The sequence below is a fragment of the Phaseolus vulgaris genome, chromosome 11, assembly GCF_000499845.2.
Source record: "Phaseolus vulgaris cultivar G19833 chromosome 11, P. vulgaris v2.0, whole genome shotgun sequence".
Taxonomy (NCBI): Eukaryota; Viridiplantae; Streptophyta; class Magnoliopsida; order Fabales; family Fabaceae; genus Phaseolus; species Phaseolus vulgaris.
Window position 1 is genome coordinate 6,280,458 of NC_023749.2, and position 72,089 is coordinate 6,352,546.

The 72,089-nt window shown below is 32.4% G+C and overlaps 6 protein-coding genes across 22 annotated transcripts in view; 2 read left to right on the plus strand and 4 right to left on the minus strand.

The window, feature by feature from the left end:
- Nucleotides 1-346, minus strand: part of LOC137823069 (chitinase 2-like) — a 1,031-nt gene extending 685 nt beyond the window's left edge. The window contains exon 1 of the mRNA XM_068628186.1: nt 1-346. This exon is cut by the window's left edge and continues 685 nt beyond it. Coding sequence (XP_068484287.1) covers nt 1-308 — 308 coding nt within the window. The 5' untranslated portion in view covers nt 309-346.
- Nucleotides 347-3,942: 3,596 nt separating this feature from the next.
- Nucleotides 3,943-10,237, plus strand: LOC137826041 (kinesin-like protein KIN-5D). Its single transcript, XM_068631887.1, has 23 exons — nt 3,943-4,004; nt 4,325-4,521; nt 4,623-4,752; nt 5,054-5,209; nt 5,297-5,773; nt 6,021-6,118; nt 6,225-6,381; nt 6,491-6,560; nt 6,724-6,800; nt 6,887-6,940; nt 7,017-7,097; nt 7,204-7,315; nt 7,460-7,546; nt 7,641-7,816; nt 7,894-8,055; nt 8,137-8,244; nt 8,316-8,474; nt 8,586-8,669; nt 8,763-8,968; nt 9,048-9,149; nt 9,236-9,345; nt 9,435-9,586; nt 9,771-10,237. The coding sequence occupies exons 2-23, from the start codon at nt 4,352-4,354 to the stop codon at nt 9,990-9,992; spliced, it is 3,150 nt and encodes a 1,049-aa protein (XP_068487988.1). The 5' UTR covers nt 3,943-4,004; nt 4,325-4,351; the 3' UTR covers nt 9,993-10,237.
- Nucleotides 10,238-15,125: 4,888 nt separating this feature from the next.
- LOC137819503 (DNA-directed RNA polymerase III subunit 1) lies at nt 15,126-37,488 on the plus strand. 2 transcript variants are annotated; one of them, XM_068623488.1, is made up of 28 exons: nt 15,160-15,321; nt 15,440-15,550; nt 15,650-15,779; nt 16,922-17,071; nt 20,081-20,243; nt 21,962-22,149; nt 22,303-22,412; nt 22,648-22,747; nt 23,396-23,611; nt 23,828-23,976; nt 24,072-24,213; nt 24,289-24,429; nt 25,934-26,122; nt 26,730-26,943; nt 28,409-28,502; nt 29,055-29,289; nt 29,370-29,561; nt 30,328-30,426; nt 30,850-31,053; nt 31,170-31,439; nt 31,619-31,766; nt 31,892-32,043; nt 33,176-33,331; nt 33,409-33,525; nt 33,661-33,746; nt 35,417-35,624; nt 35,734-35,936; nt 36,966-37,488. In XM_068623488.1, the coding sequence occupies exons 2-28, from the start codon at nt 15,477-15,479 to the stop codon at nt 37,012-37,014; spliced, it is 4,179 nt and encodes a 1,392-aa protein (XP_068479589.1). In that variant the 5' UTR covers nt 15,160-15,321; nt 15,440-15,476; the 3' UTR covers nt 37,015-37,488. The 2 variants fall into 2 exon arrangements, with proteins under 2 accessions (XP_068479515.1, XP_068479589.1); XM_068623414.1 differs by having other exon boundaries at nt 15,126-15,550.
- Nucleotides 37,489-38,088: 600 nt separating this feature from the next.
- Nucleotides 38,089-40,873, minus strand: LOC137819652 (BTB/POZ domain-containing protein At5g60050). Its single transcript, XM_068623588.1, has 2 exons — nt 39,948-40,873; nt 38,089-39,376 (listed from the first exon to the last, which is right to left on the minus strand). The coding sequence occupies exons 1-2, from the start codon at nt 40,479-40,481 to the stop codon at nt 38,426-38,428; spliced, it is 1,485 nt and encodes a 494-aa protein (XP_068479689.1). The 5' UTR covers nt 40,482-40,873; the 3' UTR covers nt 38,089-38,425.
- A 3,994-nt stretch (nt 40,874-44,867) lies between these two features.
- On the minus strand, nt 44,868-56,726 carry LOC137819916 (phototropin-1-like). 15 transcript variants are annotated; one of them, XM_068624478.1, is made up of 25 exons: nt 56,168-56,496; nt 55,789-55,853; nt 54,157-54,812; nt 53,721-53,903; nt 52,660-52,751; nt 52,189-52,465; nt 51,371-51,590; nt 50,936-51,006; nt 50,540-50,646; nt 50,253-50,302; nt 50,001-50,105; nt 49,723-49,782; nt 49,557-49,646; nt 48,935-49,011; nt 48,576-48,660; nt 48,305-48,385; nt 47,679-47,782; nt 47,425-47,474; nt 47,070-47,176; nt 46,860-46,982; nt 46,440-46,491; nt 46,040-46,152; nt 45,678-45,818; nt 45,479-45,579; nt 44,868-45,112 (listed from the first exon to the last, which is right to left on the minus strand). In XM_068624478.1, the coding sequence occupies exons 3-24, from the start codon at nt 54,798-54,800 to the stop codon at nt 45,481-45,483; spliced, it is 2,931 nt and encodes a 976-aa protein (XP_068480579.1). In that variant the 5' UTR covers nt 54,801-54,812; nt 55,789-55,853; nt 56,168-56,496; the 3' UTR covers nt 44,868-45,112; nt 45,479-45,480. The 15 variants fall into 15 exon arrangements, with proteins under 15 accessions (XP_068480579.1, XP_068480335.1, XP_068480810.1 ...); XM_068624234.1 differs by having other exon boundaries at nt 44,868-45,117; nt 56,168-56,461; XM_068624709.1 differs by having other exon boundaries at nt 44,868-45,117; nt 45,479-45,576; nt 55,789-56,077; nt 56,168-56,444.
- Nucleotides 56,727-71,185: 14,459 nt separating this feature from the next.
- Nucleotides 71,186-72,089, minus strand: part of LOC137818522 (probable serine/threonine-protein kinase PBL5) — a 4,550-nt gene continuing 3,646 nt past the window's right edge. For both annotated transcript variants that reach the window (XR_011082085.1, XM_068621997.1), the window contains one exon: nt 71,186-71,720. Coding sequence is in view for 1 of the 2 variants with exons in the window: in XM_068621997.1 (XP_068478098.1) it covers nt 71,406-71,720 (315 nt within the window). In the remaining variant the exon portion in view is untranslated. The remainder of the gene's footprint in view (nt 71,721-72,089) is intronic.

Sequence of the window (72,089 nt, forward strand, 5' to 3'; positions counted from 1 at the left end):
TTTTTGGCCTTGATGGCGGAGACTTGGGTGGGGCTAAGGTTGTCGGTGTCCCAAAAGATGTTGAATTTTCCATTGGTGGGAGAGGAGGAGGAGGTGTCGTAGTCGATGGCGAAGGAGAGAATGAAGTGGAATTGGACAGTGGGGTTAATGGGGAGATCGGAGAATTTAACGTTGTTGAACTCGGCTCCTATGTATTCTCGGAATAGGTTTGAAGTTGGGGTGGAGATGGTTCCTGCATGGGTTGATGTGAGTAAAATGAAGAGGAAGAAGAAAGGTTTGAGAGTGAATGTGGTGATGGGAAATTTCATTTTCGTAATCAAAGATTGAGTTCAAGGGTTGTTCTTGGTGATTGCTTCATTTGATAGAAGCTTATATATATATATAGTAGTTGATATAATATAGAAGATGGAAAAAGTTAAAATAATTGGATGCATGGCGTGCCCATGAGGCTGTTCTTCATTTGGAAGAAAAAGTTTAATTCAATTATTTTAATTATCTTTGTTTTGGTTGAAGCTTGTTTTGTTGCTTACAACTACTGTACACAAGGTAACAAATATATTTTAATACTATTTAGTAAACTTAATCATTCAATAAAATTATTAAATAATAATAAATTTTAAAAATAATAATAATTAGTTATTAAATTAAAGACTAAAAAGTTATTCATATTTAAAGTGATTTCTATTATTATTAAAAATTTATAAAAAAATTTAAATTTGTATTTAAATTAGGTATCTAAGTTTTAACCATTAATATTTTAGATTTTAAATGATCTTTAAAAGACTAATAAAGACTAATTTATAATATAAAGTAGTAAGTATTGATTAGATACCAAATTAAAAATTATTTTATAAAATTTTTATTAATAATATAAACTACTTTAGGTACCAATAATTTAATTTATAAAAAATATTTCTAATTTAATCAAAATAGTAATTAATTATTTAAATTTTTAAAATTAATTTGTATTAATAATTTTTTTATAGTGATTTTCTTTTCTCATAAGAATATAATATTCACGTCTTCTCATGAAAAATGAATCACTTAAAACCTGACAGAATGATTACTTGAAATATATACACACACAGAATATTTTATAATTTTCTACTAAACATAAAAGTATTTATTTTCATCTTCACATTCTTCAAAATGAAAAAAAAAATATGCGACTCTCAATTTTCATATCATTTGCAGAAATTTACTTATATTTACTTTGGTATATAGTGGGTAATCTCCAAATTTATAAATTCAAATCAAATTATATTTTATGTTTTTACTATAAAAAAATCACATTAACATAGCAATTTATTAGGAAAATTCTAAAAATATGTAATAGTTATCTTTATAATACGATAATTTTTTTATATACAAAATTTTATGTTAAGTATTACTATGTAACTTGACATCTTAGATAGACTGACACCACAAATAACAACAAATAATACGATAATTTTATAACTATAATGTTTAGTATTAAAAATATATAGTATTTTTTTATTGGTAAGTATAATCTAGGTCGGATTAAAGGATTGTCATATGGAGCTTATGCTACTCTTATTTTAAAAAAATTCTCTATAAGGTTAAGTAGTATGAACTTTATTTACTTTACTACAACTTCACCAAGTATGGAGGAGAAAGTGGTGAAGATGGAAAATGGACTTTCAATTATCAAAAATCAAATGCAAACATTGCTTGTCTATATTGTTTCTAGACAAGACGTCTTATAATATTTCATAGCAATAACATTTGGTTGCTACATACATGTCTCTGTTAATGAGGTATAACTTAATAGTTTATATAAAAAATTACTTAAATATTCTTCATTATTTTAATAAACATTAAAATTGAATAATTTGTTATTCTTTATTTATTTCAAATACCAAATGTCGAAAGTGATGCTTCATCACAAAATGAAATAAGAGGAAACAAGACTGGTTAAGATGTCTTACCATAATAATAAAACTGTATTTTTTTTTCAAATGTTAACCTGATGTAAATTGAATATGTTATGTGATTATTATTTTTTTTGTATTTTGTTCGAGTAACATTGAATTGAATGAATGTGTTGATTAATATAATTTTGTGTATTGTTATATTATTTTATTAATAATTATAAAAAAAAGTTTTATTAAATTACGATATTATAAACTAGTGGATAAATTATCAATAATTTAATATTTAAATTACAATAATCAGAACTAACATATGACATTTTAGAATTTATTTAGTAATGACTATTAGAAATGTCATATTAGAATTTAACATAGAGTGATGTTTATAAGTGTCAAGATATATAAAAATAATCATGTCGCAAACACGATTTTTTTTAGTATTTTAAAAAAACAAATTTATGAAAAACAAAAGCAACTGATAATTCAAAGTTTACAATTTTAAAGGATGCATTAAGTCATGGTTGTAAAATCAGTTTTTATACAGTAATATATAAGATTGAGTAAGTTTACAATCAACCATGATGAAAAATATCTGTACATATTTTTCGATATACAGTAGCTCATATATATTAATTTTTTACATTTTTTATCTAGAAATTCCACTTAAAATATATAAAAAAAACAAAATAATCTGAATTTGAGTGAATTAAGTAAGAAATTAAAAGAAAAATAGAAGATTAAGAAGGAATTAGTTAAGAGAAGTAGGTAGGTGGTTGACAAAGAAAGAAATATGTAGCAAAAGAAAAGATGTAGGATAAAATCAAGAGAAGGGCCAAAGTTACAAAAATGGAAGATTTGTTGTTTTTGGTTTGTTTGGGAGTACACGGCAATCCTTAACCTAAATTATCTTGGAAGGCAAAGTGTCTCAATCCTCAATTCATCCCAATTTCAACATCAAATCTTTTTTCTAGGCAATGAAGTTACTTCAGAATGTAACAAAATAAAAGTATTGCAATCCCAATGTCAAGCAAATCAAGAAAATTGGGCCCACCTTTGTGCCCTAAAAGTTGTGACACAGCCCAATTGCTCTCCTTTCCCAGCCCAGCACTCTCCATACCTAGTTATCTTCATAGATAAGTTTTGTAGACCCAAAACAAAGTTAAGAATGATGCTACTCATGAGCTGAAAAGTGAAAGAATGATGCTAACCAATTTGGTTTCTTCTATATGTTGAATGTTGATATATTGACAATTTTATGTTAAATTAATTAAAATTAAATAATTTGATTTTTTCATATTACACATAATAAAAATTATACTTGACACTACATTATCATAATATAAATCAAATCAAAATTATATTAGAGAAATCACACTTATAAACTAATTCATTTTAGTGTTTTAAAGTAACATTTTACCTGTATTTATCACAATCAATCAGTTGTTTAGTAATAACATATTATAATTTGGTTACACTGGACGTATGTAGCACATATGCGGACACTGACAGAATATGCGATATACTAAAATGTAAGATACGGGGACACGGATCTATATATTATATAGTTTTGAATTATATAAATTGAAAAATAAAAATTGATGTGTAAAAGTATGTTTCATATTCTTTTGGGAGTAGGAAGATATTTTTCATGACTGGTTCAAAATAATTTATTCCTTATTTTTATAATCATAATAAAAATTTATACAATAAATTTGAGTTTTTAAAAAATTATTGTATTTATACCTTTTAAAATTGTGTTAGAACCGCACTAAAATTTTCAAAAATCCAAAAAATATTTTTTGAATTGAACACTTCATCGATTAATGTCCTAGTAGTATCGACATTGATAACCCAAATATAAAGAGAAGTGTGTCGATCCAGATGTAACATTGGACTCTTGGACTCCTAATAGATAGAGAGAGCAGGTGAGTCTTACTGTCGTAGTTTTTTTTTCAAAAAGCATGTTTTGATTATTGTGTGTTTGTTTTTGTTTTGTTTGTAACGGTCGCATGATGCGATAAACGTCCCAGGTTTAACGCCGTTATACTCGGCCATTACTTTTGGATTGCGGCCACAGTTTTGAAACGTCCCTCCACTCATAAGCAGATAACGGTAACGCCTCCTTCAGTTTCCATTTTTTCTGTGTTTCCATTTTCACTTTCTCCCTTTGTCTTACCTTTTCTTCCAGCTTCCATAACAGAGACACCACTCCCTCTTTCTCTATCTCTCTCTTTCGCCCGCTCACATTTTATATTATTATTCATCTCTCTCAAGGATAAAGTTTCTGACACTGCAAAATTCCATTTGAATAAAACAACCTAACTAACTGCACATTCTAAGATAACGATTATTCTTCTTCCGAATTTCAATTTCACACTCCTTCGAACCACACGTTTTGCTACCATTGCTTCCGGTTTCAATTCTTCAACCAGGTTTCAGCTTCGAATTTGTTAGGAGCAATGGAGGCTCAGCAGAGAAGAGGAGGATTGGTGCCGTTATCGCCGTCGCAGACGGTGCGCTCAGGCGACAAGCAGGTGCGAGATCTGCGATCTGCGGATTCTAATTCCACTGGTCACAGCAAGTTCGATAAGGACAAAGGCGTCAATGTGCAAGTGCTCGTTCGTTGCAGGTCACTGAGTCGAACTCCGACTTTCACTTCATTGAGTTCGGTTTGTTTGTGACTCCGTAAAAGTCGCTGATGGAGTTTATTTTGCTCTTGCTTTTGTTTAGGCCGTTGAGTGAAGATGAAGCGAGGTTGAACACGCCGATCGTGATTTCGTGTAACGAAGGTAGAAGAGAGGTTTCGGCTGTGCAGAATATAGCCAACAAACAGATCGATAGAACCTTCGCATTTGACAAGGTTTTTTCGCGTTTTTGGTTTTTTATGTGATGGCTTTTTTGGTAATGTGAAATTCGAAGAGTTATTGTTTTCTATTATTTGAAGTGTGGATTTTATGACTTCTTCATTCTGGTGAATATATTTATATTCTTGAACTGAATATGGAATGATCGAGTACCTCATAAGTCACTTGTCTCGTTCTCTATCCATCAGAAATAACAATCACGACAACAAACTGTTACACTTTTTTTTTATCTTCTTTTTTGCGGATTATTCACTTTGCAATCGTGCATTAATCGGGATTGTGTTTCTTATGGAATAGGTTTTTGGTCCGAACTCCAAGCAGAAAGAACTGTATGAGCAGGCCGTGTCTCCTATTGTGAATGAAGTGCTTGAAGGCTATAACTGCACCATTTTTGCGTATGGTCAAACAGGGACAGGGAAGACGTACACAATGGAAGGAGGTGCAAGAAAAAAGGTAATTTTTTAGCTTGCATAGCTTTCTATAGTATTTCTTGTTGCTTTGAGATAAATCTGTTCATTTCTCTGTTTTTTGGTTATGTAGAATGGAGAGTTTCCGAGTGATGCTGGTGTCATCCCAAGAGCTGTGAAGCAGATTTTTGATATATTAGAAGCTCAGAATGCCGAGTATAGCATGAAAGTAACGTTTCTAGAGCTTTACAACGAGGAGATAACTGACCTTTTGGCCCCCGAGGAGACTTTAAAATTTGTGGATGACAAATCTAAGAAACCTATAGCTCTCATGGAAGATGGAAAGGGGGGTGTTTTTGTTAGAGGTTTAGAGGAAGAAGTTGTTTGCACTGCAAATGAAATTTATAAGATATTGGAAAAGGGCTCTGCGAAAAGGCGAACAGCTGAGACTCTTCTTAACAAGCAAAGCAGTCGCTCCCACTCCATATTTTCTATCACTATTCACATTAAGGAGTGTACTCCAGAGGGTGAAGAAATGATTAAATGTGGGAAGCTAAACCTTGTGGACCTTGCGGGCTCTGAGAATATTTCACGTTCGGGTGCAAGAGAGGTATCAAATGATTATGGAATTTATTTTGGGCAGCATCCATTCAAAATATATAATTTGGAACAGTGGGACAGCTTTACTGTTTTGTGAGAATATTGATATTGAAAAAAAAAAAATACCCCTTGTCTATTTAGTCATCTTTAATTCTGGCATTATCTTTAGCTCACTTTTATTTATTCTTGATCATTTGTTTGAAAAGAGTAAAATGTTATTGCCTTTTTGAGCTTCACTTGTGAGACAATGCTCGCAGGGAAGAGCGAGGGAAGCTGGGGAGATAAATAAAAGCTTGCTTACTCTAGGTCGAGTGATTAACGCTTTGGTGGAGCATTCAGGTCATGTTCCTTATAGGTAAGAGTGACTATCGTTCTGGTTATTTATCGTTTGCGTCTTTTGATTCTATTTTCAAACCCAGAGAAAAATGCTTTTGTATTATCAAGTTGTCCCGTTATATCAGGGATAGCAAATTAACAAGACTGTTAAGGGATTCCTTGGGCGGTAAAACCAAGACGTGCATCGTTGCTACAATATCACCTTCTATTCACTGTCTGGACGAAACTCTTAGTACCTTGGATTATGCACACCGTGCCAAAAATATCAAAAACAAACCAGAGGTGATTTTCATTGTTCCTACTTTTTTTGTCAACCTTACCATGCTTTTTTTTCTTATCACAGATCCGCAGTGCAATATATCTAATAGTTTGGAGTTCAATACTTTGTTAGATCAATCAGAAGATGGTGAAATCTGCACTCATTAAGGATCTGTATTCTGAAATTGATAGGCTGAAGCAAGGTTGTCCAGTGTTTAAATAATAAATAGTTTGTTAGTCACTTAGCATTCTCCCTCCTTCAGTTTTCTCAAAACAGAGAAATTTGCACCATGTTAATAAACTATTTTTTATTTCATCGTTCTGTGCTGAAATGTTGATTTTTTTATTTATTTCTGTGGTTTGTAGAGGTGTATGCTGCAAGAGAGAAGAATGGAATTTATATACCGCGTGATCGTTATCTTCATGAAGAAGCGGAGAAGAAGGTTTCTCTAACCGTGTCTTAATAAGAATTGGGAATAAAGTTTTGCTTTTGAGACATTTGCTATTGCTAAAACTGTATATTCTATAGGCCATGGTTGAAAAGATAGAACGCATGGAACAAGAAGCAGAGTCCAAGGATAAGGTATTTTCCGTCGTAAATTATTCCAATACAGGTACAGTCACTTGAATATTGAAAGCATCTCATTACTTGTGAGCAGCAACTGGTGGAACTTCAGGAACTCTACAATAGTCAGCAACTTTTGACAGTCGAGCTAAGTGATAAACTAGAAAAAACTGAGGTAAAAAAAGTTCATAAGAGATGGCTGTACCTAACTGATTTTTCTTTGTTTTGAACCTCGGCTCTGGTTCAAGAATTAAATTTACTTATGGCGTATGCTATCTCAGAAAAGTCTTGAAGAAACTGAGCAGTCATTACTTGAACTTGAGGAAAAGCACACACAAGCAAATGCAACAATTAAGGAAAAGGAATTCCTAATATTCAATCTACTGAAATCTGGTTAGTGAAGTTAATTGTACCTCCTATTCTCTATCAACAAGCTGTTTGAATATACCCTCTACCATACTTTTTTTGGATTGGTTGTTCAAAATCATTTTCTCCTCATTCCAATGTGTGATTTTTCTCCGTTTCTGCATCTTCCAGAAAAAACACTCGTGGAGCATGCAATTGAGCTACGAGCTGATCTTGAGAATGCTGCATCCGATGTGTCAAACCTGTTTTCTACAATTGGTTAGAATCATTTTTCAACTGGTTATTCTATTGGGCGTCGATTAGAGGGAATAACTGGACATCACATAAGTTTTTTTTTTTTTTTTAACCTTAGAACGGAAGGATAAAATTGAAGAAGGGAACAGATTACTTATCCATAAATTCCAGTCTCAGTTAGCTCAACAGCTAGAAGATTTGCACAAGACTGTTGCGGCATCTGTAATTCAACAAGAGCAGCAACTGAAGTCAATGGAACAAGATATGCACTCTTTTGTATCAACAAAGGCAGAGGTGGGTTTCCCGTATGAAATGATGCTTGTTATTTATCTTATCAGATTAACAAATTTGTTTTGGTTTGCCTCTTTCAGGCTATTGAAAATCTTAGAGTACAGGTAGGAAAATTAAAAAACATGTATGGTTCCGGCATTGAAGTTTTGGACAATTTAGCTGAGGAGCTTAAGGGAAATAACCAGTTAAATTTTGAAGAGTTGAATTCTGAAGTAGCCAGGCATTCATCTGCCTTGGAAGATGTAAGTGTCTCTTAAACTTTATAAGTTGATTGATTCCTCGTGAGTTTTCTTGGTGCTTTTAATGTAATTTTTGTACTTCAGCTTTTTGGAGGAATTGCATTAGAAGCCGATTCATTACTAAAGGATCTTCAAAGTAGTCTCCAAAAGCAAGAGGCCGAGTTAACTGCTTATGCTCGACAACAGGAAGAGGTGCGTGATTTCTGGTTTGTTGGGTGAACTTCAGAGTTAGAGATGCTAAATTCTATTTTTATTGCATGCAGGCACATGCCAGAGCAGTCGAGAACACACGTGCAGTATCTAAAATAACTGTGAACTTTTTTGAGACATTACACATGCATGCATCCAATTTGATCCAAATTGTGGAAGAATCACAATGCACCAATGACCAGAAACTGGATGAACTTCAAAAGAAGTTTGAGGTGACTGAAGTACCTTCTTTTGTGGAATTTGCACAAATCACGATTGGAAAATTCTTAATACTCCTCCTTTGCATTTTAACTTTTACACATCTTATTATTTATTGGGTGTAGGAATGTACTGCATATGAAGAAAAACAACTTTTGGAGAAAGTGGCAGAAATGCTTGCTATCTCTAGTTCTAGAAAGAAAAAACTGGTAGCTGTTTCTTTTAGACAGTCTAATCTCCCTTACACTAGCTTCCGTTACTACCTGACTGTAATTCCTTCCCAATCTTTATTTGCTTGCCAGGTTCAATTGGCAGTTAATGATCTTCGGGAGAGTGCAAACATTAAAATCAGTAAGCTGAGGCAAGAAACATTAACCATGCAAGATTCCACTTCTTCTGTTAAAGCAGAATGGAAAATTCACATGGAAAAAACGGAGTCCAACTATCATGAGGATACTTCAGCGGTAGAATCTGGAAAGAATGACCTTGTGGAGATTCTTCGGTACTGGTATGGAATATGGATGTTTTGTCCTTATTATTATTCTCTTCTGTTCACTGAGCCCCACCCTAACCAAACCATTGTACAGCCGCAAGAAGGCCGAAGTAGGTGCACAACAATGGAGAAATGCTCAGGAGTCCATACTTAGTCAAGAGAAGAGAAATGCTGCTTCTGTGGACACTATTATTCGGTAGGTTTTTCATTCCTTGCTAAGATCAAAACTGTCAATATATTTTGTTATCTGTTCATTTTTTTTTTCCAATTGGTTTCTAACAGGGGAGGAATGGAAGCTAATAATCTCGTACGAGCCCGATTCTCAGGTGCTGCGTCAACTACTCTTGAACATGCAGAAATATCAAACAAAGCTATTAACTCTTCCATTGAACGTAAGTACTTGCTCTCATATCTATGTACTATAAATGCCTTGGTAAATCATGCCACAAATGTCACTTGACAAATTATTTATGCTGGCCAGATTCGTTGCAACTTGATCACGACGCTTGTGGGAATATAAACTCTATGATTATCCCATGCTGTGGTGACTTGAGAGAATTGAAGGGTGGTCATTACCATAGAATCGTAGAGATAACTGAAAATGCAGGGAAATGTCTTCTCAATGAATACATAGTAAGGGACTTCAAGTACCAATTCCTTAGTACGGACATATGTATAGATTCTGATAACGAACAATCCTTGTGTATAGCATGCTTGAAGTTTACATAAACTACCTTTCTCTCACTCTCAAGGAAATAGGTGTTTGTGTCTTGTCTTGTGGATTCTAATATTGTTTAAACTGCTATGTGAAATACAGGTAGATGAACCATCTTGTTCAACACCAAGAAAGAGACCCTTCAATCTGCCCAGTGTTTCGTCCATAGAAGAACTGAGAACCCCACCATTTGAGGAACTAATGAAATCATTCTCGGATTCTAAATCTCCAAAACATTCAAATGGTGATGTTAGATACATTGGGGCATATGAAGCTGCACAATCCGTAAGAGATTCCAGAGTTCCCCTTATAGCAATCAACTAGAGCAGTCAAAACACTGTAAATACCATACTGTTCAAATGTATTTCCTTACAAATTACAAATTTCATTTATTTTTTATTTTGGAAAGAGAAAAAAGAACAAAGTATCTCTCTGGAGGCAGAAATATGTAGAAGGTTACCCTTTTTTAATACAGTTTGCTTCCACGTGGTACATCCATTGTTGATGTCAACTAACATTTGACAGTTCATTGAGTGAAAGAGAAAGACAAAACTGGAGGGTTAATTTGATGGCAGGGTATCTAGAGAGTTCTTAAAATCTCATTATATTCTTTACTTGGGTTTATACAATTATCCAATGCATTAACATCTTGATCTTAATAGATTTGAAACATATTTTACAGGTAAAATAAGAATATTGTTAGATGCAACACCACGTCAGGTTAGCTCCTACCTCCTTAATCCGTACACTAGTAGCTATACGTAAATTATGATCGTTAGATTACGTAACTTGATAAAAAAGAAGCTATTTATGTGATGTAAGAAAATCCACCTTCCACACCTTCAATATTATCACATCCTATTCTACCTTCTCCAACAAATCAATGTACAGTAATTCTGCATCTCTAGCAGTGGTACAAGTGGCCACCAAAAAAAAAAAACACAACGTATTAGGCTTGATTCTCCATGAAATATCTTAATGCAAATTGCATTTTAGTGCATTGTAATATGCAAAAGCAATCAAACATCAAGTGAAATTACAATCAGAATAATTCTAGTATACCTGAGAATTCATCAAATAAACTTGCCCATATAATTCATCATCAAATTCTTCGTTTGTAGAACTTTCTGGGTATAATCTATCTCTTCCTGAGCAATATAAATTAGTTCTGATTTGTTTCATTTTGTTTATTTTTGATAAATTAATCTAAATTTGAGTTAGAATGGTAAAATATATTGAGTAGGTTATTTATTTGGTAGGTTAGTTATTATGTGTTGGGAAATAACATGTAAACAATTGAAGTTTAGTTGGTAGGTAATTTATGTATTCTGAAATATGAATCGATAAATGGAGTTAGAATTATAAGTGTAGATAAATTAAGTTTGGTAGGTTAACACATAATTTGGGATTTGGTTTCAATGTTAATAATGACTTATAAATTTGGGCTTGGTAGGTTAATATGTGTGTATAAAGTAAATGGATATTCACCATAATGATAAATATCACCTTCATAAAGTCTTAAAAAGAGTATCACAGTGATACAAAAATTCACACCTTAGAAGTATCTAGAATGATAAAGATCCAATATCCAAAATAATCACACCATAAAAAAAAGCACACTGAGAATATCATTAATAATGTCCTGTGATACAATTAAACACACCAATTTAATATACATTTAAAAGTCGTTAGTTAAGCATAATTTGTAAATATAATATGCCTTGGAAGATAAATTTAAGTATTGTGAAATTGCAAATTAAAGGTAGATGTTGGGTTAATAATATTGTTTGAAACAAGCAAAATGAGTAACAAATCTCTGTTGTCATATTTTGATTTTGATTTTCCATATAGTGAAGGAAAAAAACTAATTTAAGCTTCTTTATATGGTCAACAAATGGAAAAAAAATCACAATCCTATTTTTTATTGCGACTAATAAATTAATCACTTCATGTTGTTGGGGCTAATTCATATTTTTCTTAGTATACACATGCTCTTTATCAATCTCCGTAACTAGAAAAAGAGAAACATGATATTTTTTTTGATATTATTTCCTTGATGTCAAAAAAATTCAATAGCTCATGGTTTTAATCAAAGTGTTGATAATAATGAAGTATAAAATAAAACATGATTATGCTTCGTTTATAAGATGATTTTTTTTTTTATAAATAGCAAATCATTTAAGACATAAATATTTATTCTCTCATACAACATTGTCCACTTTTTTTTTTCTAATAAACAATATGTTTGCTTAAACGATGAACGCATAGTCTTAAGTTAATATAATATTTCACAAACATATTTATGTTTATTCTACGTTGTAGAGAAAGTTCATTTCCTTCTAAGATTTGCAAAAAATTATGTCACAACACTCTTTTAGTAAATGAATTAAAGTTGTTCTATTTCAACAATTTCCTAATGCATGCTTTATTAATCTTGAGAAAGTATATCTCCTTCCTACGACTTTCTCTACACAAATTCAAGTAAAGTCACTATGTCCAATGAGAGATAAGTACATCCAACTATGCAGGATGTTGTTTAAAAAAGATAATAACATTTAATGCATTTTCTTCATAGAAGTTGTTCAGAGGCAAGAAAGATGTTGAGGTGAGTTTTAAGCTACTCAACAACCATAAAAGAATTTACAACGAATCTTTTCTTCAATGCCTATATAAAGTTATCTTTGAAGAAGAAGACATAGAGCGAATTCGAATTGCAAAGTGTTAAAATGTTGTAAAAAAATTTATATGCTCTAAAAGTGTTCTAAGAACATTGTTGTGTTGTGTCCATCTTTAGAAAACTATAAGACACATCTTAAACTTTTTAAATTTCGAAAGACGCTACTCCTCTTCAGTGAGCAAAACTTATCCTAGACAATTTTGTCTTAGTCAGAAGTGACTGCTTGTTAAACAATACTTACGTTTTTAACCATAAGTGACTCAATGTTAAAGAATACCTCACATGTTAACCAATAGTAGTTACGTCTTGAAACAATACTTGTACAAGTTAGTCATAAATGGTTTCGAGCATAAATAATACTCTTTGTAACTTGTGTGCGTTAGTCTACATAGTGGTACTCAATCAATTTATTGAGAACTATATGTAATTTGCTCTATCAAACGAACCATTATATAAATACTGAGTATTTTTCCTTCCTCCTTATCTTGCTTAAATCACATGTTATTTTATTTACACTAACCTAAGAAGGAGAATTTTTCAAACTTAATTTTTTAAGATATGTGTTAGTTTGTTTAAGCTATCATTTGACTGCATATCATTAAACGATATTTGCGAAAAAATTGCAACAAAATTAGAATACAATTTAATTATTTTTTATTGTATTTTACATGGTTTTTACACTTGTTGTTCATGTCTTTTATACTAGTGGAAGTTGTCTTATTTCTCAATTGTGCTTTGAGTGTACTCGAAAACATCCATTGACCTTGCAGGCATATCTAGTCCATAATTAAATTAAATAGAAAATATTTGTTCATAATTAAGTGACTTTGCCCATACAAATTGACTGCATAACCCAAAACATATAAGTCCAAACAAAGTTACATGAATATTGTTTTTCATACTAGTTACAATCAACTTTTGACCATATTTTGCAGGAGTTATTTTTAGTATAATACAAAAGAGACCATGGTTATATTCAATTCCTCCTTTGCTCAAATTCTCTATTTGATCATTTCATAGTTTAAGCATTATTTTTTTTTTTTAAACTTTTCTTGTTAAATAGTACCCATTATATATACCACAATCCACTTAATCATCATTACAGTAATTTACATTATTTTGGTATAGATTTTTATATTATTTTGGTATAGATATTTATAAAATTATATAAAAGAAATATTACTTTTTACTGTATATCTTTTCAAGCATGTTTATTTTTATTTCTCTTTATAGTATATCTAATGCTACATGTTGTTGAATAAGTTCTTAACCTCAATCTAATTATATTTCCTATATTTCAATTTTAAAGTAGTTATTGGTATAAAATAATTATAAATAAGGAATTTATTATTTGTTAGTTTTATTTAACATATATAGATGATAGTGGTACGAGTGTCCTTGTTAAAGAAAAAGTTGATATTAATCCCGTAGAATCAATTTAATTAATATGTATTGAATCTGCGCTTATACGGTCTTAAATATAAATTAAATATTTTTAAAAAATAAAAATTAAAACAAAAAATATTATATAGTATGATATATATTTTATTTTTTTAATGTCAAATATCAATAATTTTGTATAAATTTAAAATATTAAAAAAATAAAATAAAATAATAATTACATAAATATTAATAATTATAATGATTAATTTTCCATAACAATATTACAACTATTATTTTTAAATATTGAGAAGAAAATATTGAAAATCGTGTGTTTAGACTTTATTAAATATCAAACTATTATTGTTTTAATTAAAACACATTTTTCCAAATAGAATAAAACTTAAAAAAATAATAATAAATAGAAGTTCTTTAATTTAACAAATAAACTAATAAGATTTTGAGTGGTGTATCATATGAGACCCAAACACTTCTCTTAAATGGCGTATATGTATCAGTGTCGACACTCGTACGATACTCGTACAAACAACACTTACCGGTGAAGTATTCAATTCAAAAAATATTTGTTGAATTTTTGAAAAATTCTAGTACGGTTCTAACACAATTTTAAAAGATATAAACACAATAATTTTATAGAAACTCAAATTTATTGTATAAATTTTTATTATGATTATAAAAATAAGGAACAAATTCTTTTGAACCAGCCATGAAAAATATCTTCCTCCTCCCAAAAGAATTTAAAATATACTTTTGCACTTAAATATTCATTTTCAATTTATATAATTCAAAATTATATAATATATAGATCCGTGTCCCCGTGTCCTACATTTTAAAGATTATACGTATCTCCGTGTCTCTGTGTCCTACATTTTAAAGATTATACGTATCTCCGTGTTTATATTCGTATCTGTGCTACATATTTGTATTACATTCAAACAATATAAATTTTTAGAAATGATAATTTTATAAAATTCTTTTAAAAAATGGTTTGCAATTTTAAATTGATAGATTATATAGTTACTAAGTAAAAAAATGGTTCAGTTAAATGTCTTATTAAATTAGAAAATTATTTTAGTTTGCTAAAAAATAACATTAAAATAATAAAAAACTGGTTTAAACTATTATACTCATTCATAATTCAAAAGATAAATAAGGAAGCCTTTATAATTTTATATAATATAAATTATATAATAACTTTAGATTACACTAAAATAAGAAATTCTAATTAAAAAAGAAATATAAAAATGGTAACAAAACACCCAAAGTATTTATGATAAATTATTTTTTGTACAATGATATCAATTAAACTTATACAATTTATTTGTAAATATTTTTGTTATTTTTTCCCATTTTAGAGAGACCCTAGCATAATTTACCCTAAATTATTTTATCTTAGATTAAAATACAATTCATAGATTCATGTATACTCATGTTCTGCAGCTTATGTGAAGGTGCCCAAATCCCACTCATGGCAGTTAGGATCTTCCACCAGTATTGAGAATACTGTACTTTAGGTCTTCTACATTCAAAACCCTAAGACACACCCTTCACGGCACACTGCTCCGCTCTTCTCCGGTGAACTCTCCGGGACCTCATTCTTTTGTTAAAGATCACAGTTTTCGTTTCTGAAGGTCATTGAAAGGAGGATCGTAATAACAAAAAAAGTGTTTTTTTTTTAAATTTCAAATTCTAGACCTTTCATTGACTCTTCTCAGCGAAGAAAAGAAGACATGAATAGGGGGAGAACGGAAGGCATAACCTTTACGAAGGAACCTTTCATGGAGGATGCAGGGCCTCGTAAGATGTGAGCATTTAGTTGTGCTTGCTTACCGTTACACAGTACATTTGATTCATCTACAGTTGAGAAGAGATTGTTATTATTTTTGTTTTTTCTTTATTGCAGAAAGAACATGAAGTTCTCCATGTTATCAGATTCGGAAATAAGCAAACTTGGTGAAGTTCAAGTGTGGAAAGGTTCCTACTATGATTCTTTTAAGAAACCTATCCATGGTGGCTTGTTGGATCCTCGCATGGTACCTTTTAATCCCCTTTTGCACATTTTATTTTGAATTCTGTTTAATGTTGATGCTTGTGCTTGTTTTTTTTTTCTTTTTTGTATTTTTTAGATTTTGATGTGATCATCATGCTACATTAGTTGTAGCATAGGATGGACAACTAGCCTAATTTGGATTTGTTAGAATTTTCAACTAGAGTGAAGTTACTTTTTTTTCGTGTTTGTTGTTATTGTGAGATGGCAGATGCAACATTGGAAATGAGGAAATTGCCAATTTAACTTGGTCGTGGGATTTTATGGATTATGAATAATTGGACATGGGCTTATATGTGACTTATATAGTTAATAGAAACTGTTCCATGAAGCAATTCTTAGTGAAATTTCAGGTTTGGTGTTTGGACATCGAAGCAACTTTACATGACAAATATTTCTTTCATCTCATAACATTTTAGATTGTTTTCAGACATTTTTCATTTATAATGCATATGCTTGATTTATCTTGCTTATTTTGATGATGCTGTTCTTATTTTCCCTCAAATTTTCTTTGATAGTTTTATGTTTCCCTTGCATTCTACCTTGTTTCACAGGGGAGAGACACACATAATGTGAATATCATGAACTTCTCCTTAAACTGGACTAAATGATTTTTCACTGGTAGTTTGCTTTTTGCTTACACGTTTTAGTGTTTTACCCCTGAAATTTATGGAAATTGCTAGAATCCTATGTGTATTAGGTCTTAAATGTTGATATGTAGTTTGGATTTGGAAAAATGTCTTTGCATAGATTTAGTTCTGGCTTTAATATACATATGTATTTTTATTGTTCCTTCTCTTTTCTGATGTTATTTCCTACATTTTCTTAAATACTGATATTGATTAGTGATCGACAAAAAATCTATTTAATTGTTTTTGATTGTTAAGAAGCCTTGTCTTTATGCCTCTACAAGAAGAGGTGTCAACAGACCTTTTTTTTAGAATATGTTGACGAATTCAGGTTGCAGTAGTAGTTAGATGGATTTGGATGATATTACTTGTTAGGCCTTTCAATCTGTTTGATCATCTATGCATATATATATATATATATATATATTATATTTATTCTCCCCTACTACTCATGTTTCTGCTATTTTCATGAAATGCTATTTTTTTGTGTGTAATTCAGGGTCCTGCTAACAAGAGTCTTGGCTGTGCTACATGCCATGGGAATTTTCATGACTGTCCAGGGCACTATGGATACTTAAACCTTGCCCTTCCTGTATTCAATGTTGGATATTTAGGTAGCATTGTGGAAATACTGAAGTGCATTTGTAAGGTATACAAATGTTTCGTATGTGCTCTCTGAATTTTGGTTTTCCCTTAATATTCAGCACATCTCTTGTTTTATCTCATTTAAATTGACTTATAATTACTACTTATATAACATGCATATATGGATGGAATAATTTCTGAACGATTAGCTTTAAGAGATGGCTTTTTCCAAGCATTGTTAAGTTTCTGTTAGTAACAAACCTCCTATTAGGTGAGTTTATACAAGAGGTCCAAAGTTCAGTAATGAGTAAAGTCAGTTGTATATAAGAATAAGGAGGAGGAGAAATAGGGTGGGGGACAGATGTAACTATTATTGGGTTGTAAGGGAGGGATCAGGATCTCAAATTCCTGTAACTCTTGTATCTTTTACTGCAGTACGGATATTTTGTTCCTAAGCTAGTGGATATATCATATAATAAACCTGCATTCTTTCTTCTATGCCTTCTTTTGTATTCATTCCATTCCTTACACTGGTATTCAGAGCAAATGAATATGGGCGAGTGTTCATGGTTCACTCGAGAAGGGAAGGTAGATTGGAAAATTTAGAGATAGGTTTCAAAGCAATGTACACAGGGGAGGTGATTGTCAGAACACGAACATAATTGAGGTTGGGTTGAATAAAAATCAATGGAGGAAATTAGAAATTCTGTTATTTTCAAGAGATGATACATATGGTTGTGTTAATTTAGTGGATAGATATTTTGAATTAAAGGAGATTTTAGAGCAAGAGAAGTTACAGGCTGCGCAGCTGGCAATGGAAGGTAGAGCCCTAACATGGTTCTAATGGTGGGAACACTGTACCAAGAATCATGTTTTCTATTGTATCTGTCTATAAATCTCTGATAACAAGGTGCTTTCTATTGTATCTGTCTGTCACCTAGGCATAGTTGTATCTCTGATCTGTTGGAAGAATTTTATATATAAGCATGTATTGAGACTAACAAGAAACGAAATTCATTACTAAGAAAAAGTTACAGAAGAAAAAAGTGAACATCTTTGAAAGGCCATATATATGTATTCATGGATAAAGGAGCACAACAAAGGAAATAAAGCTTATCAACTATAAAACAGAAAATCTACACACAGAAAACAGAGGAAATAGCCTCTTTAACACCCTAAAGCTCAAGGTGGATGTGAAACAATTGGCAACTCAGCCACCTTGAACTTGGATCTAAGAAAAATAAATCTTGTTGGTGAAAGTGGCTTGGTTAGAATATCAGCCCACTTATCTAGAGCAGGAATATGTAGCACCACAAGCTGCTTGGCTAGAACCTTTTCTCTATAAAAAAGAGATCTAGTTTCGTATGTTTAATTTTTGCATGTAAAATAAGTTTGATATGTAAAGGGAAGTAATCTTTGCCAAGGGGTTCTTCACGGATTTCATTAATACAGTCTGAATTTCGTAATTTAGCAGTTGGGTGCCAGTCAGAATTTTCAGAATGTATAAGAGAATTTCTGCAGTTGTTTATTGAGAAGGTAGAAGGAAGGATATGCAGCAGTGTGTTGCAGCTTGTGAGGTTTACCAACAGAATAAATATCAAAATTTATGCCCTGTAGGTCTTTTTACAGCTCCTGCCAGTACCCACATATGTTTGGTCAGACATACTTATGGATTCTGTGGAAGGTCTTCCAGAGGCACATCGGAAGATAGCATAAAGACGGTGGTTGACCGACTTACTAAGTACGCTGATTTACTACCCTTAAGCCATCCTTTTACAGCTCCACTAAATTGACATCATTCAAGGCCTTATATGGATGTGACCCTCCTCATCTCCTAAAGGTACCATAGTACCTTCAGCAGTAGAAGAAGTAAACAGATTAACACATGAAAGAGATGATATTCTCCACAACTTGTAGATGAACCTTTTAAAAGCACAAGATCAGAATGCAAGTTTGCTCATAACTTTGGCGAGAAGTACATTTTAAAATTGGAGATTCGGTATATTTTAAATTACAGCTTTACCGGCTGAAATCCTTGGCAAAGAAAAGGAATGAGGTTGTGTCTGCGATGTTGTTGCACTTATCAGATTATCAAGAAGGTGGAACAGGTTGCTTATCAACTAAAATTACCTAAAAAAAGCAGAATCCAACCAGTATTTTATGAATCTCTCCCAAAGAAGCAACAGCCCTACTACTATCACACCCCAATCTAATGCAATCAAAAGATCTGGAGCTGCAAGTTGAACCTATAGAATTCATAGCAGTTTACAACAAGTCTGCAAAAGGAGTTGAAGTTCTAATGAAATGGATAAGTCTACCTGACTTTGAAGCTACTTTGGGATCCTTTAATACTATAATAAATTAATTTCCACAGTTTCACCTTGAGGACAGGGTGACATTTTTGAAGGGGGAGTACTGTTAGTAACATACCTTCTATTAGATGAGTTTATGTAAGAAGAGGTACCGTGATGAGTAAGTCCATTGTATTTAAGAATAGAGAGGATAAGGAGAAATTGGGAGGGGGGATGGACAAAAATATTATTGGGGTGTAAGGGATAGATCAGTCTTACGAACTCCCATAACACAAGTGTGCGTGAATGTGATAAAGATTCATTCTTTCTTCTATACTTTCTTTTATATTCAATCCATTTCTCCTATCTTACTGTAAGCACTGTCAGGCCTTTTGTTTGATGGTCATTCACTTGGCATTAAGTGAATTTTGTTCTCCCCAATGCTTGAGATTTGAGCCTCATTTTGCTGCTAGAAAACTACTCAAACTTAATATATCCATTCTCTTTGTAAATGCAAATTTTTCTCCTTTAAGTCCAATTCAAGTTTTGTTTAGTTTAAGAGGCCTTTTTGATCTTCCCTTTCATGAACTTATAATAAAAAAAGTGACTAGTCGAAACTGTGTTTTCTGTCTAAAAAAGTATTGTTTCTGCATATGTACAACACTTTGGCAAAAAGCTAAACAATAAAGTGGTTATATAATACATTCAAAATTTATGTTGGTGCAAAAAAGTCTATTTACAAGTTTGTATGTCATATACTAACTTACATTCTACTTTACCAGGGCTGTGCTCGAATTCTCCTTGATGAAGATACCCGTAAAAAACATTTGAAGAAAATGAGAAGTTCCAAAAAGAGTGAGCTGGATAAGATGGATTTTGTGAAAGTTCGTATAATTAAAGATTGTAGCAAAGTTGTGAATTGCCCTAGATGCGGATATATCAACGGTTTGTTTCCATATGCTTAATTCAATCAGCAACTTTATTATTTGAATTTGTTTAAAGACCGTACTTGGTGGCTTGATTTCTGTATGGTACAAACATAATCACTTCCAAATTTTTTGGTTTTGATTCAATTTCCAAGGATATGGTAGATTGAATCTTAGTAAGTTTTTATTTTATTTTTTCTGTTACTGATTTTTTCTCAGCTATGAATAAGCTCATACATTTTTTATTGCCTATCATGTATCCTTTGAATACTTTGTTGGCACTCTTAAAATAAAGTATAAGGTGCAACAAAACCTGTGATGAACTATATTTTTAATCACTGTTGTTGAGAAGAGAGAAACCGAGAAAACATGATAAATTGTGTTTAGACCACAATAAATCTATTCAATTTATTGGAGAAAGAACATAGTTACAGAATATTCAGTTATCCTATTTTAGGCTAATAACAAAAAATAGAAAATCAATCTAATTGATCCTAATATCTTCAGTTACTATATTTATAGGATTCTAACATATTTACAAGATTCTAATACTCCCTCTCAAGTTGGAACATATAGGTCATTTGCACTGAGCTTGTGACATATGTAGTTAATCGGAGGACTCCTTAGTACTTAATGAATATATTTGCTAGTGGTTTATAGGAATGGATAGAGGTAGTAGATATTTTTCTGGACATGACTTTCCCTTTGACAAAGTGACAATCAACTTCGATATGCTTCATTATTCCATAGAATACTGTATTTAAGCCAATATAATGGGTGGCCTGATTGTAACATATTATTTACAACTGTGTAATCTTCCCAAACTTTAGTTCCTTGGGCAACTGGTTCAGCTATGTAGGCTCCTGACTTTCTACAACCATACTTGATACTCTGGCTCTGCATGAGACCTGACTACAACATTTTGCTTCTTGCTTTTCTAAGAAACAAGATTATCTCGGTTATACAAAACCAGAGGTGAGCCTTCAATGTCTGGGGGAGCCTGCTCTCTCTACATCAGAATACTCAACAACTAGAGTGTGTCCTTTTTTTCATTAAAAAAACCCTTTCCTGGAGCTCCTTTGATGTATTGTAAACAATGCTAGTCATTGCAATGAAGAGTTGAGCAACTGACTTGCTACATTTACTGCAAACGATATATCTAGATGAGTAACAATAATGTAATTCTTAGCATGGCAAGGCGATGCTAGTGATGATGGTGGCCGGAAAAAGTTTGCCAGAAAATTGCCATTGGTGAATAGTGATGTTCCCAACATTTAATAGTGCACAATATGGAAAAAAAGCAACCATAGAATGCACATGGTTTCTAAAAAATTAATTATATTTATAGTTTTTTAACGTATTTACAAGATTCTAACAACTATCTTTTTTGAAAATTTCTTTTTGGTGCTTTATTATATGGAAAATATGGATTCTCAATGGTTTAGTCTTAACTTTGATTGAACTATGTGCTAACACAGGCTCAACATTTGGTAAACTTCTATTGCAGTTTCAAGACCCCCATTTTGTTAAACTGATTATCAATACAGTTGGCATAAATAAAATCATTTTTTGCTGTCCCAATTTAAAGAAGAATAATAATTTGTTATAAGAGGAAATATTTACACTAATTGCTTAACCATTTTAAGAGGACTATATATGTTTTTCCTTGCATAATCATGTTAATATAGGCATTTTTATGTATCTGAGATGGTATTTGTGATGACTATTGTTATACAGGTTCAGTAAAGAAGCTTCCGGCTTCACTGATTATCATGCATGATTGTTCAAAATGTAAAAATAATATTGTTGAAGAGCTTGAATCCACACTTTCTCGTATAAAAGACTCTAAGGCGACTGCCAATGTGTCTAATCGAATTCTTAATCCTTTCCAAGTTCTTTCGTTGTTTAGAAAGATGCTTGACGAGGTAAGCATTTATATTCAGACATTTTATTGGGTTTGAGTTTCTAACTCCTTTTCATTTTCAGTTTAAGAAATCTGCAATTTGTGGACATTATGAATGCTATGAAGAGGTATATTTTTCTCACAAGTTGAACATGTTTGTTACATTTGGTTGTAGGACTGTGAATTACTCTATGTAGCTGAAAGACCAGAGAAACTCATAATAACAAACATTGTTGTGCCACCTATAGCTATTCGACCTTCAGTTGTAATGGATGAATCACTGAGGTAATGTCAGTTTGGCTATATTTTGTATTTTCTCCCCTTAATTAATACAAGCTTTGCTTTGGTGCATATTTTGAGGGACTGGAAAGCTCTAATGAGATGAAACTTGTATTTCTACAGTTTATTTCCCTCTCTCCTTTGTTTCAGGACGATTCCGGATATTTCTCCAACTCAAATAATTCTTTTGTAGAAAATGATGATAACTAAATCTTATGGTTTCTGTCTTCATTTATTGTAGCAATGAAAATGACATAACTGAGAGGCTAAAGAACATAATCCAAGCAAATGCTGTTCTGCGCCAGGAATTACAAGAATCAAGTGTTTCATCCAAATTTCTGGTTAGTAGCGCATCTTGAGTGAACACATTTTCTTTATCAGGCTATAGTTAATGTTAACTATTCTTTTTATTCTTTAAGTTGCATATATAGACAGACGGGTTTTCCCATAGATTATATATCTATATATAGATATATAAATATATAGAGAGATATATGTGCTGGCAAGAGGTCCTTATGTATGTATTTTGGTCTTTTGTAGTTGTCCTTATTTGTGTACTATCTACAAAAAGTGTCTATATGCCCTGTGTGTAGGGGATGAATTGCTTTTTGGATACAGGCATTTGCCTTGGTAATGAGGTGCTCCCAGTGGAATTTGAATCCTTGCACCTCAGGTAAATTAATCTGAAATGGAGCTCAGTTTAGTAACTAAACTGCATGTCGTGGTTGATTCCTTGTTCTTTCTATTTTTATAAAATTTGTTTGAACTCGTATAATGTCCATGCTTGCTCTTGTGGAATATTATGCTATGGAATTTATTCCTGGTATAATGTTTTTCCAATGGTTTACATTCTAGACTCTGACTGTTGTTTGCCTGGTATTATTACATTTATTTGCTCTCTTCTATATTTTTCTTATATCATGAGGTTATTATTTGTTTTGGTTCCATGATGTAATGGTGGCGTGATTATGTTGGTGATTTTGGTTTAGGATGGTTGGGAAATTCTTCAAAATGAAGTTGCTCAATTCATAAATAGTGAGGTTCGTGGTATACCATTCTATATGCAATCGACCAAGCAATTGGCTGGTTTTGTTCAGCGCTTGAAAGGTAAGCATGGACGTTTCCGTGGCAACTTATCTGGAAAACGTGTTGAATATACAGGAAGAACAGTTATTTCTCCGGATCCTAATCTGAAGATTTCTGAGGTTAGGCATTAAACCCTGCCAGTAATCATGTATAAGTACTTTCTATCCTTTAGATCATTAGACATTAACTAGAATATAAACATTTCTAACACACAAATATGTTTTGGAAGATATCAGTTGCTGTCACTATATTTCCCATGTAAAAATTACACAAGGAAGTTACTTTTTTTTTTCTAGGTTCATGTTTATGCCTCTTAACTTTCTCATTTGCTCTAGGTTGCAATACCTATCCTTATGGCTAGCATACTGACTTATCCTGAGCGTGTTACGCATCACAACATAGAGAAGTTGAGACAGTGTGTGAGAAATGGTCCTGATAAGTATCCTGGGGCGAGAATGCTTAGACGTGATGGAGGCCACTCATGGTTTGTAGTTTGTACTATTTCATTTTTGCTTTGTGGAGTTCTCAAGCCAATTTTATTTATTTGACAATAATATAGAGCATATTGTTATTTTGCAGGTCCTTAAAAGTTCTTTGTAGGAAACGTGCTGCAGATGAATTGAGGATTGGTGATATTGTTGATCGCCATTTAGAAGATGGAGACATTGTTCTTTTCAATAGACAACCAAGCTTACATCGGATGTCTATAATGAGCCACAGGGTAATCTGTTAATATTGGAATGTAGAATACTAGCAGATTTGGATCCAATTGCATTAATCTTTAATTTTCATGCAGGCAAGGATTATGCCTTGGAGAACTTTAAGATTCAATGAATCTGTATGTAACCCATATAATGCTGACTTTGATGGTGATGAGATGAACTTACATGTCCCACAAACTGAGGAGGCTCGGACAGAGGCTATTTTGTTGATGGGGGTAAAAATCACTGAATCTCATTGTCTGCATTTTTACTATCTATAATGCTTTTTGGTTGATTTTTTTTTATTAAAAAATATTCCGTTGTGAATCCTTTTGCCATGATCTAATGGCTCTGCACTGAGCAATTTGTTTTGCGGGTCTTTCAATTTCTCTGTATCCTTTGTTTTTTATAGATGTTTTTTCTTTCATTGTTTCTGCTGTATTTTCTGTGTACTGCTTTCCCACAATACATGTTTTAATAGAATGTAATACATTGGCAGTTAAGAAAAATCTAGAGACGTGTTGAATTTCATGTGTGGTAATGAATTACATATCAGAGAGGCTCTTATGATTCGAGTCATAAATACAAAGAGTAACAGTTACCCTAATTACTGTATCTGTACAACATACATAATTTTCTTATTTATTAATGTTTTCAAAACAGTATTGTTCAAGAGAATGGTTTAAGGTTTAATGGTTCAATTGTGATTAAACTGTAATTGAATCTTATTAATAAAATAATAATTAAAATATTATTAAATAAATATATATCATAACTTTATAACACTAAAAAGTAAAATAGAAGAAACATTTCATATGCTCTTTAACAACATTCAAAATAAACATAGAAATCTAAATAAGATATATCATGCTAATGTTTAAATTTTAATGAAATATGTTGATCGTTGATTGGCGGTAACAACTCTTGAATAAAAAACAAAACAAAATGACAAATTAATGTAATATAAATAAATTGTAAGAATTTAAGATATAAAAATGTAAATTAATATAAATGACTAAATTGTGTGCAGTATAATAAAAAATTGATAGTAAGAGATAATGTTGGAGATTCCTTATGGTTTAGAAATATGACCAAAATAGAGTATAATAGTGGATGCAAATCTTACAAGCTACTATTTTGAAATTGAGTTAATGTTAAAGTCCACTTTCTAATGTGATATTTTAGTGAGGTTTGTTGGGTGTACAAGTACAACACCACCCATTACCACGCTGCTATAACCACCTGGCCTTGCTGTGAGACTTGTATTGGAAATCTCACATCTCATAAAAATATGACCTAAATAGAGTATATTGTAGTGGCTATCATGCCACCCTTTAGCGTGCTGTTATTGGATCACCCACAACTTTCTAATCCATGTCTAGTCTTGGCGTGAAGGGATGTTTTGGAGATCTCACATGGACTAGAGATATAATATTACCAAATTATAGTATATTAGTGAGTGTAAATTTCACCGTACAAACATAAAAAAATTTATAGCAATTTGTAAACCTTACTAAACTTGTCTTTTTTTACTTATCTTAAAATTGTTTCAGGTTACATTAAAAAATAGTTTTTTCTTGTAATTAATTACCAACGGTTCTGTTTCTGTTATTAACTGGCATAGTGGTTTCTGACCAGTACTGAAAATGAGATCGATTTTCAAAACTATGGCATATACAATATTTGGGTTAAAAAAGGGTTTAACTGTTACTATCTTACTAAAACTTTGTTTGTTTTCAGGTGCAAAACAATTTATGCACACCAAAAAATGGCGAGATTCTGGTTGCTTCTACGCAAGACTTTTTAACCTCTTCTTTTCTCGTAACCAGAAAAGATACTTTTTATGACCGGTCTGCTTTTACAAATATTTGCACTTTCATAGGTGATGGCTTGGATCTTATTGATTTGCCAACTCCTGCAATTGTTAAGGTGAGACTGCACCTTATAGATGTGACAGGCACTAGATTCCCTCATATGTTTAGCCATTTTATTAATTTAAGAGTGCATATCTATCTCCGTGTGTGTCTGAAAGGAAGTTAAGGTATCTACTTGCTCACACCTTTGAATAACTTTCTGTATGCAAATTTAACCAATAGCACTGTTGAATAATTTGATATCTTCTTGATTATGTAGTATACAACTTTTAAACAAATCACATGAATCAGATTTCAGAACTTTGTTAAAATAAAAAGGTGAAATGAAATATTTGACTATTATAAGCTGTATGAAATTCAATAGACTTGATTACCTCAATCAACGTTTCATTCTAATGGTTGATTGATGTAATGATTGTCATAAGCGTGTTTAAATGAATATATGTGCCTAGAACACCCTATCCCAAAGCTACTTTAATTGGAAAGAGTTATACTTGTAATAATATTGACTTTTTTTCTAAAAACTTTTCCTGCAAGAGATGTGTTATGTGGAAAAATAACCAGTTATAGCTGGATGAATAAAATGTGTCACAATGAAACATTCATTTAACTAATTTGTACTATCACTGTATATCTCATCTTACTGTCATTATTCTTTGCAGCCTGTTGAGCTTTGGAGTGGTAAGCAGTTATTTAGCCTTCTACTGCGCCCACATGCAAATTTTAAAGTCTATGTGAATCTTACTGTTAAGGAGAAAACATACACAAAGCTTGATGACAAGAAAAGAGAATTGAAAACATTGTGCCCAAATGACGGGTTTGTTTATTTTCGTAATACTGAGTTGATCTCCGGCCAAATTGGAAAGGTTACTTTAGGTTAGTTACTATAAATTTTGCCTTGTTTCTTTCATTTTACATATTTGTATGCTCAAGAAGATTATATTTTTTAAATCAAAGGAAAGAATGCCATAGCATCAATATACACAAGTTGCAAATCTATATAGGTTAGCTCTACAACTTGTATCAACCATATGCAACATTCTCATCTTGTTTGCGTCTATAAGGGGTGGCATACTGCCATAATATGTGGACTCAATCATCAACAGTCTCCTTGTTATTAGGTTGATGATTATTCATAGTAACATGATTTCCTTCATGAAAATTTGTATTTCCTACAGTATCTTCTTCATGCAAGATAGTAAACTGATTATTCCGATCTTGTTGAGTCTCTAAAATTCCAGAATAGCCTCTCCCAAGAGGAGTCATTTGTCAGTCATGCACTTTTGTGCAAAGATTTTGCAGCTTGAAATGCAAGTCATCCTGTTTTAATGGCTTTTGCCTTTTGCGAGAATGATTGTTGCATGCAAATTCAGTTTGCACCTAGCCAAGCCAACCCTTCTCATACACTTCCTCTAATATGGTGATTGCTAATGCATCTCTCCTTTTTCTGCATGGTTTTGGTTTGCTGTGAGAGTGAAGGAGTAGTGCGCCCCCCACACAAGACTTATGGAAAAGATTTTGTTGCCTATGGTGGGATGGAAAGTTGATCCGAGGAAGGGATCTACTGGTCCAATATAGAAACTTCGCATTGCCAAGGACAAACATGATTGCCCTTCATGCCTAATGATGAGAGATGAGAGAATGAAGATGAATCTTGAAATCTTGGACAGTTTTGATCTTTGTCTTGGATTTCCGTTGGAACTTGTTCAACTGTAGATAAACTTAAATTATCATTACTGTAGTGAATGTTTGGATAAAATTATTGAGGTTGAAAAAACTCTGTTTTGTCAATTTCTTGAGAGTGGCTTTGAAAGAAAAATGTAATTATTTCCCAAAAGGGAATCTGTTAAATAGCTCTACTGTGCTTAACCTTTTCTCAAGTTGTTTGAAGTTGGGTACATGCACTTGAATGGTGTGATGGAAGTTTCAACAATTTGGGAAAGTAGTACTAAATGTTGGGGTTTTTTTTCAATTTATTTAACTATATAGTGGCCATTTAGACGGAATTGAAACAAAAGGCAACTTGTCTCTCATTTGTATGTCATTACTGTGCAAATTGACAAGAATTTTTTTTTATATAAATGAGAGAAATGGGATAGAAGTTGCAGCTGCAAACTATTCCTTTCTATGCTTCCAATTATCTCTTTTCCCTAGATGTGATAATTTAAGTTGAACCACTTTTAATAATACAGCAGTGGTTCTTTAAAAAAAGTCTGGATTTGCAATCTAGTTTACTTTGAACACCTTCACATGCCTAGTTTGTTATAAAACTGTAGTTTTACAAATGTTTGCATGTTTTTGCAATTTTGTTGATGTCCTTCTTTCTTTTGCATGAGTTCAGGAAATGGCAATAAGGATGGACTGTTCTCTGTGCTACTACGAGACTATAAAGCACATGCAGCTGCGTCTTGCATGAATCGTTTAGCTAAATTGAGGTAAATTTGTTTGCTTTATGAGTGGTAATACTCATGTCAGTCTTCAATCAATTATGTGAAAATGTTTTGAATTAGAATAAATGAATACTGGAATTTAAATGCGTTTTTTTAAAGTTCCTTTTTGGAGCTTAAAAGATGCGTTTTTAAAGTAACCTTGGAAGAGTGTATGTGGATCAAAGAAAGCTTGAGCTCTGCTGTCTTATTTATTAGCATTTGCAAAAGCAAAATGATTCTGCAAGGGAAAGCACTTGTGGGGAGGGTAGCATCAGTGCCCAAAGTGTGCATTACTCTCACCCTAAGGGAAGAGGAACCTTGTAAGAGAAAAACATGCTGAAGTAACTGGGAGCTTAACAGTTGTCAATTTATGCATTTGAATATTGTATTTTACATTTGGATGGGTGGATTTAGGAGCTTCACAAAACATGATAAGGGAAAAACATGCTAAAGTAGAACTGTTACAAGTGTCATTCTATGCATTTCAATATTGTATTTTGCATTAGCATGGGTGGATTTAGGAGCTTAACAGAACATGATCATTTTACTTGGATGCAGTGCGCGGTGGATTGGTAATCATGGGTTCTCCATAGGCATTGATGATGTCCAACCAAAAGAGATACTGATTAAGAAGAAAGATGAAACACTTTCAGAAGGTTATAAGAAATGTGATAATCACATACAAGCTTTCAATAAAGGAAAACTAGAACTCTTAGCTGGTTGTGATGCTCCTCAAACATTAGAGACTCAGATTACTGGGGTATTAAATGGACTCCGTGATATGGCAGGGAAGGTATGCATTTGTTTTCTTAAAATAATTTGTTTGTGTTTCAGAAAATTGTCTGCATGTTAATGACTTTGTAATTTTCACAGGTTTGCATGCAGACCCTGCACTGGAGAAATAGTCCATTGATCATGTCGCAGTGTGGATCCAAAGGATCTCCTATTAATATCAGTCAAATGGTTGCTTGTGTTGGTCAACAGTCTGTTGGTGGTCGTCGTGCACCTAATGGGTTCCTAGATCGGAGCCTTCCTCATTTCCCTCTAAATGCAAAGACCCCTGCTGTATGTTCTGCTCTCATTATTTGTTACTCATCATCCATTGTAAACATAAAACTCATTCCTCACTCATTCTCAATTTCTTATTTTCTTCTGTACATATTTGATTAATGCACAAACTAACCCGGAGGTTACAAATCTTGTTATGTTAAATTTTTCTTGTTGATTTAGATTATCCAAGGTTATTAGACTTAATAGTTTACGGAAGTTCGTGGGAGCTCTGTAAACTCAATTTATAAACTTGTAAGAGGTTACTTCATTTGTACAAAAAAATATTTGTACAAATAACATACTGATTTATACAGAAGCACAAGATTCACAAATCCTCCCTAGTTCCAGCAAGAAGATGGTTAAATCTAAAGATTCCTATACTCATCTTTGAGCAATAATTACATTTAACTTTTTTGCCATTCTAATTAATATCTATCCCATGCTTCTAGTCAATTTAAGCAACTAACACCTAAATTTTTCATCCATGATGATGTTGGATACTTACTGCATGTTGCGTTCAACATCAACTACTGTCACTTTTATTGTTAGCACGTTATGGTAAAGTTCCACTGTTGGTTATTGTCTTCATTTCACACTCCACATTTATTTGTGTAACTGACATCGAAATTGAAATGTTTTTATGTAGTCACCATATATTTGATCATTATTGCATATCAAACCAATTTCTGTCAATTTCCATTGGTGAATATTGCTCTGGTTATATGATGCAACTCGTAATTGTTTCTTAACATTGAATAATGTTGTGGTGCTCTTGGTGCAGGCTAAAGGTTTTGTTGCTAATTCATTTTACAGTGGATTGTCAGCCACTGAGTTTTTCTTCCATACAATGGGAGGGCGAGAAGGGCTTGTTGATACAGCGGTAGGGTTCTTATTCTGAATTTGAATAAATTGTGCATAATATATTTTTAATTACAACTTCATTTCATTGTATCATATCATCAACTAGTAAAAGCAAGTAATATATCTAGACTAATCAATGGCATATGAATGAAGGCATGTTTTTCACTTGGATACAATACTTTGAAAATGAAATAAAAGTCATCTGAGAAAATGTTCCCTTTCTTCATTTTGGAATAATGTGTTATTGGTACACGACCACTTCACACAATTATAGTTAGTCCCTGGAGGTTGATTATATAAAGTTGACTATTGTGTATGTAAAGGCTACTGGTAGTGGTAAAACATGGAAATTTTGGATGTTGGTCAATACTTAACTTTGGATGTTGGAAATATAATATTGGACTTCATTTTATGATTTTTCTTTCTGCTTGTGTCTTTGCAGGTTAAAACTGCAGACACAGGATATATGTCTCGTCAATTAATGAAATCCATGGAGGATTTGTTTTTACATTATGATTACACTGTGAGAAACGCAGGGGGTTCTATTGTTCAATTTTGCTATGGAGATGATGGCATGGATCCAGGAGGCATGGAAGGAAAAAATGGAAAACCATTAAATTTTGAGCGGTTGTTTCTTAAAAGCAAGGTTTAAAAGCGGCCTTTGTTGTTTTATTTAGTTTCATCATTATTGTTTGGAATTTTGTAACATTCTGAAAAAAAGTTGTTTCTTCTGGTTTTGTATTGGGTTTTGTTTCTTTGTAGGCCATATGTCCCAATAAGGACGATGATGAAGTTTTATCTTCCTCAGATGTGTGCAAAGTAGTTCAAGAGAAGCTGTCAGAATTTGGTGTGTCTAGGGAAGTTGAAAAAGGGGTTTTAGAGGTGGGATTCTCTGCAGATTTTGTACAGTCTCTACAGTCCTTTATTAAAGATAATACAAAATTAACAGAAGAAACTTTCACTGATGACAATTCCCAAATCCTGAAAAAATTTGGGGAGAGGATATCTGGGATCACTCGTGCACAACTAGAGGTATTAATGGTTTTGTTAATTGGTTCTAATTTTCCTGATGCTCTCTTCTGATCTTTCTGGACATTTAGTTCTAAGAATATACATATATTTCCTATTGGTTTGATTATACTTCCTTTAGTCTATGTACTATTCTTTATAATTTGTGCTTGTATTTATTTACACAGTTCTCTAATTTTCAGGTTTTTTTGAATATTTGTCTATCTCGTTATCATTCAAAAAAAATTGAGGCTGGAGCTCCTGTTGGTGCAACTGGAGCTCATAGTATTGGGGAGCCTGGGACCCAGATGACTTTGAAAACTTTCCACTTTGCTGGAGTTGCAAGCATGAGTATCCTTTATTCGGCCATGTTTTGTACTTTGATAATCAGCACTAGCAATATTCTTTTTAAGCACTTTATTTAATATTGCTGTATGTTGATTGGTCTGGAGTGTTGTCCCTTAATCTGTAATTAGACGTCACTCTTGGAGTTCCACGTGTCAAAGAAATTATGAATGGAAACAAAAAGATCAGTACACCAATTATCACTGCAATACTTGAGAGAACTGACTGTGCAAATACTGCAAGAATAGTTAAAGGTCGAATAGAAAAAACAAATTTAGGCCAGGTATGCAGTTGTGGGAAAAAAGTTTCAATATGTTTATACCCTGATCATCAGTTATATAGTTATTTCCATTCTTAAATTAATTATCTAATTATTGATTTATTTTTTGGATGTCATTCTTCCGTCTTTATCTTTATTGATTTAGTATATATTTGGGTGCCTGTCAAACAGATTTTTGTTATCATTATGTTCATCAGTTTAATACAAATTATTGTTATCTTATGTGTATAGGTGCAACAGTATCAGTAAATTCTCTGTAGCAAATTACTGTTGTGTGTATGCAGTGTAGTTGATCATATTTTTTGAATTTTGTTGGTCATGCTTTTTGAAGAGGTTCTTCTACTATTTTGTCTAGTAATATTTGTTATAATGTATAAAAAAATAAGGAATTCACCAAATAATGATGATGGTGAGGTGACGACCTATGATGATAGACTCCACTTGTTGACACCACCATAGAAGGTAGTTTTTGGTGTTCAGTTTCTCAGAGTGTTGTGCAAGAACATTAGTAGAGCAGAAGAGGAATGTGCCATAGTTGACAAAATAGATATAGGAGAGGGTGAAATCTCAATGGTTGAGTGTGAGTTGGTGTAGGAGTGCTATCCCAATGCATTAGGTTTGAACCCTTCAGATACCATAACTGGATTCAGAGAGGGGGAGAAAATGTGACTGAATCTGATTATCGTTGATTGGTTAGCTACAAGAGGGTTGATTGGTTAGCTACAAGAGGGAAGGATAAGCTATTTATAGCTGCCGTACGAAGATAAGATATAACTTAAAGCAAGTTGTAGCTAATACAATATTCTACAATTACGGTAATGCAGACATTATGTCCACCAACCCAACTGTTAATTATGCTACAGATGAGATAATTAGAAAATATGGAAAATAACCGTAAGTGTTAATCTAATAGATTGTAAAATATTCTTAAGATATATTTTAAATATACTCATTTATAACCGTTTATTCTTTAAAGCACTGGGACCATTTTTCAATTTTATAAGTATCAGTCATGTTTTTGTATCAATATCTTCATTAAGCTACTATTTTTCATGTTTTCATTCTTTTGTTAAGCCCTGTCTTGGGACAGCTTTTTTCTGTGTATTCTTAAATTTAATTGTGCCAATTGATACAGGTTGCAAAGAGTATAAAAGTTGTTGTGACTTCAAGATTAGCGTCAGTTGTTATCACCCTTGACATGGAAAGAATCCAGGATGCACATCTAAATATAGATGCTAATATTGTTAAAGAATCAATTTTACAAACTAAAAAGGCGAAACTGAAGCCAGAGGTGAAGAGTTAATCTTGTTATTATGGATTTCTTTTCCTTTTATGCATACAATATTCAAAGTTTTTGTTGATATGCAGCACATCAAGATTTTAGATGTGAAAAAGCTTCGAGTTGTTCCCCAAGATGGTGATAGAAGTAAATTGCATTTTCAACTTAATTATCTGAAAAATTTGCTTCCGTCAGTTGTAGTAAAGGTATTTTCTTTTGACTTCTTGAATGATACATAATGTAGGGAATATTATGCTTGCTTTGTGTGATTTTACAGTTTTGTATTTATTTCCAGATAATATATGGGAAAACATGTCTGTCTTTTATTTTCTTAATTGCAGGGAATTAAAACTGCTGATCGAGTTGTTATCAGTAAAGAAGAAGATAAAATCACCAAGGCTGAAAAGTTCAAATTACTGGTTGAAGGGTTAGTTCATCCTGTTCTTTATGACTCATGCTCCTTCAATCTACTTCATGTTTGCATTCATATTATATGGCGGCTTTTTGAGGTTGGGAATTTAGACCAAAGAGTTGCTCAAGTGAACTTCAGTCACAGATTAGTGTTGACCAGAAATATTGTTGCTTAATCACCCAGCTCTGAGCTTTTACTAAATGTGCATGAGCAAGCTGATTGATTTTTACAAAATGGGATAGTTCTTTTCATCCAAATTTTCGTTAACTAGGGGAATATTGAATCTGGAGGATTTGAAATGGCCATTGGCTGGTGCTATGCCTGGGCTCTGGCCGTAGAGATGTGGCTTAAAACTTTGCTCATCATGCCCATGTATAGCAGATCTGGTGGCAGAAGAGTAGAGTCAGAAACCACGACAGGTGTTATGGAATAGCTCTAAACAAACTCATTGCAGAAAGAATCTGCAAACAAAGCAGGTCAATGGTAAACAATACCACAAGAAAGAATCTGACACGGAAATAACATGGTTCAACTGAAGTATTAACAAACTTCAATTTACGTCCACGACAGAAGTCACTATGAATAAATATTATAACTCGAAGTTTCTCTCTCTGAACTCTCTTTCAACTCTCACAGTTTTCTGTTATTATAGTTAAACAACTAGCAGTTAATAATAACCGTCAATACACGTTTTTATTATTCAACATAACTACCGTAACTTAATTCTGTAAAACATGTCTAAACTAGTGAAGACATGTGAACAATGCTTCTTACTACTGAATTGAAGTCACATAGACGGCTTATTTAGGCGATACTAGTCTCCGTAGATGCTAAGAGCCTAGATGTTCTACTAAGACTATCCATACTGATACTAGAAGATACACATCTTCTACTCATAGTTTGGAGCATTTAGACAGTCTAAGATCTTTAAAATGATTTTATTGAACCAATCTTCTCACAAGGCTTTCTCAAACTCACATACCATTTTTAACTATCTGTCAGAATATTGACTGAGAAAAGGGAGAATTTGTAACTATCTGTCAGAGTATGATGGAGAAAAGGGAGAAACAAAAGTGAATATTTCAATTTTTTTTTTAATTTCTAGAGATACAATATTACACGATGAGCTTGTGCTACAAGTTAGGAATCTAGCTAACTCTCCACAACTGTGGGTAACTGAGACAGATCTACCTGACAGATACCTGCCTAATTGTATTTGAAGTCTCTAGAAGGCACTGGAAAGTTAGCTAGTAGTAGTTGGCAGCCTTTGCAGTCAGGCTCTAGAAGCATGGGCTGACATACTATCACATTGAAGTGATAGATTTGTAGAAGAAAAAACATTATATGTGTTAGAGGTTATGTACTAAATGTGATTATAGGGTGGATTATGGACTAAAATAACTGACAGAGGACTGTTCTATTGCATAAGTTGAACTTGAGCTAGTTTACTTCGGGAACACTCTTGTTTTCATATTTACCTGTACATTTAAGGATTAGGGATTAAATCATAAAGAAAACTATCATCACTCAGAAACTTCAATTATTCTGTTTCTTAATTGTTAAGTTCCTGATCTGCCCGTATACTTATTTGCCCCCTCAGCAATTCATAGCATTCCATTATATTGCTGTTCATTATTTGTTGAGTTTATCTCCTAATGTGCATGCATTGTTATTTGCTCCCTCAGCACGGGCTTTCGAGAGGTTATGGGAGTTGAAGGGGTTGATGGATGCAAAACTGTTAGTAATCATATTCATGAAGTTCGGGACACGCTGGGAATTGAAGCTGCCAGAGAGTGTATCGTTAAGGAGATAAAGTATGTAATGGTGGATACGCATGGGATGAATATAGACACGCGCCATATGATGCTTCTAGCAGATGTGATGACTGCCACTGTGAGTTATTTGGAAATTATTCAGTGAAAAAATCTAACAAAATTTAACTATATCTGCATCAATACTAAATATGCTGGTTTTCACTAATGTATTTAATTTTCCAAACTAGGGTCATATCCTCGGAATAAATAGATTTGGAATTTCAAAGATGGGCAAAAGTGTATTAATGCTTGCATCATTTGAGAGGACGGCAGATATTCTTTTCCAGGCATCTGTACGTGGAAGGGATGACTCGATTGGTGGAGTAAGTGAATCCATAATCATGGGTATACCAATTACAATAGGCACTGGAATGATCAAGGTCAAACAAAGGTGAGACATGAATGTAATGTTTGTTAATATTGCAGCATAGTAATGCTTTCAATGGTAGTCCTATTTGTGGTACATGCATGCATTTACTCTGTTGGCTTATATAGGAATTTTAGCCAAGATAACATTTATTAAATGTTAAGTATCAAAACACTACACTGATTTTTTTTTTTTGGAGAAACCAATTTCACTACTAGTCAATTTTGGAGGTATAAAATACTTTTTAAATTTTTAACAAGCCCTTTGAGAAATTCTCAAAGGCCTGGGCCAAACAATTAAAATAGTATACATAAAGTATATTGTTGTTAGAGATGTCACTCACTAGCCCCTACCCGAAAGATTAAGCCTTAACATGGTATTAGATCTGGGTTGGTTAAGGTTCATGACTTTTGAGCTTTTCTATCCGCATTTTTCTGGGGTTCAATTTTATTATGGCCATACTTATAACCAATGTAATACATCCAAACGCACCTCCCTTCACCAGCCAGACTAGATATCTAGAATTTAAAGTTTAGTAAACATTTGCAGGTAGCTCAACAATAAAAGTGGATAGGCTCTCTATCACTCTAAAATGGTATTAGAATGTATGCTAGGTCTATTATTTGGCCACTTGCATTTGTCCATGTTCCGAATGTTTTTTTCTTGATCACACATAGATTGAAAGTATAACCAACATGATGTTTGTAAGTTTTGATCAGTTCTCATCTAAGCCTAAATCTGCAAGTACATTGAGTTTATAAATTTATAAGTTCTTAAAATTTAATTCACGTTTCATTTATTATATTTGATATAATGTATAACATACTCTTAATATATAAGTAAATGTTGACTATAAGATTATATTTCTGTTTTATTATCTATCTAAAATTTATTATGCATTTTCATGAAAATGTTAATTTTATCAAATTTTTATTTTATAAAAAGTTGTGAAATAGATTAAGAATCCGACATATAACTCATTATATACGCTTTCTACTTGATTTAGTATTTTGGTCCTTACAACAGACTTTGGTTCTCTTGGTTCTTTCTTAGGTTGGAGCTTCCGGATCTGCCTCATGGAGCCAGTCCTATTCTGTCTTGAATTTGAAATTGTATATTAGCAGCACAGATGTTGGTCATCATCCTGTTTGGAGTGCAATGAATGTTATGAGCTGAAGTTGGGAAATTTACTCATGGATGTGCATATATTTGGCCAGAAACAATTCACAACATTATTTTGCTTAGAGATGCATGGATGAAATGAGATTCCTGCTTTCCAAATGTTCTTGAGTTATCAACATAGAGCTAAAGCACAACTGAAGGGGAAGGAAGCATTGGTTTCAACCAAGCATGATTTGTATCTTCAAGCCAAAATATTTTTATATTATTGTGAATTTTAGTGTTTGTAAATCCCTGTCTAGGTAAATCGAGAGTTGTATTATATCATTTAATTAGTTTAGTTTTTTTTTGTCAAAAATTCAATAGGAGCATTATTAGTGTCCTCTAAAGTGTTTGACTATATTTTCTTATCAACATCAAATAAATGGCACAAAAATGAAGATAGAATTGCTGATTACTTTTATATTTGCAAGTTAAACCTCTGAACAAACTTCATCGCACGTTTGGAAAACCTCCATGATAAATGCTACGTAAAGCTGAACCTATCATCCTTAATCATGAAGTCTTGAAAATTTCGAAGTTATAGATGCTGGATTGAATCATTTGTAGTTGAAATTTCAACTGCTCAAATCTTCACCATCCAGATATATTTTATACTTCAAGACTTACCGATATTCACCTAGTCTTCAATTTAGTATCCAAGTTAAACAAATATGATCTTCCTGTTTTCCCTGTTTAACTTTTAATTTATGTAAAAGAATATCCTAATTAAACTTGTAATAATAAAATTCAATGTATTTGTCTGCAATATTTTTCTTAATTCCTTTAAAATTACAAATTGCATGATGAGTCGGGGCTGTTAGTTTTAAGAAAATTAACAAACGACAAAAGAAAATGACAGCATTGAAGTTTTTATCTGATGTGGCTATAACACTCTTTAGTTTTTTATACTGAAGTGGGAATATAATAGATATACAAAATAGTTAATGATAAAAAAATAAAATTAATCCACTTCTATTTTACTTGGTACATACTCTTCTCATTGGGATTTCTCATGTTGAATAGCACATTCTCAAATCATTTTATTTATTCCACCGATACAATGACAGTTTACAACATTTCAATTCAATCTTTTACTCAGAACAACAAATGCTTCTACAAGTTTTATTATCCCCCCTCCCCCCAAAATTCTCCTACCCTTCAATGTTTATCTTCAATACAAAGCTTTCCCAGTGTCCAGATAACATGACTTTCATCTATTTTTGGGTCAAAATACGGAAATGGGCAAAAATGAAGTCAAATTGCAGGCCAAAGCAGAAGTGCAAATGCAAAATGGCACTTCTTATTTACAATTGTGAATTAATCTGTTTATTTTAAGGTCCCTTGCATACCTTTCAGCTGGGGTAATCAGAAAGAGTTATTTGCAACTGGGAATTATCAGGCTCAGCTGAATACTGTCTGATGAATGCCCTTCTCCACCAAATCTCAAATGCCTTCTGTATATTTGGACAATCATCTCCTTTATTAAGAAATCTATCAAACCAATTCAGTAACACGGTCTGTTGCTGGAGTAAAGGAAGTGTCAATATAGTTTGGCTTAGTCCATCCTCAACCAATTTCCTATCAACGGTTCTAGAAGCTCTCCTCATCCATCCAAAATCTTCATACAGAGCTTCTAGCCATGTTGACAACAAGGAAAATCTTATTTCTTTTGGCACCAGTATGTGTCCCCTTCCAATGCCAATGCACAATTGTGCTGTGATTCTACTGATCTCATGGCGGTAAACTGTTGGAACCTTGGAGTGAAGGGTAGCAAGTTCTTTCTGCTCAGCCCATATCTCCACAAATTCCTCACCCATCTTTTTGCCAATCAAAATGTCAACAATCCACTGAATATTGTCAGCTTCACGAGTTATGTCGCTCATTACAACCGCCCGATCCGGCCTCTCATCGCCGTTGGTTGCTTCAGATAGGCAAAGGAGAAGAGAGCTGATGCACTTGTGGCAAAGATGATAAAGTGTGTCTTTGGAAACATCAAGTCTGCTGCTGTCATTAGGTGCATTCTCTTTAAGCAATCTAGATAACAGAGCTTTCATTTCCCTACGAGCTTTGTCGTCTTTTGCTTGCAGAACACCACTTATTAGGTTCAAGAAGATGTCATCAGCTCTGTCAGCAGTAGATGGATCCGATGATACTCTATGAAGAACTTCAGTTGCAGAGTCATGAATCTGCAGATGTTCTAGCTGAGATATCACTTCCTCCTGTTCATCCTCGGTCCATGGAATAGATTCCAAATATTCTAGGCATGACACAACCCCAAGATCAAACATGATAGCTGCTGATACCTACAAAATAAGGTAAGCAAAAATACGACCATAAGAAACCAACTTCACTCAAGAAAAAAAAAATGTACCGAGCAATGAACTTCAAGGAAACGCTAAAGTGGGGTTATATTCAATAGTGTATGAATTTTCCTCCCTAAGCACGCTGCACAAGTCATTAGTTTCTCCAAAAACTTATTATAAGTGTTCAAGGAGAGGTTTCCTTCAAAAGTACCCTTATTTCATTAAGCTTCCTAAAGTGATAAATTCACATCAATAAACCCAGGTTGAATCAATATGTGGGAAAATACTCACTAAAGAAAAAAAACAAAGCAATATGAATTAAAATTTACTCATGGGCATAGTTTAGCAATGTGGGATGTGAAAATGAAAGCAAATGGGAGTGTCATGGCTTAAACATTCTTTCTTTTAACTTCCCCAAAAGCTGATTTTAATTATATAAGCTAATTATGTAAACTAGATTATTTTTTCTTCTTTCTTTTTTTATTTCTTTATCTAATGTTTGTCCAAATAGAACTTAATTAAATTATATACTCTAACAAGCTTAATTAAAGTGAGAGACTTTACATCATACCTTGAGCAAGCTCAAAACTTTAGGAACCCCATCGCCCATGGAACGCAACCTGCCCTTGAGATCCTCGCTGTGCATCAAAACCACAGCTTCCACATACACTTCCACGTCGTCGCAGTCGCTGATCTCCACCGAGTGCGACACCGCGCCGTCGCAGCGAAGCTTCTCCGCGAAGAACCGGCTCTTGTCGGCCAGAACGCTCTTCCGGACCTCCATCGACACCCTCAAGCCGTCCCGCCCAACCACCGTGAGCCGGACGTCGCCCCCCTCGCGCAAGGCGGGCTCGCGGAGGAGCTTGGAGAGCCGATCTTGCGCCTTGCGGCGCTTCTCGTCGGAGAATTTGTGCTCCTCCGACATCATGTCGAAGAGGGTTTGCGTGTGCGAGTGAGTCTGAGAGAGAGTCTGACTCGGGCGAGTTGATGAGGGTGGAGGTGAGAAGGTTCTAGAAGGGGAAAAGGAGAGCGTTGGGTCAGGTATGAAACCCTGCTTTATCATCGTTGACACTTCTCTCGATTTCAAACCACTTTCTCCACCCATTCTTCAATTCTCTCCCTCAATTCTCTGCTCCAATTTACCTACTTTCAACCACAAAAACTCACAATTTGAAACTGCAAATCCAATTTTTGCCTCAAATTCTCACTCACAAACTCACACTTGCAAGTGTTGCAGAGGAAAAGGAGAGAGAAAGAGAATCCAAGACTGTATGCAACTCCAGAGTTTTTCAGAACATTTCTTTATCAATTAAACATTATTTTGATACCACTTTTATAAAGATCATTTCTTTGAAATTGAAACAATAAAAAAATTGTTCAAGTTCCTCTTTTTAATTTTAAAAAATCCATTTATTTTATGATTAGAAAAGACATTATTAGTGGCATGTGCACATACCTGCCCTACCTTTCTACAACTTCAAATACATTCATGCTCTCACTTACCAACAAAACCCTCTTTTGCTTTTATTCAATTCTCTCTTTTTTTATTATTATTCACAAAAGTAGTTGAATAAGCACACACTAAATTTGAAAACAATCTTTGGTAGTTAGAATCATAATTTAATTAGTATCTCATCATTAGAAAATAATGACATTTATGAAATTTTACATCTAATTATAATTTGTCTTATTCTCCATTATCTTATTTATTAATATGATGCAATTTTGAAATGAATTTCCTTTATTTGAATGTATATATTTTCTTCATTGTAATGATGCAGGATAAAGAATAACAATACATTGAAAATCCTGCACATCTGGAAAAAATAATTTTATTATTGAAAAGAACAACTTTAAAAGTGTATCTGACAAATTATAATTATAAACATTATCTTCTAATATTCAATTTTCAAAATAATTATTAAATGTGAGATTCATCTATATAACACTTGTTATATACAGCTGGTAGAAGCTATGCCCTACACTTTTTTGGGTAAGAACATTCAATTATCTACATATTTACTACCTATGGATATAATCATCTCAACAAAAATTTATTATCTGATCTAATAAAATAGATTATTTTTGCAATTCTTTTGCAATTTTTTTACTAGATATAATTTAGTAAAACTTATTTTTATTGAGTTGAATTGAGTCAATAAATTCAGAACCTTTGAATTTAGTTCCTTTTTAGGGTTCATATATATTATAATGAATAAGTAGTAGAAGTTTTGTATCTTCTATTCAATCTTCATCTCTGGTATTTTACTTTATTAAAAAACTAAAAAAGATGAAAAGCAAGCACAGATCCATTAGCAATAAAGTGAAACAGAAAAGAAAGAGTTATGTTTTTTTATATTTGATGAGTATTTAGGAATAATGGAAGACATAATTGCGTACGTTATAAATAAGAAATAAAGGGTTGTATAATTGAGAATTGGAATACATAACACTCAAAAGTTTTGTACACAATTCCTACTTTGGAGGTAGTTGCCAACTTTTATTTATTCCTAGGCTTTAAATTTCACTTAACATTCGAATCAATTTTTAAATTCAAATTAACCTTTTGTTTCTGTTAAAGAGTATACTAACTTATTTAACATTTATTTTTAAAAATAATTAAAAATAAAATTCACTTCAAATTTAATAGCTACCACTACAAGAAAATTATCAAATAAAAACTAATTGTTAGAGATCAAAATAATTAGTTACAATAATAACTAAATTAGAGACCACTTTAGAAACTAAAAAAAAAAATTTTAAATTAGTTTCTATTATTATTAAATAGTTTTTAAATTGATATCTAATTAGCTACCAAAGTTTTAACTACCAATTATTTACTTTCTAAATTTGGTAGCAAAAACCTTGGTTGCTAATTAAATAACAATTTAGAAATCATTTAACAATAATATAAACTAATATAGAAAACCAAAAATTTATTTAGTTCCTAATGGTCTCTAATTTAGTCACTATAACAATTAATTATTTTTTTGTCTTTAAAATTGATTTCTATTTCATAATTGTCTTGTAGTGTGCAATAGATTATTTGTTTCAAATTTTTTTTTTTAATTTCTTAGAATCCAAAGATATTAAAGATGTATTTGAATTTTAGTTCAAACAACCAAATCAGCTTTCATTCCAATTGAATATTGTGTTAACATATTTGTTATTTTATTTTTCAGATCTAGTTAGAAGCAAAATTCATTTCACTTAAAGGCTATACTAATTTTTATTCAACTTAATTTCTTACTTAAACTTCCCAAACATTAAGTATTTGCATTTATACTGATCTCTCCAAGCTTATAGGGGAACAAAGGCCAACACAATTTGAAAAGTTGAAAGCACATAATTTAATGTTTTGGTTGGATGAGTAGATGAAAATGTGAGGAAATGAAAAACAAGTAAATAAAATAAAGAATGAAAAATGAAAAATGAAAGAAAAGAAAGGAAAACAAAAATTACTTTTGTTTAGATTTGATAAAAGAAAATGAAAAAAGATGAATTGTAAGTTAATGTGATTGGTTTAAATGGATAGAAATGAGTTAATGTTTTTGTCAATTTTCCAATTACACTAATGCTCTTGTGTTTTATGAGAGAATAGAAAATAATTATCCATGTGTGTGATGCCTCAAGTGTGAAATTGGAGCTAATAACCTATTATCAATGTTTATAATCGAGTATGCAATAAGAAGAACACATACTAATCTTGAAAAGAAAAAAGCTTTTCCATCAAATAAATTTAAATCCAGTGAAGTAAATGTAGTAGTTTTTCTCCAATAGTAAGTGAAAGACACACCATGCAGAGATTTGGTTTGGGAAGTCATGATTAAGATTTTAAAAAAAGGTTTATCATCGAAATTTTTAACTATAGTGCCAAGATTTTGGGTGTTTGCTTTTGAGAATATTTTTTTATATTTTTTATTTAAATTAATTTTTAGTAAATATTTCAGTTTTTTTTAAAAAAATTTACATAAAGATAACAATATATTTATTTATTGTGTATATTTAGAAAATAAAGATAGAGAAATGGTTAATGTTTGATATTCTCTTACATTTTGTTCTATATATATACTACTAGAATAAAATAAATCACAAGTTCTTTCATATAATATATCTTTTATATTTTTAGAATATATCTCTAAAATTCAAAATTTCAATTGTGGTATAGAGTTATTGTTCTTACTAGACCTATAGAATAGAAGGAAAATGAAATTTTTCACAGGTCGTTTACTCCATTCTTTGATGGCAAAAATGATGATATATGGATGGTAAGAATACAAACATATCTAGAGGGAATAAATTTATGGGAAGTTGTGGAAGAAGATAACATTATTGATTTGCTATTTGAATGAATTTTGCTTAATATTTTTATTTAAATTAAAATTTAGAAAATATTTCAGTTTTTTCAAACATCTTTTACATAAACATAAAAGTAGATTTATTTATTATTTATATTTAGAAAATACATCTTGCTCTATATATAAAGTGAACAAAATAAATCACAAATCCCTCTATATAATTTATCTCTTATATTTTTAAAATATATTTTCAAAATCCAACCTCTCAACATTTGCCATTACAATTTTAATCGGAATATTCTCATTTGTTCACAATTTTTCAAATATAAAAAGTGTGACAAAATTGTAATCCACAATCGTAATTTAAAACCTTGTGTAACTCTCTCAATTACAATTGTTTAGACTCGCTTAAAGATATCATTTAGCTCGTTACCACTTTTCTTTTTGTAGATAATGTGTTATACTCTTAGGCACCTCATAGTTCTTCACTAATTTATCATTAATAAGATTTACTTACATATTTCATCAGTAATCATATTTTTTAAGAAAAAATGTTTGTTGAATCTTAACTATGTAGCACAGACACTGTCATGAATATTGATACGACACAAACACGAATATACGTATAATCTCTAAAATGTAGGACAAAGAGACACATACGTATATATTATATAATTATGAATTATATAAATTGACAATAAAGATATAAAGATTTATGTGCAGTATGTTCCAGTTTATTTTTAGCAGAAAGATTTTTTTTATGACTGGTTCGAAATGATTTATTTCTTATTTTTATAATCATAAAAAAATTTATACAATAAGTTTGAATTTTTTAAAAAATAATGTATTTTATCTTTTTAAAAATTGTGTTAGACCCGTGTTAGAATTGTCAGAAATCAAACATATATTTTTTGAATTGAACACTTAATCAATAAGTGTCCTACGAGTGTCGTGTCAGATATGTGTGTCTGATATAGACACGTAATTTAAGAGGAGTGTTTGAGTTTCATAGATATAATAGTAATAGGTGTGAATATGAGTTAAGAGAAGTGGTGGATGAGTTGATTGTGTAGAAATTAGTTAGAACTTAGAAGTTCTTAAAGCAGTTTAAAGGATTTGTTTTTGTTGGTGTATGGTTTGTGATGTGGTGGCGCCACTATCCATCAGTATCGCAATGAAGGAGGCAGAGAGAATGAAAGGGACAAGGAAATTAAATGCACAAGACACAAAAAAGTTACAACTTGGTGACTTGGAAACATCACACCATTCATAACTTACAATGAACATGTTACATAATCAAACATGGATTCCTTAACTTGGCAACCACCGACTCAGACACACAAATGTTGAGAACTTCGATTGCATAACTTGGCTACCACACAATAGCTCAAAGATCATTCCTGGAGCATATACAAGTTTCCTCCTTTTAACCTGCAAACTGCACTACAGTAAACAACAATTCAAGAACTCAGTTGTGAGTGTAGTGAAACCAGAGACTGTATAACTACACATTTATAAGAATTGATTTGGCCTAAAACTATTCAAATTTCACATGAACTTTTTTTTCTGGTTTACTCAAACTTAATTCAGTTCTATACAGTTTAAATTTTTGTCTGTTATGTGTATTTAGTTATATCTTTAGTTATGAATTTAATTACATATAGCCAGTTTATAAATAATCAAACTATACTTAACTGATTTGCTTCATTAACCAAGTTTAAAGAATGACTTATAGAATTGAATCTCCAACTAATTTGGAGTAAAACAGAAAAATGCATGTGCTCCTGAATGTGTATATAGAGACCTTCAGAAGACGTTCATCTCCTCTTGCACTTGATCTTCAAAATTGGCTTCCTTTTCTCCTCGAGTTGTGTCGAAGAGAGGAGCATCAAGCTCAGGAGGCTTCTGGCAACACATGAATGTTGTACTAATCAAACATGTAATAACAACAAGGAATAGAGGATGGAGTTAAACATGATGTGGCAATAGTTAGCTGATGTTACCGTGCAACGAACTAGAGCCCAATTGACACCCCGAAAGAATGGATGATTCTTAATTTCATTTGCTCCTTCTCTTGAACCCAATCTGCTTTTGGGGTCTCTGTTCAGCAACCGGTACATTAACTGCTTTGCACTGAAACTTACCTGCATCATCATTTTATCTTATTTAATTTATTGACATGTAGATTAATTTAAACTATGGAGGTTTAATCTTTCAGCATGATGCACCTCCAGAGAGTTTAACCAGGTGAGATTTTCACAAGTATTTCATATGAAAGTCCAATTTTGAGCTCTTGATTTTAAGCAAATTGTTTTGCAGTATGGTTTAAAAGCATAGTTGTCAATGTGCAGCAGAACAACCTCACCTGTTTACTTTTGGGAAATTTAAGGTCCTTGTGAAGAATATTTGTAAATGTTCTTTGCCTGGTCTTTCCCCTGAATGGTGTATATCCAAAAAACATTTCATATAGAAGAATTCCTGAAAAAAGTAATGCATGCAGTCAAAAAAATAAGATCTTTAACTATATCTCGTGGCTTTTAAGAGAAAGAGACCAATAGGATTGGTTTCAGCTAGTGAATTCTGCTAATGACAATCCCTTTGATGAGAAAGATTCCTTTAAGGCAAAAATATTCACTGATAAACCCCACAAATTTATCCACCACATAGTAAATATATGCATTCAATTTTCTTTTAAAAAATTCTAGTTTTTTAAATTGATTTAGTTGCCTAATAGACTTTCTTTATTGTAAGAATTAAAAATTTACCCAGAGCCCACCAATCCACAGCACTAGAATGGCCTGAACCCGTTATAATTTCCTGCACAAGCATTGAACTGTCAAATGTAATTTACAACAAATTGTGAGAAACAAAAAGTTCAAGCAAGTTTCAACAACATGAATGCAATAATCTGTATATCCACCAGGATCCCATAACCAAGTTTCTTTATTTATCCTCCATGTCGGAATAAGAATCTTTCGTGTCTAATTGACAAGTTTATCAATAATGATTGTACAAACAAACTACAAGTCCTCTCCTTTTTGTTAAGTATATGATGAATAAAGGTTCAACTTGATCTATCAAATTATAAGGTGCAACACGTTAACTATATCACGCATGCTTCCCTAAGAATTTGGTGTCTATAATGATTTGCTGCTCAAGAAATAGTATGTCCAGAAACAACCAACCGGAGCTATGTACTCTTCTGTGCCCACAAAAGAGTTTGATGCTCTCATAGGTTCTGCCATGAATATGGGAGGTTGGTGGCCTTTCTGTGCTTTCTTCTTTTCATTTATAGATGGAACTAGAAGCTGTAAAGAATGCAACCAGCATAACATAAATTTGTCTGAGTTCTAAATCAAAGCTTCATTATCCTAAGTTTTATGTCTCTAAGATACCTGTGGTTTGCAAGATGTCAAACATGACAAATCAAAATCTGTTAGGGACACATGTCCACTGCTTTGTAGTAACACATTTTCTGGCTTCAAATCCCGATATATTATCCCTGTGGATTTCACCAAACAATGTTATAATCTTAGATGTTGTCTTAGTGTCTTAATATACGTAAATAAAGAATTTAAAGAACAATTTCTAAGCATATTTGAGAAAAATACTTCTAAACATCTGTACTATAGATTTAAGAAAAATAATTTAGGACATCTATGGATGATTGCCGCTGGATTTACTGATTCAGATATTAAGCAGTTCGTGCAGGTTGAAAAGAAGTATGTTGGGTGATGAATAAGAACCTACCTTGACAATGAAGATACTCCAATGCAACAACTACTTCAGCCGCATAAAATCTATATTATCAAGCACATTATTTCAGTAAAAGGAAAATAGAGAAACATAAGTAACTGTTGAAGAAGGATCATCTACATTTATAGTGGGTATGTACAAGTATTTAATAAAGTTGTAGTAAAATATATATACGTATGTGTAGAAAAATAAGGGAAAGATTGGATTAATAAAGATGCATAGATTGTTTGCATGGTAGTATAATATACCTCACTGCATCTTCCCTGAGAACCTTAGCTGGCTGTCGGTCAAGAAGAAGGAATAGTTCTCCACCAGAACAATAATCGGTTATCAAACAAACATGTGTTTTGGTCTGCAAATTAATCAAGTCTTTCAGAGAAAATAAAATTCATTTGATATAGTAAGTTAAGTAGTAATGCATGCATAATTTTGTTTTCTATAGTATGGAGGAACTTTTGAGTTAGATGAAATAGGAAATAAAGGCTTTGTATGATGTGTGAAACTATCCTTCATGAAAAGCAAGGGTGCATGCTAAAGAGCTTGCAAGTTATGACATATTTGCACTTTCTAATCATAGGCTTGAAGGAGCTTGCAAGTTATGACATATTTGCACCAGATCAAGTCATAAAGATCCTGATGTTCTTACACACTCTAATTCAATCTTATAAAACCGACTTATAAGATAAGGTTTGCATTCACTTGTATATTATAAAATATTCGTTCTTATTTATAATCGAAGTGGATGTCTAATCATAGTTGATATTTTGGTTTTTTGAGTTCAAGAACTGATATTGTACTTGTAGTCCACTGGAGTTTGAGTCCCATTTTCACTATTCTCTAATATCTAACTTTGCAGTGCATCGGAGTTACAAACCTGGAAGGAAGCATATAATGCAGGAAGAAAAGGGTGGTCCAACATGTCGAGGATCTCTCTCTCTGTGCAAGCTCTATGCACCTGTAGTTACAGCTGCGGTTAAAAGTGACCCACTTGGAATTTTTTAATTAACTGATAAAATTAAATGTATTACCAAGAAAATAAAGCCAACTCAGTACTGAACTATTTCCAAATAAACATTTCTAAAACTGTATGATAGGAGGTGACACGTTAAAACAAAAAAAAAATGTCAAATAATTTAATTATGTACCTTGTTACGATTGAGCATAATGCCCTTCTCCATAGCTTTCATGGCAAAATATTGGCCAGTTTCACCTAGCTCCACCAGATAGACACTGAAATCCAATAACAAGTGATATTAAAAAGCATAGTCCCTGGAGCATTATTGGAAAAAATAATGAACATAGAAAAAATTCATAAGTGGAAGAGAGTGACCATATTATAAAAGTTCAGTTTAAGGTTTTGATTCTTAGGTCCCATGTAATACGTTTCCAGATCATCACAGTCATTTAGTTACTATGTTTCAGTAAGCAACTAACGTAAGCCTCATGCAATTGTTCATGCACGTTTCAAATGTTGGGAAGTCGAAAAGAGAATCAAGAAAAAAACCTGCCGGTATCTCCTGATCCCAAAGGTTTAACTGGCTTAAAATGATTCAAGCCTATCTGCTCTCCACTTTCTAGTATCTGCACAACCATGATCACATAATGAATTTGCCAAATGTAACTTAACATGAGATAATAAAAATGACTAGGAATAAATTTTAAATATAACAACAGAGAAGGACCTTTCAGGCCATGTTCACCAATTTAAACAGTCTTCAATAGATTACATAATTAAAAAATATATATCATTTCCAAAAAAAGTATAAAAGGAAAAGGAAAAACAAGAATGGAAGCCAACACCAATGTCAAATGAGACAAGTCGAAATTTCATCACATATGTCATGTTAGTTGTTTTTAGTCTTATTTTATAGGAAAATGTCACTTGTGACAACTGTATTCAATTTACAACTGTGATATGACATAATACCATTTTAAAATTGTTTTATCTTTTTAGTAGAATCTACATTTCAAAAAAAGTTATTTATCTTTTGAATCATAATCTGGTATAAGGTGTTATCATATCAACACTCTATTTTATACTAATACTTCCTAAATTTTTTGGTAGTCTATAGCAATAGCAAGAAATACCAGAAAATATGACATAATTTCAAATACATAAGTAATACCTTCTGAATAGCTTTCCAAGCAGCTTCATCCCTCCTATGTGGTTTGGGGTGAACCACTTTTGAATGGTTCATCCATAAATCTTCTGGTTTCTGAAGGTAGCAAAAAAATGATATGAGAAAAATTGAATGCAAGAGCTTTTCAAAGGATACTGATGATCAACCTTACCAAATTAGCATCTGGAAGTTCTCTCAATGCATCATCGACATTTTCAGCAGTGTCTTTTACCTGAGGATGGATGTCAAATACATTTGTTTTAACTTTGAAAGTACAAAGCACAACAAAGTGAACAAAGTTTCTTACTATAACATATAATACAGACAAATTATATACAAAACTTTCTCTAAAAGTCTCTATTTGGATATATAAAGATGTTGAAAACCCAACAGAAAATTGGAGATCTCAATATATGTTAAACTAATAAAGCACTTGGATAGAAACCAGACCAATTTTTCTCCCTCTTTTGCTGTATTTTCTGCAATGCGGTTGTGAAGAGGCTCCACGTGTTGACTACCATCAAGTTGAACTCCAATAAAGTACTGTACCTCTCCCTGTTCAACAAAGAAATACAGAAACAAGTAAACCTTGATTTCTGTTCGAAGATTTGGTAAATGGGACATCATTAACTACCAAAAACAAAAAGTTATATGGCAGGACATTAATATACAACACCTTCGTATGACTATCATAAACTGTACCTTCTGATCACGCATAGGTTGCAAATGAAACAAGTTCCAGAACTTTTTACCTGAATCGAGTAGAACAATTAGTAACCATATTTAGCTTCAAGCTATTAAATAGTTATTTTCCTTAGAAGGATTCATAATATGAAAGAAATATGGTTCTTTTTATGAAGAAAATATAGTGTGACATTGAACATCCTTAGAACTTTCCATCATATGCTTCCATACGAATTATTCTGGTAATACAAACAAAAAAACAATCTAAAATAAATTAGCTTATTGAACAAAGTTAATAAGCTTACCAGTCTTTGTATAATTGATGAGTTGCACAGTGACGTCAGTTTGAGTGTCAATAGCCTCTCTAATTTTTCTCACTGTTGCTGGATCAGTTTCAGGCCCTTGCAGAAACCTATATAACCATGTAGCATATAAATAAATACATTTTGTCAAAAATGTAATAATTTTAGAGTTCAGTTTGCTGAAATTTTTAGTATCTTGCTTTATATGTATTCGGTATGCAACAACTACACTCTTTTTTTCATAGAATTTTTCATATATCCTTCATGGAAGCTTCCATATACTCCAGTAAATGAAGCCTAAGGTAAAGCTTGAAGCACCAATATGCAATACTCTGTAATATCAATTTCAGTGTTTTGATATTCATTTTCATGGTAAGTGTGTATTAGTTGCAACCATACCTGCAGTTTCTTCCCAATATTTCTTCACGACTATACTCCGTAAGCTCCAAGAAGCTATCAGATGCAAAGATCTGGAAAACCAAATTGTTGAGTTATTATGAAATTTTGTCTCGTTTGAAATGTGATTTTGAAACAGATTTCAGATAATGTTTTTGTTATTATTGCAGATTTTAATTTAAATTTCAAATTGTTTCAGTTACGTTTTGATATTGTTTGAAAGATTAGACCTTTTAATAATTTCAAATTGTCTGGGAGTCTACATAAACGCATTCTCATCATGGTTTTTTTCTAATTTTAATCTCTTAACTTTTCTATGAGAGTTCCATAATTTCTATATTTTATTTTTCATATTCCAACACGAATCCCATTTAGAAATCCAGCATCATTTGTTGCAGCATAAATGATCTTGAAAAAGAAAAGAAAAGCTGATCTTACAATGGGGTTATCAGGTAGCCTGGGATCAGTAATGACAAAGTTCTTCTCAATACGTTCAAGTGTGGTAGCAAGATCAAGACCCTTTCTCTTTTCCTTTCTCTGTACTTTGCCATCAAAACTACCAGACCTCTCACCATCCTCATCACTACTCTCAGAGCTACCCTCAATAACAGCTTCGTCATTGAAGCTTCCAAACTTGGACTGATTTTTCCTGATGAACCTGAAGCATAGACAAATAAATTAGAAAGATGAAGTATTTTATAACTAAAAGAAACATAAAGTTGCTTCATAGGATCAAATACAAATAACATATTCATTTAAAAACCTTGTATTTTAGCCGGATGATCATGCCCCGTGAAGGAAAAGTAGTAATTTAAAAGAATCTAATTGAAATATCCTGTTATCTAATTATGAATTGTCTCATCTAATAAGATCATTGACTTTTGTAGTACTTGGAGATATCACGTACATAACATTCATAAAAATATTTCATAGCTACAACTTATAAAACAGCTGCAAATCTTACCTTATCGAGGAGTCTGGGTTTCAAAGTTCACTTACTAATATGATATCATATAAAGTTTGAGAATTTGTTGGATATATCAAGTCATCCACTATCGGAGAACCATCTATTATATAATCTCACGCACATTACATGTTTGATCTCAGCATGAAAGGTATGTATTGGAGATTTCATGCTATGTATTGGAGATTCCAGTTCGATTTGTTTACGGTGTAAAATTTTGTAATGCATCAATTAAACACTTTTTAGAAGTAGTTCAAAAACTATTTCTTTATAAACAAGCATGCATATGTACCCCATGAAGGAACGGCGACGAGATGTTTTGTGTTTGTTTTCGGGTATCTCAGTGATTTTCTCCATTGAAGTTCTGTCTCCTGCATGTGATTTACGTCTAAAAGAAGCCACACTCTCAGATTTTCTCCTGGATGACTTTTCTGGTTTATCTTGATCATCATCACCGGATGCTGACTTTCTGATCAAGGGACGACCTCCTGATTCACTCAGTGCCCGTGGCCTCCTCACAGCCAGCAACAACTCTGATACTGAACTATTTGCCTTCTCTTTCTGACGAGCTGCATCACCAATACACACCAACCTGTTAGTTTTCTCTGTGTTTCTACCATACATTAACTTCTTAATCATACTTCTAACTTAATCGTTTAACAGTCTAGTGATTATTCTTTTTCTGAAAACAATGCTTACATAATTTGAGGTTGCATATTCCTTTAAAATATAAAAATATTAGAGGATATACATGGATACATACCATCGTATCGAATCAAGGATTCGGGTAATCCATTGGGACGTAGCATGTTCTCCTTGTTTCCCTCTGTATGCTTGCTAACCTCCACTTGCATTCTGCCACCATCATACACAATCACTACTTGCTGCTATGTAAGTTTAAAGTAGTGCACAAAACAATCTTTATTATTACAAAATAAGCAATGATAATCATGGTTGTTAATAAAATTTTAATACTTAAAAAAATAATAAATTAAATTATTATATACAATATGGTAGAATATGGTATAAAATACATACACATCTACACGAAATTATTAAATTATATAAATTTCAACAACTAACTTTTTAATTAGTAGTTACAGCTCTGAAGTTAATTTCTTTTCCTTCTAAAAGTGAAACCACCATAATTAAGCAGTCTGGTATCTGTATCAGACAATGATGCATGGCAACGTTCCATTATATGAACACCCACGTGCAACTGAAAACTATATTAAAAAAACATCCACGTGCAGCATATCAATGCTCCCTTTGTCTCCTATTTCTCAGGTAATACAATTAATGCCAAGTAATGAATTGTTTAGTATGAAGAACAGTAACAAAGATGTGGATTGAACGAGATCCATTATTTGCCTAAAATAGCAAAATATTTTACAAGAAAAAATGCATGCATGATCTCTCCCTCTCATATTTCGTTTTCTAGTCACATAAGGTTTTTGCGTGATCCACTCTTTTTAAGTACTAAAAGATCTCTATTATATAGATAGATAAATGAATATAAGATATAATGAAATATAAAATTTGTAGTTATTAATGTATATGAAGAAGACGAAGTGATAATAGACATAACAGAGCAGTGTTTGGCATTTTGTAATTCGAAGGAAAAGGATATTACAGAAGGGTCATTATCAGTGTGGAGTGTTTCTTATCTTAAAATATGCAAAGGACAAGTTGTGAACAAGACCAAAGCAAGGAAGTGTCAATTATGAGAGTGTCCCAACCCAACCATGCCCATCAGCCACAGGAATGAATCACAGCAATAATAGAGAAGAAAGTATGAGTAAAAAATGTGCTCAAGAGGGGTACCCTATAAATTTAAGGACTCTGCCATCGTGGTCCTTGATGGGAGCAATAGTGAGAAGGTTCCAAAAGGGTGTTCCGTCCTTCTTGTAATTGAGTAACCTTCCACAGTAGGTCTGCCCAGTTTGTAAGGCCTCCCTTATCTTTGCCACATCATCCGGATCCGTGTCTGCTCCCTGCATAAACCGGCTGCCACCCCACCCGACCCGTTTATACTTTCCTTATTGTCCTTTTCGTTACAGTTATTACAGTTACGTGACCCTTCCATCATACTTCTTTTTCATTCAATAATTGCAATTTTTATTCTGTTCATTTTACTCTCAATTAATTAATATCCATACACTTTCACTTAATTATCCCACATTCTATTTTTTATTTTTTTTATATATTTTTACTGTGAATTAAAAAATTAAGACTTGAAAAAAAGTAACTTGAAACGTACCAGTTTCTCCCTATGACCTCCTTGGACGTATAACCCGTCATCTTGAAAAACCCGGCACTGGCGTACATTATCGGGTAATCGGGTTTGGTAGCATCCGAAACCACGAAAGTTTGTTGAAACGCCGACAAAGCGTCCCTCAGGTCCTCCGAAACCCTCGGGATTCCTCCCCGGTACTCCCTCCCGTCGTCGGAGGACTCGCCGGAGCTTCGAACGGAGTTGCCGGAGTCCCTCCTCGACCCACCGGTCACCTTCACGCCCGGCTCCTCCCCGCCGGAGGTCTGAACCGCCACTCCCTGCGGCTTCCCGGTTTCCGTGTCCGTCTTCAGCACCAGACCCCATTCCGCGGCGCGCTTCGCGGCGTTTCCGACCTCCGCCGGAGGCTCGCCGAGCACCGCGGCGAGTGTTTGTGATGGCGGCGGCGGAGTGGAATCCTTTAGCGCCATCCACGACGTGGCGGTGACCTCATCGGGACCGCCGCCACGTTGCTGCTTCTCCGGTTGCTCTTCGACGCGTGAGTCGACCCACGTCTTCCACGTGGATTGAGTGCGTAATGGCGAGATTACCGGCTTCTCGTTGGAGTAAGAAGACGACGAAGGGTTGAACACTTCGAGCGAGCCACGTTGATCCCTCGGAAATGCCTCCATTCTTCTCACTCTCTGCTCCATTCATGTACATGCGACAATTTAATATCTCAGAAAACAAGAATTAACGATGCAAATGACTTGTCAATACTCAGTTACCATAACTACAGACAATAAAGCCCTGCACTTTGTTGTTGAATGAGAATAAAGAGTTCATGTTATAGAATCTGTGTATTGTTATTGTTAGTTGGTTACAAAAGATCTGAAAATAAGACTTGGGTCACATCTAGTCTGAAGAAAAGGCATGAGTAGTGTGTTATATGGTAAATTTGTGATTAGTAAGTGTACATGAATAATAAATTTCTGCATGTTGATGTGGGATGAGGATAGAGATTGAGTTCACAGTGTTTGATGCGTACTTTGGAACTAACATATGATGTTGTCCGAGTATCATATGATGGTGGTGCAGTGTTAGTAATGGGAATGGCAAGGGCATGTGATGGGAGTGGGACTCCTACAGCGAATGATGAGTTGTGTGGGGCTTTTTGCTCGTTTTGATTTCGTTGGTTCATCACATTTATTCAGGCTAATTTTGTTTGCTTGAGGGTGGAATATTGAAATGAGTGGTGGAGGTTGATTACTTAGGAGGGGACACTAATTAATGCATCGAAACTGGACTAAGACACTGTCGGGGTTCTTAGCTAATGATGTCAGAACACAAGTGTCCCCAATGGATAGAGGAAAATCCCCAGAGAAGGACACGTGATGATGGCAGAGAAATTTGGAGAAAATCTTTGATGGAAAGCTGTGGTGAGCCAAAAGTGCTTCTTCTGCTTGCGTGGAACAGAAATGAATGTTGGGGAATTTTTCATGTCATCCATCTAACAGACTCATCATCAGAATGACTTCCTAAACCACCAACGATTTCATTCATAGGCTGTCAGAGGACATAAATTGACGTAGTGCAAGGACAGTTCCAGAATCGTGCGAAAAGTTCAAAAGTTAAGTAATTCCAGCATGAAAAAAAAGTCAGGTTAGATATATCATATACCTCTAGTTGTGCTTTTGCAGGGGTCAGAAATCTTCTGAATTTGGCAGTGGTGTGGACTTGTGATGCTGCTTATTCTTGAAGAAATCAGCACACAGTATATAAACAGAGAGAAAACTGATTTCTAGAAATGGGTTATAGGACAGGTGGAATAAAAAGATGAAGGGGTCACTGTTGGAAAGGTTTGGGTTCCCATCCCTGTGTATGGATATTTCACATGGGACACATTCCTCTTTGCACGAATTCCTAAAAGTCTAGTATATTATAGTGCAACCTTGTTCACTGTGGAGTCCTAAAACATTTGAGAGAAACAAAATTTTACAGGGTGGAGGAGCCAAACAGTGACATATCTTCTGATGCTGCTTCTTAACCTAGGTCTTACCTTCAATGATTTCTGGTGTCAGAACGTAATTGCCAGTCTGGAAGTGTGCTGTCAAAAAAGAAAAGCATCAAGAGCAGAGAACGTGAACATCATCTGAGTCTCCACAAGCATGTTGATCGCTGCAGGCTAGCTGTACCCTCCTTTTGTTCCAAGGACAACAATGTTTGGTTTTCTATGTCTGAGGTTGTGGACTTATAGCCCAGGACAAATGCAAAATCAGACAACCAAAAATGGCAAATATCCTCTCTTTTGGTTCTTGAAAAACTTGTGGAATACTAATATACCCACTATCTTGCACAAGGGTAATTCTTGCATTGCATTGCATATCTAAGAAAAGAGGAGCTTGTTGAAAGGGCATGGTCACAAGGATAAGCTTGAGAAATGGACACATGAGACCTTGTTGGTAGACGCTGGATGATTCATGACCACAAAAAATCCTCAAGATTTTGTGTTTAAGTCTATACTTTCCCCTTTAAGTGGGCAACAAATGGTGATTGATGTTTACCTTTTTTATGTAGTTGCCTTCTCAATGGTGAAATGATTGAAAGTGAAAGAGTTCTTTCATCAACTTCTTGATGTGAAGGATCAAGCATACCTAGGATAACTCATCTGCTATCCCTTAAATATCAACCATCCACAAATTACTCCCAATATTGAAAGAACAAATTCTTTTAAACAAAGCAAAAACAGGAATATATATTATTGAGTTTAATTAACTCAACTGTCCCTTGCTTCAGTTTTTATCTATCATGGTTGGAGGAGAACAGATTTGAATCAACTCTTAAATCTTACAGATAGTAACAACTCTGCTATATTCAAACATTCACTCCTAATAAAAATCTTATTTCGGCTGCAACATATTGAAACAATTTATCTTCTGCTATTTATCATGTCAAATATACCAATTAATACAGTTTTTTCCTACTCTAACAAGTTTTACACAGTAAACTACTTAGATATTATACATGTCAGAAAAGTTTAAATTATCTATATTTTCATATAAATTTAATATTTTTTATTTAAGGAATTCCACCTGTTTTTTATAAGGGTTGAGACAGTCTCTTCTGTCGGTTGAACAAGTTATCTTCTCGGTGATAATTTTCTTTTATCCTTTAGACTCATCTCTTAATGTTCGGGTTTCAACTCTCACTTGTAAAAATTTATTTCCGATGTAAGTGATAGATATGTTGATACAATAAATGCGATAATAATAAGTATAGTTGTTTTGGTTGTTGTGTCTATTTATATGGTATTGATAGATCATTTTACTGTTATTAAATATGTACCATGACTAAGAATGTATTATCTAATTTTTCATACGGTTTAATCTATATTAATATATTTTTACCTTAATGATTTTTCTATGGCACTCTGCCAAAAAATAAATTAAATTATCTATATTCTCATATAAAATTTAGTATTTTTTATTTAATGAAGTCCACCTATAATTTATAATTTCACTCATAATCTATAATTTATAATATTTTAATCAAGAGAGATTGGAGAGGTATGTTGAAAGAATGTTATTAGTTCTCCTTTAAATAAATTAAACTCTGGAAACAAAAAGAGGAGTAAAAATGGCTGCACATATTTTATACCAAGTTTTTATTTCTTAGTTATCTTTGGAAGATGAGAGAAGTTTAAATTCTTCATGTCTTTATATATAATCTTTCATCCTATTTTTCCTCCCTCATCATACATCGTGAATACTCATGTTATAGTTAACATTGTTGGTTGGTTGTGTACCATCATTTATTATTTAGGTGAGTTTTTTTCATGTTTTTGTTTTTCTTCTTTTTGTCCATTTTGGTTTAGTTGGAAACATTTTAGATTGGTCGATCCTTAATTCCATATCAATCCCAAAGTATAAAAAATGGGATTATATTTTAGATTATGCGATTATTTTTTTAATCATATAATTAAAAAAATATTTTAAATTATATAATTCATAATATTTTTTGCATTTTTATGTTATTTTTAAAATAATATTATTATTTTCGTCCTTTCACTTATATTTAATTTGGTTTAAACATGTATTTATAATAAGGTGGAATTAAAAATCAGAAATAAAAGTATTTTAATTATTTTATTACGATCAAGAAAAACTATGAAATTTATTTTATTTAAAAGATTATTTATGCTAGTAAAATTGAAATAATTTTTATTATTATCTATTTAAAAATAATAAAAATAAATAATTTGATATGTAGTGTTATCTGCATACATTTTTGTGACTTCTTAAACATTTGGCATCAATACACCTGATCATTTCTTAATCAACTTCAAATATTATAGTAACTCAGACTAATAAGATGAAGACTATTATTATACAACAATGTCACAGTCACATCACCATTAAATCGTTAATTTGACTCATGATCACCCATTGGTCAATCCCAATCCAGTCCCTAAAATAAGCCCCCTTTTATTGGTCCCCAAATGAGTGGATTGAAAAAGCTCAAACTTCCAAAACCCCACATAAAGTGGGTTAAGGTAAGGGGAAAAGTGGGTTTGGCCCACTACAAGATTTAAATGAATTCCTAAATACTTTTCTTAATTGAACATGTCCTAAAAATGTTCTAAACTCCAAATTGATCTCTAAAAATTTGATTAATTATAAAATGTTACTTAATTAAATTTTATTAATTGTAGTTTAATTTGAAGGTTAGAACCCAACATAACTCAACTTAGGTTCGAATTGACTCGACATTGTCCGACATGGGTCCGACCTTGGTTGACTCTGTCTCAGCCTAAATTATCATGGCCTATTTGAACTTGACCCTACACGGACCCAAGTGGACTCAACTCAACTCAGCTCGATGTTGCTCGATTCAGCTTGACCTAATGTGGTCCAACTCAACTCGACCAAATGTGAGTTCAACTCTACTTGACTAAGTATGGGCCTGACAGAAATTGGTCTAATGTGGATCTGACTCAACTCAACCCAACATTGGTTGAACTCAACTCGATTTGAAGTAGACCCGCTCAACTCAGCCCAACTAACACCACTACTCGACTCAACTTAGCCTGCGCCCAACTTGACTCAATCAGAGTGGACCCGACTCAACTCATTATGAGATGGGCCCGACTTGACTCAACCCAAGATGGGTCAAACTTTACTTAGCATGAGCTGTGCTTGAAATGACTCGATCAAAGGTGGGACCGAATCAACTCGGTCTAATGGTGGCCTAACTCAACTCGGTGCAATGTAGGCGTGACATGATCCTATGTAAGTCTGACTCGACTTAGTCTGACATAGACCTAATTGTACTCATCTTAATGCGAGTCTGACTCTACTCGACTTAATATAGGCCAGACAAAACTCGACCCGATGTGCACCGACTTGACTCGACTTGATGTAGGTCTGACTCAACTTGGCCTGATATGGGCTTAAATTAACTCAAAACATCATGGACCTTATCAATTTTGGCTTGACCTAACCCCACCTGACCTGGGTATAACCTAACTCAACCTACTTAACATAGGCCTAATCCAACCCTGTTCATACTGAACAAAGATCGACTTGGACATACATGGTCTCTACCCGACTCAACATGATCTAGGCGCAACCAACTTGGCCAACGTGGGTCCAACCCAACTTAGTATGACATTTTGGGTTAGTCTCAACCTAACCTAACTTGCTCAAAACTGGACATGATCCAACCTGGACTCAATTTGACCTAACTTGTCTTAACTCATGCTCAACTTGACTAGAGACGACTTCTGTCAAGCCTGAATCGATCTGACTTGGACTTTACCTGACCTGTGTCTATCTTGACCAGTTTGAGATGATGCCAACTTGACCTAACTTGATCTAAGTGTAACCAAACTCTATTCATATTGGGTTTAGATTTGGATTTGGATTGAGTAAATGTTTTTCATTGTATAAAGATTTTTTAAAGTAACTTTTTTTCATTTTCATTTTTAAATAAGTTTTTTACTTTTTAAAATCGCCCATGGTTGACCTTGGCACATGGGGATTTTGTTGGCATTTAGGCTCTGTGGGTTTTTTCTTATATGGAGTTTTTAGTCGTGTGAGGTTTTTTTACCCCAACCCATGTGGGTTAAGGTCAAGCTCTATGACCTGGGCCAAATTAACAAATCTACATTTCGATAAGACATTTGAGTTATTCTTATATGATATTTGGGTCACTCTTATATGGCATTCGCCATTTTTATAGTACTTTGTCCTTTTTATATGATCATAACACTATTATATTAGTACCAACTTCAAAAAAATGCATCATCACACAAGATGTTTTCCTTTTTATATAGCCAAGGCGTAATTTCTATAGGAGTTATTGCATACTTCAACAAACGAATTGTCATAAAGGACTTTGCAATTCCTATATAGCCAAAGTGATATTTCTATAAGATTTTGTCCTTTTTATATAACCACAACATTATTGAATTGTTACCTACCTCAAAAAATGTGTCACATAAGTAATTACAAAGTACGCACATAATTTTATTGTACGAGTAATCATAAGGCACACAAATAATTTTTTTAAAATATATTTTATCAAGCTTGACATGATATCTAATTTTATGGTCTTCAAAGTGCGTCATAATGATCTAGAATAAATGCATTGTGCTTGACATTGATAATCAAATTTCTCATACAAACAACAGTAAGTGATAAAGGATCAAGCCCAAAAACTAACATAATTGACATTAAGCAAAAGTTCAAGACGAGAAAAACTAGGTGTCAAAATAAAGTACATTGTTAAATGTTAAATACATGCAAAAAATTCGCTTACTATTTGACTTTTAATCACAATTGTTAAATAATATAAGGAGAGAAGTTAAAGTCAGAATGCACAATGCTCGATAGTTAAAACCCTCATGAAACTACAAGTGATCACGTTCTTAGTCTCTTCAAGGGTTGCTTCCAAGCCTGCTATGCTAACATCCTTTATGGCTACCATGCTATTTTTATATGATCCTCATGTCATTCATTGAACGACACTTTGACAATATATATATATATATATATATATATATATATATATATATATATATATCACTAAGTATGAAAGTGTATTTATATTCTTATTAATATGCACATTTCATATAGGAGGTTATATACATATAAACACATTGTCAACATGACTGATAATCCTTTTGTCTGCGCTTAAGATTAGGCTGTTGTGTATTGGTAAGCCAATTTTGTATCCTTTTAGTCTCTTATCATATTATGCTCGAAACAATGGGTTGTATTAGGGATGGCAAAGCGGGTTAGCCTGTCCCGCATAAGCTCGCCCCGCACTTGGCCCGTAAAATGCGAGTCTGGTTGGCCCACCCTGCGTAATAAACGCAGGTTGGATTCTCTATTCCGCCCTCCATAAGGATCAACTCGCATTCGTTTTTTTTTTTCAGAACAACCTGTGTGGAGTGGATGTCGTGTGTGCATGCAGTGGAGCGGAGTGGAGATCGTACATGCGTGCAACGGTCGTGCGTCGTGGTGAACCTAAGGCAAGGAAGGAAGGAGAGAAACGGTATGTGTGTGCGCGTTGGAATGGAAAACCTAAAGTGACCACAAGAGAGAACAACACTCACTCTACCATTGTGCCAAGTTGCCAACACACAAATTTATTTATTTTTTTGGCGAGTTAGCGGGCTAGTCTGTCCTGCCCCGCTGTTGGCCCGTCCGGGCAGCGTGTTATGCGGAGTGGACTAAAGCGAATCAGCGGGTTGAAAAATTGAGTTTGCCCCGCGTTTTTTACTAACGGGTTGCGGGTCGGCCTGCATGGCCCGCCCCGCATTGCCATCTCTATGTATTATATTATTAGGTCAATTTTCGGTCCCTTTAGTTTCTTAGCATACACTTGAGACTAGGATGTTGTATATTGCTAGGTTTATTTTTTATCCCTTCTTGGCATACAACTAAGAATGTATGGTTGTGTGGTGATAGATCCATATTTTATTCTTTTATGTTGTGTTTATTTTTGTATATTTACTATTTACGTTGAATGAAAGGCGCAAATCTTGGATGTTTGTTTTTATTTATTCTTGCATAAATGTGAGGAAAGAAAGGAGAGGAATGTTGAGATTTTGGCCCATCCATTGTGAACGAAAAAAAGGAGAAAGATAGGTGATAGTTTGTCGTTTGCTACTTTGTCCTTGACTTTAATTATAATATGTGCACAACATTTTATATATATTATAATAATAAAATATTATACATTTATAATATAAATATAAATAAAAAATTAATTATAATATTATAATATAATAGTAATAAAATAAACATATTTATATAACAATAATATAATGTATTTATATAGTAGTAAAAGAAAATAAATTAGTAATATAAATGTAAAAACTATGAAATAATAGTAGTATATTTGAAATTTAAAATAGGAATAATGTATAAAAATTAATAAAATTATAAATAATAATTGCAATTAAAATAAATTTTTAAAATAATAATAATAAATTATAAACAATAATAATAAAAATAAATATAAATTATGTATTCAATAATAATTAAAATAAAATTATTAAATAATAATATTAACAACAATAAAAGTTAATTTTAATTTTGATTTGATTTTATTACATATTTTTTATATGTATTTATAAAATTTTAATTAACTAAAATTTACACAAAAATATCTCATTTTATTATTTAAATATTTTTGTAAAGAGAGGGTAAATTTGTAAACTTACATTTTACACATTTAAAAAAAAGTGAAAATTCTCTTACAACCATCATATCACTCACAAACTTCAATAAATTTTTCTTACAAATCCACTTTAAATATATCTTAATCCAAACGACTTCACTTTTTTTTCCTATCAAATTACTTCAAATTCATCCCCTCAAATCTTCTTCCCAATACAAACAGAACCTTAATCTTAGTATATACTAGATTGAGAGTTACAAATTACAATTGAAGTGATAGCCAAGTACTCCGAAAATATGGCTAGTCATTTAATAACAAATTTGAGTAATTATTCTATTAAAAAAACATTTCCACTAATAAATATAAATAATAGATAATCCTATATTATAAAAAAAACTTTATTTACACTATCATTTACAAAAAAATGAAGTGATCGCGAACATAATTTAATTATGAGAAGAAAAACAATAGTAAAGTCTTATAATTATGATAAAATGAATATAAATAAAAATCTTTATATTTTAAAAAATAAAATATTCATACTTAATGTTATAGTTTTGCATATTTGTTAAACTAGTACCTATTTTTTTATTTTGCAAATTGTGTACTTTCACTTAAATATACTAATCCATGTAATAAATTGTTATGATTGATTTTGGAAAATTAGATCAATCATATGCGATGGAACGGGCATTGAAAAGATTGTGCAAGTTAAAAAGACAGTTTACGCGGATGAAGCTTTCAAAAAAGACTTATACTTGGGAAGGAAAATTCAAGAATAAATTTTGAATTGTTCAGTAAAGGTCAGTCCATATAAATATATGTAATTATAGGATTTGCAGGATAATATTTGTAAAGTGTATTTTAATATTAATAATATTTGACATATGAATTTGAATGTCTAATCATTCTTTTTAGAGAATACCCTTTTTATGAATTGCCCATTCAAATTCACATGTAAAATAGAGGTAAGTGTGTCTATGTTTATTCTTTTAAAAGAAAGCTTTTAATTTAATAAAATAAATATATTTTACATTTTTATTTGTTTTTAATCTATTTATTCTAAAAATAATTGGTTTTTATTCATTTTAATAATAAAAAAATTATCAACTTCTTAAATTAGTATTTTTTTGTTTAAATTGTTTATTTTAAAATACTTATTTAAAGTTAAAATAACTGCAGTTGTAAATATTATCTTAAAATATGATTAGCATATATTAGGCCTTCTGAAGGTTAAATTATGAAAACTAATAAAGATAGTTAAATTATTTAGTTTATCCATAAATATATTTCAAGTGGTAATTATATTTAATAACACTTCTCATAATTCAATAAATAATGTTTTACCAATAAAAAAGTATTTATAGTGTTATTTGAACAATAAATATATCAATTTTCATGATAAACTAGCTAATGTCTTGTAATATACTTCACCATAAATTAATAGTGCACTATCAGAAGAAAAAAAAATGTTACAAAAAGAGATAACAAAAAAGAAAAACCATTAATGCATTTAAAAGTAGTCATTGTTTCTTATATTAAAAAGTAGGCTGTTTCTTTGTTACAGGATCGATATAATATATTTTAAAAAAATATTTTTAATTTTACAAAACTTAAAATTATTTTTTAAATGTATTTTTTGAAAATCTTAACAAAAATTGAAGACAGATTTGATTATGATTTTTTTTTAAAAAAAAAATTGATCCATTATTGATCAAACGAATGATTGGATTTTGATAAAGAAAAGTAGATAAATCATTAATCATAAAAATAAATGGATAACTTTAAAAAATTATATATTTTATTTCCGTTGTAAAGACACTGGACTATGTATATGTATATATATATATATTCAAATTTTCAAATAAATTAGGAATAATGATGAACATATACACATTACTGTAATAAATTAAAAATAAAATAATTCAAACTAAAACTACCATCATTTTGGACTAAAGACAGCAATTAAGTCAGTTATTAACATTGAAATGTATCCTACTGAATCATAAACTTTTTTTAGTCACATACCTCCTTTGTGTTTGTTGAAAATCACACAAGAGTTCAACTATAAAGATATGAGCAAACAATTGTTGAGAGGGAGATAAGTGAATTGAGTCTTTAAGGTAGAAATTGAGCTTCCAAATTCCAACTTAATTTTTGGCTGTAATCTTCTACTACCCTCACCCCTTCCTATTATATATGTAAAGTCATCTAAGCATATAAGAAGTTCTTATCCATCAAGAATGCATTTGTATATGTATGAAGTTACCAATGGAATATTCACAACACAATATTAACATAGAATTAAAAGAGACACTCGAAACCTACTGAATCACACATTTAATGGATTCCACGTGAATTTTGTATGCTAGAAAAAGTATAATAGAAGTGCATGCCAGTATAACGTTTCAAAATTCATTATTCTTCCGGATATGTCGAAGGAGACTACATTTCTATCCTACGTTATCAACCAAAAACTCTTCAATCACTCAGGCAGGATCTTCCACTTCAATTAGGAGAACTCGCAGGATGCAAGTAAGTTTCGTCCTCACCTGACAGATTTTGAGAATTATTTGCAGGAATCGGTGATGACGCAGCAACTGCTAGCACGGTAAGATCAATCCGAGTGCTGTTAGGCTGTTGTTCATGAATCTGCCGAATCGCTGTGATCCTACCATCTTTAACCTCCACATTCACTGTTAAAATTTTGAAAAGATTTCATATCGACAAATTGAAAGCAATACAATTCGTCAATTCTTAGTTAGCGATCCTTTCTTAACTAGGAACGTTGCATTGTAAACCTCGTGGAAGATCGCAATTCTGAATCTATATCGCTTAGCATAAGATAAGCTTATGTGATTAACAGAAAACTAAAGTTACTTTGGTTAAAAAACGGTGTACCTGGAAAAGAGAACCACCAGAGAGTGAAGAGGCAGAACAGCACGATCACGGGGATTAAGTGAATGCATTTTTCTGCCGTCGATGAGCGTGACCGGGAAATGTCCCTCCTTCCGATGACGATCCGGTGGCTAATCGGTAGCTCTTCGGGCGAGTCTTCATCGAAGATTCTTCTCCGCTTTGTGTGTTGCTGCTGATCTGCACCGATGTTGATGGCTCTGTGTTCGTCGCTGGAGCTGCGGAAGCTTGAGCTTGAAGATCTCTGCTGCATTTGGATTCAGAGAGAAGAAGAAGAAGAAGAAGAAGAAGAAATGGAGTTAGGATGTGATTTTCAGAGGAAAATCTGCAAAGTAGCTCGAAGATGGAAACTCGCTGGTTTGGTTGGTTAGACTCTTAACTAAATTTGGGCGGGAAAGTGTTTACACGGGTCACGCACGTGTTTTTTGCTCAGAGAGTTCGCAGTAAAGATTTTTAGTTTATTAAATAATATCTAATTTAATTAATATATAAATTAATTATTTTTTATCTTTAAAATTAGTTATTATTAAATGATTTTATATATATATATATATAAAATATTAGAAAAAAAATCAAAATACATTAATGTCTTTTTAACTAAATATTACACTTTTCAATAATTTTATATAAAAATTAATATTTATTTTAAATTATTATTTAATATCATCGTTATTTATGTTAAATTTTATTAATATTTAATAATTCATATATTATTATACTTTAGTATATATATGTATAGCATGTCCATTTTATCATATATTGAAATGAGTTTATATTGACATACAAAATTTCATGTATAGTTTATGTGAAATGAAAATTTTAATATAGAACATTATATATATATATATATATATATATAATAAATTCTAAATTTGAAACCATAAATACTTAATCCCAAAAGTGTAACTTTACCATGTGTTTCAACGTGTAATTTTCAGAGATAATTTATCATTATAAAATTTGAAATACTTTATTGTTTTAAAAGGAAATTTTATAAAAAAATATTATATTAACTTGATTACTTAAATTATAAAATTTGAAAATTTATATTAAGAATGAAAATTTAAAATACTTTACAATCTCTTTTATCTTAGATTTATATCGATCAGAATTTCTTTTTGTTAATATCAGTAATTTTTTCTGTTGAAATTTGTTAGAACTATTTTTTTTACAATATTTACAAAAGTTATTTTTCAGATTACATAAAATATAAAAAAAATAACTCTAATTGACAAAATATTTTTTATTTATGTTGTAAACATCGAAAATAATAGCAGTCACTATTAATTGGGAAGAAACTATCTTTTATATTAACCAAAAAAATATTAACAAAAAATTGTTTTTGGCTAAAGGTGAATTATATTTTAAATTCTTAAATACTGTTTAATACTAAAATAAACATTTTTATTTGAAGGTCATTGTAATAATTTATCTAGGCAATAAAATTAAATTGTCTTATTTAAATAAAATATTTTTAAAATCAATTTTTCTAATACAAATTCCCTTAAAATTACAAAATTTTGGGTGGTTAAAGAAACTAATAAACTTCTCCTCAACTCTTAAAAGAAAATTAGAGATGACAAAACGATGCATCAAAAAGTGAACTAGGATAATGCGTTAAGATTATACGAACCAAAATGATAATCGACTTTATTATAGAGTGGGTTGGCGAGTTGACCACCATTTTTCAATTTTACTTTTTTAATCTATTTATTTGATTGTAGTCATTGATGATATCACCTTTTAGACAACAAAAATGTTAGAAAACACAATAAAATTGAATCAAACTTTAATATTTTAATCAAGAAGGTTTAATGCCTAACAAAAATAAAATAAATATCATAAATATATTTCAATGAATCAAATGATGTATAAAAAAATAATGTGAATAAAATTCTAATAAAACATCAACCACTACCAATTTTAATTTTAAAAACATCATATTTCTATTTAAAAGTGTAAAAAATAAAGAAATATGGACAGACGAACTAGTCTTTTTTGCCCCCATCTATGGTCCATCAAGTTGGCGGGTTAGACGGACGAACAAATACTAGTTGACAGGTTTAAAAAATTGACATGTCCAATCTAAATGATGACAGGTTAGCGGACTCATCCACTTTACCCTCTCTACTTAATATATAATTGTCATTAATTTTTGTATGATAAAAGGATATTAAATAAATGGTAAAGTAAGTTACATATTTTAAAGCCATATTTATTTTGTTTAGAAAGACTATGAAAAAATAACAGTTTGATTATAATATTAAGAAAAATAAACATTGATTATTTAATATTCTATATTAAAGTTCGAATAATTAAAATTTATGGCTATCATAATTGCATAGTTTTTAGATTTATAAAATTATTTCCCCATTCATACGAACCATATTGTTTTAGAAGTATAATAAATTTTCTTAATTCTTTTATAAAATATTTGTACTTTTTACACATTTCTATATCCATCTAACAAAATAAATACATGTATAAACTACTTCAAATTTATTGTCAAAATTAGAATATAATATGAAAATATTATAAATGTGTTAAGTATAGCCTTATTCTCTATGTTCTTTTTTAATTGTCAATATTTTAATAACAAATATTTTTTATATATCATTTTTTAATTTCAAAATAACACTTTTTTTTCTAGTTATACCCTTAATTAAATTGATATAAAAAGAAAAATTAGTTAAATAAAAAATATAACATTGAAATATGAAATTTAAAAGAAGTGTATTAAGTAACTCACTTAAAATTACATTAAGAAAAAATCTTTGGATAAAAGAACTATTATAAAGGAATATAGAGAGTACCAAATTTCTTACTCTGAACAGGGAAATGAGAATTTCTTTCTCCACCTCCATAGTTTTCTGTCTGCACTTCTACAAATATTTTAATTCCAAAACTACCTTTCATTAACAAAAGGTGTAGCTTTTTTATTTTATGAAATATATAATTATATAATATGTATACCTTCTAAATTCTAAAATTCAGTATTTCAAATTCTAGAATTCTAAATATTTTCTGAATTCAAAAATACATTACAAACTTTAGAACTTAAAATACAATTTTGTTTTCCAAATTTTAAACTTCAATAGGTATAATCGAATTAAAAAATACATTTTTCTAGATTTTGAAATTAGAAGAAAGGTGTCAATGAAAAAGATAAAGAAAAGAACAAAATTGTCATTTCACGTCTTATGTGGAGGTGCAGGCATGGAGGTCAGGTCCGGGAAGAAATCGCCCAGGGAAATTGAACAACTGCTCCTTGAAAGCCGCACTCACTCTCACTAACAAGCTCAAGGCACATTCTTCCTACACGTGATCAATTCAAACTGGCACCCGATCGAAGACTTGAAATGACAAAATTGTCTTTAATGAATTTTAGATTAGGTCAAGTGCTGTATGAGCACCCAATGCAATTAGAGACTTGCACCTAACCCTTAGCCGTTCGAAGTCATCTGCACCCAACCCACAGTCGCAGTGAGTCATTTGCACTGTTTTCCTCTTCGTTTTCGCAGGAAACCACAACGTAATCGTCGTTCCGTTCGATTTCGGTGGTAGAGCAGCAGCTGCCACGACGAAGGAGCCCTTTAACGGAGAGGAACCCCCAGAGCGAACGTCGAAGAAGACAAGATAAGTGACTTCCGGATATTTTTGTTCGAATTTATAGTTTGACTTGCGGATAAATTTATGCGTAATCATAGTGTGTGCCTTTCAAATATTTTTGTATGATATGACTTACGAATATGGATATCCATAATTCAAAAAACAACTATGGATATTTAAATCCATAATTCAAAAAACAAGTACGGATATTTAAATCCATAATACAAAAATAAATTTCAGATAATTATATCCGTAATGCAGTGATATGGTGCAGAAAATGTTACTAACTTACGAACACTTACATCCGTAAGGTTAAAAGAAGACTTCCAAATATCGGTATCCGTCACTACTTAAGCTCGAACAAAATGTGATAAAAAAACTTAAATTTGTTCTTACCTCACAATAATATCAAAAGTGTAAACGACCCCGTCCACCACCGTAAATCCACCTCCTACGCAACTCAAATCACCACCAAAGAGAAAAACCAACTCCACACCCTTCACAGCTTTTCAAACTAAAGAAGACAAGGGCATAGTTGGATTTTGAAAACTTCGTCGGGTGCAAGAAGCAAATGATCGGGTGCAGGAAGTAATTGCCCAAGCTCAATTGTGAAAGCTTCAAGCCTAGTTTTCAAATAAATCATAATCCATGAGATTACAAAACAATGGTTGTTTATTTTGGGCAGATTCTCCCTGCACCATATCATTTTTAACTAGCACCCAATCACACATAGTAAAAGTCCAATCTACCCTTAATAAATCATAGGAAAAGTCCAATTTACCCTTAATGAATCTTAAAATGTGATAGGCACCCAACCCTATTCTTCTTCTTGTTCATTTGTGCTTGAAGCAGCAGCTACAGCCACCCTCAGCCACCGTCATCCACCGTCGTCTCTCTTGGTTTCCTTCACCATCAGTGAGCTTCATCATCGCAGGCAGAGCAGCAGCCGCCACCGTCAGCTTCTGAAGTCGGAGAAGAAACCATCGTCAGAGAAAGGTACTCTGTCATGCCTACCGGATATTTTTATCCGTAATTCATTATTGAGTTCTGCACGTTTTTATTCGTAATTTACTATTACATTTCGGATATTTTTATCCGCAGTTCAGGACTGGGTTCCAGATATTTTTATTCGCAGTTGAGCACTTGACTTCCAGATTTTTTTATTCGCAGTTGTGGAAGAATGGCTTCTGGATATTTTTATCCGCAGTTGAGCACTTGACTTCCGGATTTTTTTATCCGCAGTTGTGGAAGAATGGCTTCTGGATATTTTTATCCGTAGTGAGCACTTGACTTCCAGATTTTTTTATCCGCAGTTGTGGAAGAATGGCCTCCGGATATTTTTATCTGCAGTTGTGGAAGAATGGCCTCCGGATATTTTTATCCGCAAGAGACATTTGACTTGCGGATAATTTTTTCCGTAGTGTTATTGTTGTTCTGCGCAAGACAAGGGCATAATGGGATTTTAAAAAGTTTGTCGGGTGCCAGTCACAGTTGATCGGGTGCAGGAAGCAATTGCCTTTATTTTGTATGTTATTTTACGTTAGAAGTAAAATTAGTTATGTAAAAAAACCAACATATTTTCATTTTCTTGTCCTCCGAGCACTCATTCAACCACACTCTTGGGCTCTCTGCTCTATCTATCTATCTTTACCATAACTTCCAAATCCAAGTTCCATGCTCCATAACATGAGACCAACAACAAAAGGAACTGATATGGTCCACCCATGAAAATCATTGTGTTGAAACATTTAGGATGAAGTCCCAGATGTTGGAGAACGAACTTGACATCATAAGATGAAGTTATGAAGAAGAAACAAGTCATTTTGCTATATAATCGGAGGCTAAGTTATATGAAAGGGCAAGAGGCAAAACAATGAAATATTTTTTTTCCTACAGATAGGCATCGTAAGTACATTAAAAGCAGCTGCTGGCATGTACATTGAGAGGGGGGTACTAGAAGTGAGAAAATTCCTTTCTGAGAGACTTACATTTTGATGAGGCACCTGCTATCTTCCCATGAAACAAAATTTGGCAACTACAACGGACCACTGCATATGAACAGACAAAAAAATCTACTTCCTAGTTTAAGATCTGTCTGTCACATGCTCCGTGCTTAAAATAAGTCTACGTTCTTCATCATCATCCCTTTGCATTACCTGAGAAGGTGGACTTCTTCTAGAGCTTTGTGCTGGGTGAAGTTGAGGATCATACTTCTGAGAAGCTAGGTAATTTAGAGCTGTAACAACATCAACTATAACAGGCCGCATATTAGGTTGCTCTTGCACACACATTGCAGCAATGGCAAGAGCTTGGTATAAGCCTCTCACGGGATATCGACCTTGAAGTAAAGGGTCAACCATCAAGGGAAATTTTTTCCTATCTCTGAACAAGGGTCTTGCCTGAAAAAAATATTCCATATATACCATGTTAGTGTTATGAATTTTGCCAATTCAGGTAATTTACCAGGTAGATAATAGAGTGACAACCTTAATCAATACTCAGACACTTATTCTTAATTTTAATATACTCAATAAAAAATGTGATCTGTTCTCTTTAAAGGAAAGACTCGGAGATTTATGTTTATGTTTCAGAGATTGAGGAGATTAACTGAGATTCTTGTTACAAAGCAATAACTATTCTAATCAAGAACTAAAATGGTGAAGGTACTGGTAACTATGCACTACAATACAACCATTTAAGTAGGATCAAAATTGAGTTTTCCAGTTACTAATAGTTCCAGTCAATTAGAGTATAAAAATTAGCGACAG

Coding starts and splice junctions, on each gene's coding strand:
- LOC137826041 (XM_068631887.1), top strand. CDS start 4,352: ATGGAGGCTCAGCAGAGAAGAGGAGGATTGGTGCCGTTATCGCCGTCG. Junction 9,346..9,434: donor TATTAACTCTTCCATTGAAC/GTAAGTACTTGC, acceptor TATGCTGGCCAG/ATTCGTTGCAACTTGATCAC. Junction 9,587..9,770: donor GTCTTCTCAATGAATACATA/GTAAGGGACTTC, acceptor TGTGAAATACAG/GTAGATGAACCATCTTGTTC.
- LOC137819503 (XM_068623414.1), top strand. CDS start 15,477: ATGAATAGGGGGAGAACGGAAGGCATAACCTTTACGAAGGAACCTTTC. Junction 15,551..15,649: donor GATGCAGGGCCTCGTAAGAT/GTGAGCATTTAG, acceptor TCTTTATTGCAG/AAAGAACATGAAGTTCTCCA. Junction 22,413..22,647: donor GTAATGGATGAATCACTGAG/GTAATGTCAGTT, acceptor CATTTATTGTAG/CAATGAAAATGACATAACTG.
- LOC137819652 (XM_068623588.1), bottom strand. CDS start 40,481: ATGGGTGGAGAAAGTGGTTTGAAATCGAGAGAAGTGTCAACGATGATA. Junction 39,377..39,947: donor AAGTTTTGAGCTTGCTCAAG/GTATGATGTAAA, acceptor CTTATTTTGTAG/GTATCAGCAGCTATCATGTT.
- LOC137819916 (XM_068623773.1), bottom strand. CDS start 55,309: ATGAACCAACGAAATCAAAACGAGCAAAAAGCCCCACACAACTCATCA. Junction 46,983..47,069: donor TGACATCTTGCAAACCACAG/GTATCTTAGAGA, acceptor CATTCTTTACAG/CTTCTAGTTCCATCTATAAA. Junction 45,819..46,039: donor AATTTCCCAAAAGTAAACAG/GTGAGGTTGTTC, acceptor ATGATGATGCAG/GTAAGTTTCAGTGCAAAGCA.